This window comes from Temnothorax americanus, unplaced genomic scaffold (assembly GCF_048541705.1).
Source record: "Temnothorax americanus isolate GAGA-0224 unplaced genomic scaffold, ASM4854170v1 Scaffold35, whole genome shotgun sequence".
Classification (NCBI taxonomy): Eukaryota; Metazoa; Arthropoda; class Insecta; order Hymenoptera; family Formicidae; genus Temnothorax; species Temnothorax americanus.
Genome location: NW_027509496.1, coordinates 1,320,344 through 1,387,084, shown reverse-complemented (window position 1 = coordinate 1,387,084; position 66,741 = coordinate 1,320,344). Strand labels below are relative to the sequence as shown.

The following is a 66,741-nucleotide window of genomic DNA, read 5'->3' as shown; positions in this document are numbered from 1 at the left end:
CTCTACACCGAAGCGAACCGTGCAACGTACAAGTCCCGAATTTCTTGAAACCGCGAATGTTTTCGAAACCACGGACGACTCGATCAGGACGACCGTTCATAATCGGTTGCAAACGTCGGAGGGTCGAAAATGGTTTATAGAATCGTTGGAAGATCACTTGGGTCCACTGAGTCGAATTTACATCGCAGATGTTTTGGGCGCCTGTCCATCAATGGACATAGCGTACGGCGTTTATTTCGGCAATAATAAATTGATGCTCGGTAATAAAAGTTTTGACGTGGACAAAGCGGATAACATTTATATCGACGGCGTACGATACGCCGGCACACCTGGTATTTACGAGTTGATCTTCAAAAAAATACCCGATGACGCGATCTACACGGAGGACGATAAGATCAAGTACAGGAGTATATTGTTGGCAACGAGTGCTCATAAATACAAGCATGATCCTCTCGGGCGACTAAAGGGCAACGTGGGATTCAAGTATCGATTTGTAATCTCACCGTTGATGTCTACCGAATCCAAGAAGAAAAAATCCGGAAAGGGTATATCCATGCCTCGCGCGATGACGCTAACCGACAATAAGATCGACTACGTGCACTGGGACGACCATAACGAGCTGGAGGATCGTCTGCAATTGCTCGACGCTTCGCGTCAAGCTGGCAACAATGCCCACGACAACGAGATCATGTCGATCATCGAGGAACTTCGCGAAGCCGGGCTTATTATAAATTAAACCATGCGACGGCGATCCGTTCAATCAGCATTGAAATGCCGATCAATAAATTTGGATTGTTCGAGCACAGCGGAGACGCGACGAACGCCATTTCGTACCATCGATGGAGCGGATTAATGAGAAATTTCGTGCGAAATAACGCCCTGTGTCGCGCCGCCACGGACTTTGACGCAAAGTCGCGCAAGATTTGTCGCGTAGCGCAACCTGAGACTGACGGTGACGCGGTTAACAAACTGTACGTTGATCAATTCTTTAAAATGTTGAACAATCAACGAAAAGAATCAGACGAGAAGCTGACTGCGTTCGAGAAGGATCTGCAAGCGTTACGGACTGCGATAAACAAGCTTCGCCATTCGAGTACCGTTGAATCGGACGCGACAACGAACAATAACAACAACAACAACAACAACAACAATGGACAAACGGTTCAGCAAAAACGACTATCGAAAGGCGTCGAGTGAAGAGAAGCAACGGTTCATTAACGACGGCGAGGAACGGCAACAAACGACTCGAGAACGGTTGTCGGACAGCTGTCTAGCGGTTCGAGAACGCTTGTCGGACGGTTGTCAAACGGTTCAAAAACAGCTTAAAAACGATTACGAGCGGTTTAGAAACAGCTGCGAACTATGCGGAGACAAAAAAGGCTACAAACGGCTAAAGAACGTCGACGACGACGACGATGAGTGGTAAGAAGCAGTTAACTGACGACGACGACGAACGACGACGAACGATTCATGAATGGTTAAGAAGCGGTTACGAATGGTTCAGAAGCGGTTACGAACTCTTCAGAAGCGGTTACGAACTGTTCAGAAACTGCTACGAACGATGCACTAGAAGCAGAAACGGCGACAACAAAACATGAGACCGTTAAAATCGACCGATGTGGATAAAAATATCGAAAAGCGACGGTTGGTGGACGAATTGCACGCTCCGGCGAGAAGAAATTTTCCCCGAAGACACGTCATAGTGCGAGGGTACGACGACCTGTGGCAGGCTGACATCGTCGAGATGCGTCCGTACTCGCGTTTCAACGGAGGCTACCACTACATACTTACCGTTATCGATGTGTTGAGCAAGTACGCGTGGGCCGTGCCGCTCAAGGGTAAAGGTGGCAGCGAGACGGCTGACGCTATCGCTGAGATAATTCGAGATAGCGAGAGGTGCCCTAGTAATCTACAAACCGACATGGGGAAGGAATTTTACAACACCGACGTGCAACGTCTTGTCAGAAAACACGACATCAATCATTATTCCACGTATTCGGTGTTGAAAGCGTCGGTCGTCGAGCGATTCAACCGTACGTTAAAGAACAACATGTGGAAGATGTTTACGCTCAACGGAAATTACAAGTGGGTCGACGCGTTGCCGCGACTCGTGTCGGATTACAACGCGCGCAAGCATCGAACCATCGGCATGCGACCCGTCGACGTTACCCCCGCGATCGCCGAAAGACTCTTGGCTACGGTGTACAGCGCGATAAAGATCGCGGGCCCGGCAAAACTCAAAGTGGGCGACTCGGTACGCGTCAGCAAATACAAGACAATTTTTGAGAAGGGTTACACGCCGAATTGGACCACCGAGGTGTTTAAGATCGTTAAAGTGCAGCGTACCAATCCCGTAACCTATCTACTCGAGGACTATCGTGGAAAATCCGTCTCTGGAAGGTTCTACGAGTACGAGTTGCATCGCGCGACTTATCCAGACGTGTATCTCGTGGAGAAAGTACTGCGCAGGAGGGGCGACGAGGTTTACGTTAAATGGCTGGGATTTGATGGATCGTACAACTCTTGGATACACAAGAACAATGTTATTTAATTCGTGCAAACTGTATTTTATTCTTAATATAAAAAATGATACATGTAAAATGTTTGAAATATGTGATACATATACAGTATATAATAAAAAAATATTAAATACTAAATACATGTGCGCGATATCCTTATTAAGATCCCTTCTCATATATAATACGATATTTACTTGAGGACTATTTCTTACATACATATATGTTATACTACATACATTACATACATACTTTATATTACATATATACATTACGTACATACATTTATATGTACATACATACATACATTATATTACATTTATATGTACATACATACATACATTTTATTACATGTATTGCATACATTACATACATACATGCATACATACATTATATTACATACATACATACATACATGAATCTTCACTGTTCCTTATTATGATAACTACTATGATAAAGGTATGCGATAATGTCCCCACGGCAACGTATCGGTCGAATCCGGCACGATATATCGCTTATCGTCGTACGGACTCAGAGCGATTTTCGTCTCGCTAATAGTGTACACTTCGTGCATTTTTGATCTTATACACGACTGCGGTCGAGTCATTTCGATCTCATCGTTCAAACACCGCGTGTAGTCGTCGAATGTGATGGTGCGCGCGATGACGTTGTTTTTTACACCTTTTGCTTTTTTACAGTCTTTTTTGCCATCGACTCGCAAGGCGTACATTTTCGCCCTAAGTCCAACGAATTCGGTCATAATGGCCAAGAAGTGAGAACGTTAGAATTTTATTACGTTAGAATTTTAATTTGTTATATTACTCTTTTATATCCCAAATTAAAATAAATTTCTGTTAATAACAAATAATAAAGGATCGAATCTAATTAACTCGTCGATAGGTGACATTTTTTGAGTATTATATCTATTCTTGCGTTAATATAAACTGATATCTTGTAAAATCCCCGAAAAAGGTTCAAATTATGAAAGAGCAACCGATAAATCTGCTTATTGGAAATTTCTCTAAGCACGTGACGGTTTCGAGAGCTAACAAAACGTTGGCCAGCGTGTACACAGAGAGAAAAGGATAGATAATAGATAATAGATATAGGTACGCGTTCGGTACGTAATATAGCATTTACGGATCACATCTGTCGATGCGTGCCATCGTTATGCATGCCAGAGATAAGGTCTATGTCTTATGTGCGTTCAATGCATCCACTCTCCAATATTAATATCGTTCTTTAACGTTCGATAGTTGGTCGTCATCGAGATTTTTAAAAATAGCCCACGAAATGTATTGTTAAAACGCATATCAAATGTGCAAGTAGATTCATAGATTCTTGCTTTAATTTACTATTAAATATTTTATTTACACGTGATAGTAAATGAGTAAAATTGTAATATTCTTCTTTTCCATCAGCACATTTGTTACGTGATAACACAACAATATAATAAATATAAATATATATGATCACGTTAAATAACTTCTTAATATAACAATAATTATTTCTCTTTGTCAAAAGACAATGAAATCAATCTCCCTGAAGAAAGTTACAGGATGTCCAACGACATATGCCTCGAGCATTACGAGAATACACTTATCCGAAGCTTAGGTTAATTATAGGTCGAACCACGTAATAGCCTCATTTATCAAAACCACACTAACTCAAATTGGCCGAAGTTTATACACGCATACAACCACAAAAAGCAGATCCGGCTGCTGTTTCATCTTCGACTTTGCTTTCAGTATACCTCAAAGTCGCAGTTCCAACTGCCTCGCAATTTTGTGTGTGTGTGTGTGTGTGTGTGTGTGTGTGTGTGTGTGTGTGTGTGTGTGTGTGTGTGTGTGTGTGTGTGTGTGTGTGTGTGTGTGTGTGTGTGTGTGTGTGTGTGTGTGTGTGTGTGTGTGTGTTCCTGATATCGATTTTAATTTTAATATTCTAATATAACATATCAATAACTTAGTAATTTAATTAGTCCTAGTTTTGCTATGTAAAATCTTTAAATGGCGTGCAAGAATATTACTTCGAATAAAGATTACTTGAGTACTATACTATCGAAGTCTTTAACAAAAATATGGCACGTTATAACGAATTCCGAAAGTCTGAACGAAAAGGTCGATGAGGAAAGTTGACGAGTCGATGATATTTATTATCGTAACCTTGAGTCAGATAGGGGTTCGGCATTGCGGAACCTTGGATCATTACAAATCGACCGTGAATGCCAATGTTAAGCCCGCATATTATTCCGTCGGTGTTATACGACGGCCTAGCCAGGCAAATCGAGATTCGTCGATGAATGAAGACACAGGTGCGAATGTCAGTAGAGCATGAACAAGTCAAGTATTTATCACGAGAGCCGTGTTTTACCAATCAACGATTTCAACACCGGGGTACGTTATCGTCATTATTGTGATATTATTATATTATTTTGTGTTATCGTTGTGCGTCTACGAGAAAGTTAAAGAAGAAACAGAGAAATTTATAATTAAAAATATTTTACAGATTTTTTTTTGATACTACAATGTAATAAAAGTACGACTCGCGAGAGTAGCGCAGACAATTTAGCAGACGAATAATAACTCGCCTTCGCAAGTAGTATTAAATTAAACAGAGTTATTCTTTATTGCTTCTTTGAAGCTAAGCGAGCAATTTAGCGTCCGAGAGAGAAGGAGATGAGGAATCTCTAGTGTCTGCGATATCGTTTACGATCTAATTTCGGTGTCGCGGCTATTAGCACTTCATCGGCGAGGCACTTTCCCGACGATAGAAACATCCGAGGCGATCACATCGCTCCACTTCGCGAAATTCCGGGTCGGCCATGAATTTTATTACGGCTATCGAATCAAGGAACGCTCCATTTGCCGCGCGGGGATTTAGGTATCTTTTTCCGATCTCTCTATAATGTATAGAAGGACAGACGCGTTCGTAGATCCCGACGCGTGCCACGACCATGGCTCACGAATTATAGAATTCCCTCGTTCCGCATCGAATTCACTCGTCCCTTCGCGGAACACCATTGATCTTTCATAGGGAACTCACCCTTCGCTTTTAGAGGGTGACAATAAACTTACGTGTCCCTGTAACATGCCACTGTATTTCGCGCGACGCCCTACGATAAAGACGACCGGCAATTTGGTCCACGATAACTACTTTCGAGATAAAAGCGACAATACATTATTCATTTGTATTAATGATCGTAATTATATATCCATTTGTATAACAAACATATATATTGAATACAATTGCACTAAAACTTACTTAAAGACATACTAGGTTGATGTGCTTTTGAAAAACGTAGTCCACATTTGATATAAAACTAAAAATATATATACGTACATAATTATATAAAAATTGGAGATTTTATTTTTGCTAGAAATATTTTATGAAAATAATTATCATAATTAAAATAAAATAATAAATCTTATTATCTCCGTGGGTTTGATGTTATATGTATGTAATTTACGTGAACACTATATAGGTTGTGTATCAAAGATTACAAAAATAATTAATTAAACTGTGATGAGACAACTCTGCAAGCCAAATGAGCAAAAATATCGAGTATAGCTTCTTTTTGAGCGTCGCGATCGCGTGGGGAAAATGCGGTAGGCATAAATCTACGCATGCACCCCACGGCAGCAAACAGCATGCCTTATGTCTCATACCTCGGCGTGCCCGACGGTCCGTGAATTCACGAGGGCTTTGTGGCCCTGCCGCAGCGTGCCAGATCGAACAGCGTTTCGCACCCTTTGCTACAAAATCACGGCGCGTGCCGCGCATAACTCCCGTCACTTGCGTCCCACCCCTCGCTCATTATGCTCCCGAAGTAAATCACTTTTCCTTCGCAGGAGCGATATAAACTATCCCTCGAGTACGCCAAACGGCATTTTCGACTATTATGACGCACGTTTTCTGCGGCCCCGAAGTCAAATGGTGCTATATTTAATGAAAAACATCAGAACAATTCACTCGTATATTTCGTTATAAATTTATATATAAATATATTAATTTATGAAACAAAATATATTATCAAGCGTGTTACTTTCCGGGAAAGCTAGCGAAGAGGACTATTGCGAAAAACTGGCGTCGTATCGCAAATATCTCACGAACGGATACGCGACATATGTTTTCGCGGGAGTGTTGCTGCGGAAATTCTCTGGCAATGTAACTGAAGCACGAAAATTGCACCTATTATCCCTAAAACCCCGGTGAGACATCGCAAACGCATTTCCTGCGTAATCCTGGTTCCTGCCACTCCCATATCGTCCTCGCGTGTCGAACAATTTTCGCCGAGGCTATTATTAACATGCACCTAGTACAAGGCAGCTGTCGTTGTTTCTGCCACACAATGCAAAACGCTTTTCTTTCCTTCGGTTTTTATATTAGAGACTACCGATATACCTTCGACATGATACTCCACCAGCAATCTTATCTTACAGCTCGAGAGAACATACACACTTTGACTTTAACTAACGATTTTAGATTATTTTGCTAGATATACGTTATCTGCGAGCGAATTAACGGAGAGTCGCGGGCCTTCGCGTCATAACGGACGAGGGGTGAAGCGTACGAGCGATAACGAGTGCGCGAATGGAGCGTAACGGCTCATTCATCGCGGGGGTGGCAGCGAGTGGTGGTACTGCAAAGAACACCTAAACGCACGGTGGCGGTGCCCACATTGACCGTTGGGAGAAAATTAATTAGTCAACCGTCAAAACGGTCGCTGGTAGAAAAATGGAGAATTCGAATTCGAATCTGTGTCCCGATTGTTTTCGAGAGTGGGGGGGGGGCGCGTCATTTACCACCTTTATCCGCAAACGGTGTCGATGAGAAGAAAAGAGAGAGAAAGACAGCGAGAGAAAGAGAGCAGCTAAAAGCAGCTTTATCCAGCGACCACCAATAGCGTGATGCCGGAGGTTTGTCTATCCATTCGACATCGCACAAACCATTTGCGTGACCAAGAAGTTTGTCCTGCCGTTTGCCGGGCAGTTTATCGCGCATCGGACAGAACGGTAGGTCAGCGTGCGCGTCGTGTTTATCCTGCGGATACTCAAGATCGACCTCGAGAATATAGCCCGTTGGCGAATCCAAAGCGATCGCGTTAACGTCGAAATTTGACGCGTCTTCGACCCATCGAAACTCCGCGTAGGGCAATGGCTTACACATCGCCCAGCCGTATAAGTTGTTGACATCGAAGTACATTAGGTACGATGACGGTTTCGATGAATCGTATGACTCCATATACTTGTTGTTGGCCTTCGCGTATCTGCCGGAACATTGACTCAGGCCGCCGCGTATACCACGTTCGATAAACATGACCATGTCAACGTCGGTCAGTAGTTCAAAATTGATACATGTATGTTTCAACATCGCGTCCCACGTAAAGCCTGGTAAAGTGTAGTAGTACGCGGGATCAAGCCCGTAACTCGCGACGCAGCTGTCGCGGAAATTTTCAAACACGTCGGCCAACAGCAAGACATCGGTTTTCAGGTATAGATCACTGTATTCGCCCAGAGTTCGAACGGAGAATCGCTGCCATACGTTCGCGGCGTGCGCGTAATCGCTTTCGGATACGGTGTCACCGGTCAAGGAACTGTAAAATGAATCGCGCGGCGGTAAACATGTATCCTCCAGCTTTTCGACGTTGTCCACGTATTCGTATGGAAAGACACCTTTTCGCGTCAATAATTCGAAATCGTCGTCGGATAACGCGGAAAATTTGGAATGTATAATTTTCAATTTATCCTTATCGAGAAAGGATGTCAATTTTGCGAGACTCGCGCTCAGAAATTTGTATGAGTCGATAAATCTTAATTTTATATCGCTTCGCAAATCAGATCTTTCCGCGGTGTCTTTCACGTGTTTAGTAAATGAGATGTACTTTTCCTTTGTTATAGGCAGCACATCGATTGAGCCTTCAAACGCGACAGCTATCTCCTTGATAATAAAGTGCGCGTCATAGCCTGACAGATTGTGGAATATTATTGGGATGAAGTGAGAATCCTTATAATTCAGATTGCACGTCGAGTGTGCTGGACCTCTGTAACGCCCGGTCAAGTGGCAATGATCGCGTACACGATTATCATTTGGCGCGAACGGTTTTTCACATATGTGACATTGCGCCGCGCTGTGAAATGTCTCCCACTCGTCTCGCGTTAGGTCTACCATGCATACAATGTCAAACAAGACGTTCTTTACGCGATGCGCCAATCCTTTGAGTTCCTCGACGAACCACGCGACGCAGTCGTTATCGCTACAAAATCGATACGCTGATAATGTTTCATCATACGAGCACTGTACGTAGTATGCTATACTACATACTCGATGATGTTGATAAGCGTATGACGCGTGTTCCGTCTCCGGTTGTGTCTTCTGCAGCACACACTCCAGATCGGCGTACACCACGAAGGGAAGTCGCTCCTTCCTGCTATGGTTCTTGAAGCACAGCCACTTGTTGTCTTCACTCGGTAGTTTGATAGCGCAATTGTTTACCTTTCGGCAGTCCACAGTGTGAGACTGCAATTTGTTGCTCGAACTAAAGTAGTGAAGACATCTGCAAAAAAAGAATCATAAAATATAAATTTTTTTATACACAAAATATAAAAATGATATATATATTAATAAAAAATATAAGTACTTACCGATCGCAAAAGTATTTTTTGTTCTTCTTCTTGCTCAATTGTGAGCTTACGAGACGGGATAGATTTTTAATCCATGCGAAATGTCCAACATTGTTGTCTCGCGGATCCTGCATGTACAGCAGATTAACATGTTTTTTAACACTCGTGCGGTCGGTAAGCCGTATTGGAAGCACGTTTGACGTCTTCTGTCCCTCGATGGTATAGACGTTGATGGATATATCGTTGAGTCGTTCGAACTGTTTAATTTGACTCAACGTCATTGGGAACTCAATGTCTCGTAAATCCAGTACCCTTGAATAATGCGGGTATGATGATTCCCGTTTTGGATGTCTTTCGGCTGGATGTAAGGCGGCGACCACTGACCATGCAAAACATGCATTGTCCATAGACAGCACATTGATCACCGCGTTCTTTACTTTAATATCTTTAGACAATTCCAAGTGATACCCCGCGTGCAAAGTATTGTATTTGTTGACGCTCACCGTCAAATTGAGGATTCGAGTCAACGCCCACCCACTGTCGCGTTCCTGGAACTCCTCGAGTTTCGCTAATGTGGGCTCGATAACGTGCAGCTCGTACCAATCATGCAAGTGCGATGTACCACAGAGTTCTATGTTATTTGTACATATACTCTTATTGGCACGTTTATCACCCGCCACAAACTCCCCGTTGAACACGGTGTTCACTTTGACACAGTTATGTGTTTTTATAATGTCTCGTACTCGCTTGCACACTACGCTGCAGGCGTCTTCCAAAAACTGTCACGGTTCTATATGGTCTGTATTAATTACCGCACCGGTCATTATTCGCGTTTCGAACCCGGCGTCGATTTCTCGCCATACGAGTTCTGCCGCGCGCGTGTCGCCACTGGTGCCTGCATTCGCATAATTACCACCGCTATGGATAAATTGTCTTTCCAATCGCGACTTCACACCCTCGAGTCGCGCGATTCGGGCAACCAACGATTGCCTCTGCCCGATCGTTGGATTGTCGGAGAGCCGCTGACGTTTGGCACTACAGCGTGTCTCGAGCTGCTCGACGAATTCCGCGCATTGCAGTGTCCATGTGAAATATTCACCCACGGTAGCTACTTGGTCGGATAGCTCCAATAGATCGCGTTCGGTTTGCTCGAATTGATCCATGTTTCATCACTTTCGCACCAGTTCTTTTATTATATCACTTCACAGCACTTGTACGTGATAACGTGTTTAACCACACAATAAATCTCGATACTCTTTGACCGATGTATCGCTCTCAAATCGTATACTAATGCGGCTCGACGCGCTTCATCTCTCGTTATATACCCTTTGCCCTCTCTCTCGCTCCAATTGAATCTTGAAAGATCATTTCTTCCTTTGTCTTTTACGTACTGCGTCGTAAAAAAATAGCGCGAAATTGTTTAGTCTACGAGATAACACCCCCTTTTTCCTAGAAAAATGTTGTTTACGACGAACGTGTCCCGACAGGTTCGATGCGTTATCGGGTCCATCATCGTCCCGATGACGTCATTTCTTCCTTTGTTTTTTTTACGTACTGCGTCGTAAAAAAATAGCGCGAAATTGTTTAGTCTACGAGATAACACCCCCTTTTTCCTAGAAAAATGTTGTTTACGACGAACATGTCTCGACAGGTTCGATGCGTCATCGACAAAAATACACGCTCCTACGCAGTGCGCTATCGAGTTAGTCTTACCCATTGTATGCCGCCTAGCGGCGTCGTTGCGAACAAGGCCCCCCGCGACCCGACGGACCCCGCGGCGCAACCGCGGATTTCCACGCGGCCCCCGCGGACTTCCGCGAACCCCCACGCGGACCCGCGGCGCGACCGCGAACGCGAACGCGGACCCCCTCTCCCCGCGCGGACCAGCGGCGCGGACCAGCGGCGCGGGTGAGTCATCCCGGTGACTCATCCCGGTGAGTCATCCCGGTGGTATGTCAAGGTCAACTCCCCCCTTCCCCTCACCCCGCGAAAAATCCAATATTTTTGTGTAACCCGATACCCCCTTCCCCCCTCACCCCCGCGAAATCCGATATCCTTGTGTAACCCGATACCCCGCCCCTCCCCCACCCCTCACCCCCGCGTTATCACCATGTAACCTAATACCTCTGTGTAACCCGATACCCCCCTCCCCCTCACCCCCGGGGAATCCCGATACCCCCCTCCCTCACCCCCTCGCCCCCCGCGTAATCCGATACCCCCCTCCTTCACCCCCCGCGTAATCCGATACCCCCTTCCCTCACCCCCCTCGGAGCTCCCGGCTTGGAACCCGCCTAGTTTAACTACTGACGCGCAGTAACAGATTTTGCCACGAATCTATCGCGATCTCCAGAGGCTCGCAATCGCGTCTTTACTTCAATTCCGCGGCCACGATACCATCCCGAGGCCCTTCGCTCTCGCTGTCGATCGCCATTCGATACGCGGTCTCAAGGGACCGCACGCGTTGCGATATTACAACGTTATCCCGGACGAGAGCGTGCACCGGAGGGCGGCGTCGTGGCGTTACATTTTGCGATTAATTACTGCGGGCAACCTCACCGATGTGATGTCTCCTCGTAGGGCTCCTCGCCGTCACCTCGTACGGAGGATCGTCGCAGCGCAACAGATTTTCCCGACTCGGGGCGGCTATCGCGTAGTTTAAGAAAACGTTCGGACTCGCCGACGGACGACCAGAGAGTGTCTCGCTAGATTCGCTCGATAACGGAATCGATGCGGCACCCCCTTCCGTAGGGGCGTGCCAACCAATCGAGAGCGAGCTTGCAAGCTCGCGCGATATTCTAACGCAGGATCGTCGTATGGTGGATCCATCGGGGGCGCGCAACGGTCCCTCGGCGGCGTAGCGACTTCTTCAATTTGTCCCTGGGCAGCGGACTGGACTTTGTTCTGGCCGGTGTGCCTCCGGTTGCCCTCGGGGCGGTCATCAGTCACCCCGCGGGCCGGTATTCCGTGGAGGCAGATTGCTGAGGCCGGGTTTTCCCCGGTACCCGGGGCCCCGCTATCGGTGGCCTTGTTCATCGCTGCCCCTTTTGCCGCACGCCTGCCGCGTTGCTCTCGCCGCCCGTGATCCCTGTAGTTTCCGCTCTCGCCACCCCTCCTCGGTCCTTGGTCCTCCCGGACCCTTTTCGCTATCGGTACTCCCTCGAAGATTCGCCGTGGTGTGGGTGAGGCACCGCGCGCATTATAATTACACATGAAAATAAAAGAATAGTCAAAACGCGGAAACGATATCGACTCTTTGGCCTCTGGAGATCTCGTCATCGCCTCTCTGGCTCGTCCCTGGGCGCAAATTTCCGCGCCTTGTGACGGCGGCGGGGCGCTGCCACGAAGCGGCGGGCCGCAACGTCACAACTTATGTACGCGTATGTGTACATACATAACGCATATATATTAAATGGAACAAAATAAGCATCTTTCAGACTTGCTTCAGTAGTCAGGTATGGAACAAATCATTGTACAGGATCATTAATCAGGATATATATCACAGTGTTGGTACAGGAATATAAAGGCAAGAACTGAAGTCGTTACAATATTTTAAAAAAAACTCACAGAATTAACAGTTGATGTGCAGACATCTAAACCATTGTATCCGAGCTGTATTGTAGCGGAGTTTGTCTCTGTTTGTAATGGATCTGCTCCAATCTTTTCATTCTCTATTTGAACTATTTCAGACACATTTTCATCATTGCAGCAGATTGGTCGACATATATATGTGTGATCATTATCACATGACGAACGTAATTTTTTCTTCTTAACCTTTAACATTATGTTAAAAGTGTCATAAAATAACAATATTTCATTAATTAACTACAAATATTTTATAAAAAGTTAATTACAAAAATGTTTACATGTATTCTTAATAAATTGAGAAATATTCGGAAAGTTAAATAAGTAATTTTATTAATATAATAAACTTACAGATAATTGTGCAGCAATATTACTTCTGTCCTGTAATGGCATTGAATATGTATGTTCATTAAATAGCTTCGATGGAAGACTATCGTTGAAAACTGAAGGAATTGCTCCGATTTTCAGTTTTTTCTTACCATCTTCTCTAACACGCTCCCAAGAAGACCTGTCAAAATGCTCCTGAAAAAATATGCATGCTATCAGTAAATGACTTCGCTATATATGTATATGTATATATTTGCTACACTGCAGCTTACAGAGCACACAAACAATGGATCCTTAGGCTCCCAAGTAGATCCATTAATATTCTTGATACTGTTAATCCATCTAGTTTTCTGTTCTTCATTTCTAGGAAAACGATGAAACATAAGTGTTTTGTTGTTGTTCTCGTCTACTACCTTCCGTCCCTTACTTTTATAAATATTTGTACATGTTTGTACACAGCACTTTATCCTGAGGAGGAAAAAAAAATGTTTCTCATAAAAAAAAAACAATAAAGTTTAATATTCCTTTCAATAAGTAGAATAATTTATATTTAATAAAGATTTATATACATATGAGAGTACTTACGTCATAATTAATAGGAGAATACGCAGGAAAACGACCGGATAGAGCACGTTCTGCTCGAGAAAGCACAGGCCCACGTAGACCTTCTCAAACCATATGATCTTCACCAGGTCTCGTATCTCGAATTGAGCGTGCTCATGACTACATAGTACCGGTCTTGAAAGGCACAGCCAAGGCAGCTGCTTGCGCAGCTGCGGCACGATGTAGTACAGGAGAAAGCCCAAGCAACTCACGATACTCCACAGTACCGGATTGAGCTCCGGTTGCAGAGCGGTGAACACCGTCGTACGATGAATTCCAAAAGACAGGGTGCCGATCACCGCGCACACGATTAGATCGTTCTTCAGTCTGGCGTTCACTGTCGAGCGTAACTTCTCCGGCAAAGGATCCACCAGCTCAGTATCTGACATTTGCTCGCCCAGTCTTTCTTCTTGCCGGACGTCTTGCTCTTGGTCTCCATGTAACTCGCGGCCACGTTATCAGGCTGCGACGACGACGTGTTTTCTATGATTTTGGCTTCCTTCTCTTCCGTGTACCTGTCTCCTGTCTCTGGTGGCCACAAATTTGTCTTGAGGATGCCCTATATCACGGTAAGATCCGAAGAATCACGGCCTTTCACAAAACCGTAACAGTAATGTCTCGCGTTGTCTCACGTGCAGCAGGCCTCTAACGTGCATTAACCTCACTTATTTAACCATAAGGGAGAAACAAAATGGCGCTGGAACACGTGATTTAGTTAGCCAATCAGACCATTCCCTTCAATGTCGCTTCTCTATTATCTAGGACTCTAAACGCACCTAGCGCCAAATACAAATGGCATTTATTATGAAAGAGTTTTACCTCAACAGTTGCCTTGATAGTTACGAAAAAAATTCATTCTACTCCATAGAATGTGTCAAAGTATGCAATTTTTTGGAGACGTAACACGTCCTTACTTTTGGAAGAACGGCTGGAAGGGGGAAACTAAATCTAAAATTTAACAATGGTTCCTTAAAGTACAGACTTCACCCTTTAAAATAAAAAATAAAAAAAAATTTCAGATATGACAATTTTTCGAGGAATCATGCTTATTTAAAATTGGGCAAATTTTTGACGTAAATTATTGTTACGATAATTTTGTTGCCCAATGTATATGTGTATATGTGTTGTTGCCGTCACGTTTGCATCATTATGCTCAAGATGGAACGACGAATCATTCATTGCGGTCATGTTGCTAACATGTTGCAGACAACATAACGTACTAATATTGCGGACCGTTTGCTCTTGAAATTGCGTCAACTGATTGCATGTATAAGCGCAGTCATGTAGCTGTATTTGTAACGTTGTTCTATTTCGAGGTCAGCAAATTTGCAGCAAATATATGAAAACACATGCAATGCATTAATTTGCTTAATATGCTCTATCACGCTTGGCTATCTGGGATGGTGCAACAGTAACGGGTCCCAAAGATGTACAAAGCATCTTAACGCACGGAGCGCACCAGTAGCTTCTGAATCATTATTAGGAAAGTTCTGAGACCCTGAGCACTTTTAGTTTTAAGTGACTTCAAATTGGTGATTCTGTCCAGTTGAGCGGTTATCAAAAACCGCTTATTTTCGTATCTTAAGACTAATAAAGTTTACGCAATCTGGAAATTGTCGCCTGAAACAGACAGATTGCCCACCAGTCGAGCTGCTTCTCCAGTGACACATGTCTTTAAGTAATGCATTTTCTCAACATTTGACAAGTCAGGGTTATCCCGTATCAGCGATACAAATAAGTCATGAAACGATTTTAGTCCAGTTTTGCTCAAGCATATCCAATCTAGCTCTAATCAGTTGACGATTCAAACGTGGTACATCAACATCTTCGAAGTCTGCTGCTTCTTGTATAAGATGAAATCGGCTTAGTGCAAAACGATCCTTGCGTTGATATTAGACATCTTAAAGTATGTAACATCCGGTGCGGAATTAAGCGTGGCTATTTGGCTCGAAGGACCAAAATATAATGTAGAGAAAATCGTACAGCAATTGAATTCTGGTTTCCGCACCGTGGATCCCTTCCTTCACTGACACAAATAATCGCTATTGTATCCGATATTTATATCGTAGTAATTCGCTGAAAGGAAAATTAGGTTAGAAGTCCAATTACTTCGTCACCTTGCTCCAGTTGAAAAGGTCAACGGCAAGCCTTTTGGCGTAATGTAAAAGAAAAGAGTCGAATCAGAGGTCTGTCACCTTGCGGCGTAATGTGAGAAAAAAAGAGTCGAATCAAAGACTCGATCACCTTGCGGCATGCCTTTAGAAAAGCCTCGGCTTGATCAGGGCTGAGATTTTATTGTAATGTTCTTACTTCCGTCCCAAACTGGGAGAAGGCCTTATTTGTAACCTCGAAAAGATCTCGGAAAGAAGGGGGATAGCAAAACACCTAAAAAGGCCTCATTGATAGCTGGGAACGAGACTTCTTACTCCCTGGATGCTGACTCGGTATCATCGCCTTACTATCTATCGTCAAGACTCTACCGTAAACTTGAATATATACGTTTAAGAAATTCGCTATGTCGTTAATCGCTCGCTAATATGTCTAGTCGCTTTTCTATAAATACGGGGTTCGTTAAGATTAATTGACTCAGTTTACATTTAACTTTTTTTATTTTAACATTTTCTACAGCTTAAAAATTTATGACAACTTGAACAAATAAAATTCTCTTTATTAATTTTTTTTTGATAATTTCTTCTACGTTCTCTTCCTCGAGATTTTGTTTGCGTCGCTCCACTATGATGTGTCACCTCAGGACGTTGTGGTTCTACAGTCTGCGTAGCTTTCTCCGAGAGCTCCTTTAGTGGACCGACGTTGTGGCTTCGAGGAGAAGAAAGTAGCGGAGAAATGAGACGGGGAACTTCAAACTCCTTTAAGAGTATTTTTAACTCCGGCCTTGGTGTAGAAGTTACTGGAAGGAAAGAAGTTTTTGATTTAGGTGCAACCAAGAGAGTTGGTCGACTGGCGCTAAGAATCGGTGAATGTTTGACAGGGCGACCTGCGCCAGTTAGCGACTTAACGCTTAAGGATAAATTACCTCTTGGTGATGGTGTCCGGGCACCGGAGGAATGAGGACTCACGAAGGAAGAAAGGGATCTCGCCTTAGAACGTCGTGCGTTGGTCTCTTCGTGGCTAGCACCGGAGGGCGAATCTAGCACGATTACCTTCCTTGGAGGGTCTGACACCGTGCGTCTTGCGCTGGGTGGCGGTTTATTACTGCTTGACAGATAAACCTTTTTTGGAGGATCCGAGAAGAGATCAGGAGCCGAGTGTTTTGCACCGGGAGTCGACTGAGCGTCGTTCGCAGGGCTGTCGCTCAAAACCACCTTCCTCCTCTTCGCAGAATATTGCTGCAAAGGCAGTGGTTGTGTTCTGCGTCGTTCCGTCGACTGCTTAACCTCCGCTTCCTTGGCAAGCCGGGAAGGGTGCTGCGTGTTATTGGAACGTGGCGGGGTGAGGCTAGCTCAACTGCTTCGACCGACTGCTCGCAATCCACCAAATCTTCTCTGCAACGGGCTCCTCTTTTATACCCGAGAAAAATCGGCGGCGAGTATCAACAACGGGGTTGGTAGGATACTTGCGTTTCGTGAAACTTGCAATCTGTCATCCAGGAAGCGACCTGAAATTCTCGCTTTCTGATGACTTGATACTCTCCGCGTTTGACAACTTGAATTTGTCCCGCGCGCATCGTAACCTGCTTGCTGTCGCGGAAACCACGTGTCGTCGGAGCGTGGGTCCTGGGTACATCCACCTCTCCTTTCCGTTTGCTTTCATCACTTTCCTTGTTTTCTAACGCTGATTCTTCCGAATCCGAGTCAACAAATGCTTTTACTTGCGTCAAATTTTTTTGATATGTCTTCCCGTCTTTGGATCTTACCGTTACCGTGTTTCCTTTTTGCTCCGTGACTTTGAATTCCTCCGCTTTAAAATCAGTACTAAGCTTATTTTTCTTTTCCCCCCTGACTAACACTTTATCACCAACGTCCAAACTATTTTCTCTAACCCTATTCTTCTTATCATAATAATTTTTACCCTTTAACTTCTCCCAGGCATCCTTCTCTCTTATTTCTTCATCCAACTTCACTTGATGCTCTATTTCTGGTAATTTAGTCTTTAGCTTCCTTTGAAATAATAATTCTGCGGGTGTAACTCCGGTAACCGAATGCAGCGTAGATCTATAAATTAATAAAAATTTTTGGATTTCCTCTCGCCAATTCCTATCCTCCACATGCGCAATCTTTAGCCTTTTCAAAAGACTTCTGTTCTGTCTTTCTACTTCTCCGTTAACTTCGGGCCAGTACGGGGCCGTGTGTGCAATTTTAATCTCGTTAGCGCTTAACCAATTTTTAAATCGCTCATTCGCAAATTGCGGTCCGTTGTCGCAGACCAAAATATTTGAGAATCCGTGTCTCGCAAATATCTCGAAAAGGGACTCTATTACTTTATCCGTAGTTGTACTCTTCAAAATTTGTACTTCAAAATATCTACTGTAGTAGTCTGTTACCACCAAAATATTCTCCCCTGTCGGCAACGGACCCATTAAATCTATCGCAATTGATTCCCAAGGACCAGCGGGCAACTCGTTTCGCTTCAACGGTGGTCGTGCTACAGTGTCCTGTACCAGCTAGCATCCTTTACATGCTTTTACGGTTCTTTTGGCATTTCTATCTATTCCGTCCCACCAGACTTTGCTTTTTAGTCTATTCTTTATGGCTACTATGCCCGGATGGCCTTCATGCGCTATCTTAAGCGTTACTTGCTTCAGTGATTCCGGGACAACGATCCGCGTTTCCCTTAAAACAATATTATTGTTACAACATAACTCGTTTTTTAGCATCCTAAATCTAGATTTTTCAAGTTTACTCCAGTTTCCCGTTTTTAACGTTTCTCTTACGTCTTCTAAAACCCGATCTTTCCCTGACTCATAATCGATTTCTTCTAACGTCATCGCTTTCGGCACAGCTTCTTTCGTCACCCAATACACATATTCTTCATCTATGCCTCGATTTTTAGCTCCTATTTTCTTTTCCGCTGTACTCAATCTCGACAATGCATCCGCTATATTTGTTTTCCCCCTTTTGTACACGACTTTATACTTAAACTGCTGTAACCGCAATATCCATCTTTCTACTTTAGCATTTGGTTTAATCTTAGGCGCAAATATAAATTCTAGAGCTTTATGATCAGTGACTAGGTCAAATTCAATACCATACAACCAAATATATAATCTCTTGCACGCATAAACTAACGCAAGCGCTTCTTTTTCCGTCTGTGAATAGCGTCTCTCACAATTCGTTAAACTTTTGCTCGCGTAACTTATTACTCGCCATCTCCCCGCATGGTCCATTTGCGTCAACACACAAAACCCACTGCCACTGGACTTGCATCCGCTATTATTCTTGTTTTTGCGCCCTTATCATATATCCCGAGGGTCTTTGCATTAATCAGTCTTCCTTTTAAAATTTTAATCGATTCATCTTGTTCTTTTCCCCAAATAAACTTTGCATCTTTTCTCGTTAATCTGCGCAACGGTTTGCTTATTGTCGTTAAATCCGCAATAAACGCCGCACAAAAATTTACTAGACCCAAAAAACTACGAATCTCATCTGCCGTTGTGGGGGTCTAAACCTTTGCACCGCTTTTACCTTCAATTGCAACGGTTGATAACTTTTACCCGAAATACGAAAACCCATGAATACAATTTCTTGCTTTCCAAATATACATTTTTTTTTATTCAACGTTAAACCGTGTTCCCGTAATCTGTTAAGCACTTGCTTCAACCTTCTATCGTGTTTCTCTTTTGTTCGGCCCCCGACAACGATATCATCTAGGAAATTCTTTACCCCTTCAATTCCCTTCAAAATTGACTCGATGATTTCCTGAAACATTTCTGGAGCACAGGTAATACCGAGCATTAATCGTTTGTGTCTATATAATCCCGTATCTGTTACGAAAGTTGTAATATCTCGCAATTCTTCACTTAATTCTATTTGGTGGTACGCGGACTTAATATCTAATGTGCTAAACCATTTATTCCCTTTTACCGTATCTAAAATGTCCTCTAACACGGGTAACAAACGCCGCTCACGTTTGATTGCTGCATTCGCCCTTCGCATGTCGATACATAATCTAAGCTCTCCATTTTTTTTTAATATCGGGACTACCGGCGACACCCACGCTGTCGGACCCCGCATTTCTTCAATTATATCGTCATCCAGCAACTTTTGAATTTGTCTTTGCATTTGCTCCCGCAATTTGAATGGTACCCTACGCAACGGTTGTGCCACCGCCGGACGTGATCTATCGATTGGTAGCTTTAGCTGGAAATTCTTTAACTTTCCTAATCTTTTAAAAATTTCGTCATCTTGAACTCTCATTTCATTACTATTTACCGACGTATCCAACCCTATTCGCAAAATTCCTAGTTCTTCCGCTGTTTTGTACCCCACTATTCCTTTGCCTTTTCCTTACATTACAACAAAAGTCGCTCGCGTTTTCCTGTCTCCGACTTCGAGGTTACATTTGAATTCCCCTAACAATTTGAGTGCTTTATTTTGTCCGTACGCGTAAATTTTTTGTGCTACCTTTCTTTTTGACACGCAATTTAATTTTCTTAGCCTTAAAATATTTTCACGTCTCCTCGTCAATTACGTTACACGACGCTCCTGAATCTATTAACAGATTTAAAACTATACCTCCTACTTTCGCGTCTATCGTTTTACTGCATAACGCCTAGATTCTATCCGCCGGCTGCAATCCGAACGCATAACTGTCATCTCCGTCGTCACTCTTCTCGTCGTCTTTCTTGTCCAGTTCTCTAACGCTTTTCTTCTGCTTCCAGCGCCCCTGTCTGCCCGCGTCCGCCTTGTCTCCTGATCGGCATACTCCCGCGAAATGGCCGACATCTCCGCACCTGTTACACTTCTTTCTTTTTGCCGGGCATCTGTCGTCCTTGTAGGTGTGCCCTTTATATTCGCAACGAAAACATATGGTTTCTCTGTTTGTCGCCATACCTTTGTTTTGCTCTCTGCCACGACCGGTCAATCTTGCTACCGTTTGCCCCTCGTTGTTTTTTGTTTGCCTCTCCACCGCCTCGATCGTTTGCGCTATATCGAGCGCTTCCTTTAACGTGATCTCGTTTTTCTCTAAAATGCGACGTCGTATCTCACTCGACGTGCAACACTCCACGATTTGACTGCATATTTCGACCTCTTCTTCCCTGAATCCGCAGTTCTTCGCCTGTTGAAGCAATCACGTGACGTACTGCGCTACCGTTTCTTCTTCCGCTTGCCTCAACGTACGAAATACATGCCTTTCATACGTTTTGTTAGCTTTCGGTTTGAAGAATGCCTCCAACGCATCGACCGTCTTCTGATAAGGATTTTCTGTGCCCGTGATCGTATCCGCTTCTGGGATCGTATAAAATATGTATTGTAACTCGAATCCTCCGTGATGTAGTAGCATGGCTTTCTTCCTCTTATTATCTGTTATGCCTTTGCTTTCGAGAAACAGATTTAGGCCTTGCAGCCATCTTGTCCACTTTGCGTAAACGTTTCCGCCCTCCTCGTTCGGATTGAACCCCGGATCACCGCCTTCCTTGTTCGTTTCCATTCTTCCTTGACGTTCCCCAAGCAGCATTTTGACGTCCGCCCGTCGTTAAGATAAACACACTTAACGTTGGTATCCAACGTTTTCGCTACGTCGTTTCAACCCTCTTTTGCACTAATTTGGGGAATCAAATTTAGGTTGTACCAACCTTGGAATCCGACTTATATAAGTTAAATTGAGGTTACATTTTTTTCACCAGTTTTAACGTTGGTATGTAAACTTTGATTTTGTACACTCTGCTAGACCTGAGGTTATTTTTTCACAACGTACATTTTAGGTGTAGTTTTCGTGCTTCCATTCAAACCATATGACGGCATTGGTGTAATAAATGTATCATAATACGTACTTATCAATTTGGCACAAATAAAATGGCTTTATAAAAAAAATATAGTTTACGCAGTCTTTGATATTATTGTAATTTTGCCATAAATACACGAACCCAGCACTGAAATTGTATAACAAAACCCACTTTATTGATAAATGTGGAAATGATAGGTCGAAATTAGACGAATCCTTTCTAAAATATTCCAATTAACTAAATATTCTAATAAATAACTAAAATTTTCCAAAGTGTAGATTTTAATTTTTTTTCATCAAAATTACTTTTAAGATATATATGTTGTCAAAACCTTAACAACAGATATTATATAAATGCTTTAAATTTTTAATAAAATGCGTTAAAAAATACAAATCTAAATATACGGGAAAATGGCGGATTATTTGCTTTTCTCTTTGAGGAATGAAAATGGCGAAGTCAGCGTTCCGCACTATATCAAACTTTACGTAGTAAAAGGTGCGATAAATTCTACTAAAATTTGTCTTCTCGTATAAAATAATTAACTTTTTCAGACTTTTCCAAACTAAGTAGTATACCACTGTAGGCAAATTGTACCTATATTGACTAAAAGTCTTAACAAGGTCGCCAAACTGACTTAACATGTCGATAAAGTATCAATTAGTTGAAAATTCTATACTAGATTTGCGAATGAGTTGTATATCTTAACCAAATCCGACCTATGGAATACCATCTGTATGGTGATCTAGAGCATGGTTATGGCAGCCGTGCAGCCGAGCGAACGCGCTCTCGAGCTGTGAACCGCACGGCGCGCGCGCGTTGTTTCCCGACGACACGATGATAACCGCGTGAAATGAGATAGACCGGTTTGGCCGTGGATCGTCAACATTCGTCGCATAGTCCTTGTAGCTCACGCACGACGCCGCGAATTGCCGTCGACGATGCCCGCCTGACGCAGCAGTAATCTGCTCTACATTCATTTAGGCAGAATTTGTTACCATTTTTTGCGATTTCTTAACGTCAGTCAGAAATGACCACAGGCGACGTTTCACAACGTTAGCGTTTTACAACGTTTGATAACAAAACGTTGGTTTACGTTGGCAATTACGTATTGAAGTCGCTCAAAAAGTGTAGTGCAGAGTATAACGTCAGGCGAACGTTAAATATCTTAACGTCGGGTAATAGGACTTAAACTGTTTCAAATTTGACGTTGGGAAAGTGATAAAAAAAGCACGTCGTAATTTTAACGTTTAGACAACGACCAAAAAACGTTAGTAATTATAAGTTGCATTTTATAACTTTCTTGAACCGCTTACAACGTTGTGATTAGTAGAAAAGTAGTCCTTAGTCGGAAAGTTAACCGAAAAATGCTGCTTGGGTCGCCTCCTCGTCGCCAATGTAATGTATTCGTGGGGTAATGAGTAACTCCGGCTTGAATAATACTAAGCTCTTTATTGTGCACGCTACCGAGCTACACGTCACGCTGTCATGGTCTTTTCTCTTCTGCCCGTCCCGACGCTGCTCGCGCGTTATCTCTCGCCGGTCCGTATAACCGGTCGGTATAGCTGGTCTCGCGCGTGTATGTCAACGCCTACAGGAGATACAAAGGTTACCCTGGAGGCTGGTGGCTGACGAAGGTTGCGCAATGCGAATTCTCAATTCTTAGAAGATTTGTACGTAAACACACATCCGGTTCGATAACAAACGGGGTGAGTTGCAGGCCTAAAATCAAGATTATTAAGAATAGCTGAATTCAGCGCATTTCTGTTGGCGAGTGTATAGACGCATATTTCTCTACGTAACTGTATAGCAAACGAATCGAGCGCGACTCGAGTAACTTCGGCAGCTCTCGACCTCACACGTTGGAGATTTTTAATTCATTTTACCCTTGGCTGCAATTCACTATGGAGGTCAGTGTGGATGACAGGTTGAATTTTTTGGAAGTTACTATTATACGCTCTAAAAAAATTGCTTGATATTTGATTGGTTTCATAAGTCCACTTTTTCTGGGGGATATTTGAACTTCTTATCACAACATGATTTTTGCCAGAAAAAAGGAACGGTCATTAGCCTAACGGACAGAGTCTTTAGATTGTCACACCCTGAATTTCAACAAAAAAACTTGAAATCAATAGTTCGTATTTTAATAAAAAAAATGCTACCCGTTAGATTTTATTTTTAAAGTCATGTACAAACGCCTGAGGTATTTTTTTGCAAACGTAAATGCAAGGAAAAAGACAATTGATAGAGGTCCATTTTTTGTGATACCATATGTCCCCACATTAACAGAAAAATACAGAAATATCACAGAGATCTTGAATTAAAGCTATCGTACGTGAGCACAAAGAAATTAAACAAATTCATTAAAGTACATAAGGATGTTCTTCCTAATTCGTCAGCTAGGAACGTAGTATACCAAATTAACTGTAAAAACTGTGATGCATCCTATGTTGGACAGACCGGTAGACAACTGCATACGAGAATAAAAGAACATGAATCTCACATAAGGAGGAATGGTAGTGATCATTCAGTGGTGACGGACCATAGGGTTGAATGTAATCACGATTTTATTTGGAATTATGTGAAGATCTTAGATAGGGAACGGTTTCTAAATAAAAGATTAATATCTAAAATGATTTACATTAAAAAACAAACAAACGGTATAAATTTGCAAACGGACACGGAGAATTTGCCTGAAATGTATATAAATGTTATTGAAGGTCTTGCGAAAATATAAAAACATTGTTGTTCTTGTTCGTCATATTTCCCTTTCCATGTACAGCAACGATATTGTAAGAGCGGTTGTGTCATTGTTCGTCTAAACGTTGACGAGACACAGTCCGTTCCTTTGCTGTCACGGATAGTCCTGCAAGGAGAATAACTGCGATGTAACGAATGACTGCACTATCTGTTAAGTAGCGTTAACGCATCGCATAACGTGTTGTATGCATACAGTCCTGGGGTAGTTGTCACTCTGAGTATCTGTATATAGGTATCTTTTCCATCGAATCATGACTGATTATCTACAAACGAATTTCCTGGCGCTCAAACCAGAAAATCACACACTAAGATACCTGGGAAGGCTTCGGAGTGTGCATCTGCCCAAAGGACTGTTAGGAGTAATTGATTTGTCGAAGAGGCTTACGGAAAAGGAAAAGGAAGGCTCAATTTTTTTTTAGATTTAGTACTACGTAATGTGTAGACAACGCGCGAATAAGGATGACCCAAAAAAAGGGTCGAAACGTATGTAATTTTGTAATCGACACTTTAATCGTGATTTATTGACATGTAATAAATTTTAGCGATTGTAACCACGCTTGGCTCTTATTGCCTGATTAATTTTAATATTTGATATACTGAGCCTTTATACAGTATTAATTTACGAAAAATATTAAGGTGTTATACCAGATAGGTAGTTTTCTGATGACAGGGGTAAAGCAACAAAATCAGGATCAATGAAAATGTGAAGCAACAAAATCAAGATGATTAAATCAGTCGAGATAATTTTTGAAATCGGAATTTTAAGATGCTGTGCTAGTGTTATGTTCTGCGGACTCCACAATTTTCCTTTTTCGCGGAACTTCCTATGCGGTTATGATAGCCCTTAAAATTAGGATAAGTAAACTGAGCACGGACGGTTATCGATCGGTGAGTGAGCTTTGATCCCTGCACATTCCCTTTTTTTTATAACTAAACTACCTATTTGCCTAAGCGACTAAAAGCGACCTTCCAAATGACGAATTGCTGACAAACGGGGCATACGTAACTAGATTTTTATCAACCTTGTCGGGCCCATAATTGTAAACCCGGCGACACGACGCGTCAAAAGGGCCTTAATTCCAGACAAAGTTTGATAAGGATCTTTATTGCATCGCGCGACTAGCCCAAAATACCCGCGCAATGTTCCGAAAAACAGAAACAAAGTCTAAAACGTGTTTTTAGAAATCTGTAAGGGCACATGGCGGAGGTTTCTGTTTGCAATAAAACTGCAATTAAGATTAGAAGGGTATACATCGTCTGTCAACATAGGAACAGGGTCACGAGATAAATAAGGAACCTAATAAAAGAGAAATCGGCGATAGTCGAAAACAGAATGAGTCACTAGAAGAAGCGATAGGTTGCACCCCCAATAAGACAGTGGAAGCCTTACAAGAAGACTCACCAATAAGCAGCCGTAAAAATCGATAACCGTCTGTAGATCTCCAGGATAGGCAAAAACTTAAAAATCTACTTCTTGAGTGAGAAACATCTCGCCCAATAAGAAATCCTTTAAACAAAAATAATAAACATCCCGCCAATAAGAAATTCTCGAAACGAAAACCAGACACATCCCACACGAAATCTACCCCTTCCATCTTTTGAACTTTCCTATATAAATCGCGACATCACGGGACTTCTGCTCTTAAATCAGCTTCTCTTCAGACAGTTCACCTCTTCACCGGTTCATCTCTTTAGATCAAATTCTCTTCCCTCCGGTTCATTTCTCCAGTTCAATTTACTTCCTTTCTCTTCCGTTTTACGAACAGTATCACATTCAAATCCAATCTTGAGTTTTAAGTTAAAATTTGTGCGCAGACTTAAACTCGACGAAAGCCTACCCACCGGGCCCAAAGATACAGCCAGATTGAACGTAACACATCATCAAGTAGTAAGTCTTGTAATTCTTTTCTCCTTTTTCGGGTTATCGTTCCCCTTTCTATCCCTTTATTTTAAAAGTGGTCTAACAACTATCGGATTCCTGGGAGTTCATTAAGTATAACAAGTTTATTAGCATCGCGGATTTAGGTCGATCGGCGTAGGCATTGGATTCGCGGCGGTCGTTGGCGTTGTCGCGGGTCTGGCTGACTTATCGGCTTTTGACTCCCGGCGTCTTCGTCGCTGTCGCGGACTCGGCCGGTTCGCTGTCACTTTAAACTCGTAACGATTTTTTTTTTTTTTATATATATATTTCCGAGCGGGGGTCTAAAGAAGATTGACCACTGCATAAGTAAAATCCAACATAATAGTTATTTTAAAATTACATGAATTATATTTCTAATAATGTCCTATTAAACGTCAATTATTAAATCGACGGAACAGGCTGGTTATAGAATCAATAAAATTAAACGTCCTAAAACCTTAAATAACCTTAACCTTATTTCAATGGCGGTATCCTTATTTTCCATGCATAAATTTTTGTCTCTCTGTTTTCACCCCGCAAACATCTCTTTATATTTTATTTTTAATTGCGACTAAATTTAGTTTCAAATCCACATATACACCGCACGCACACTTAGTTAAACAATTATGTAATTCAATTTTGATTTTAATTGTAATAATAGCAGGCAAAATTTCAAAATAAGTTTCCCCTTTAAAAATCTTGCCCGATTACCCCCGCACTAATGTAACACCTGCGAAGAATACACACACGTTACACATACATTCGACATTTACACTTATAAATGTATTCAATTTTATTTTGCCTAATTCTCATTTATTGTTCACCTAGCTTATATTATTTTAATAAATGTTTATCTTATGTTAAATATTAATTTTAATCTGCATTCATTTATAACTTAAAACCTCACCTACTACCATCTCCTTCTCGAAGTCGCACGAGGTCCGATTCTGAGTTAAAAGGATTAAATTCCCTGACTCAAAAAAGGACCGACGATCGCACCACTCACGGAAGGCGTCCTAGCGTCGCTACGGACGTTGACCCTTCCTGAGTCATAAAAGTGCGTTCGGCTCGCGCCCGCGCCACGCGCCTCAAAGCGTGTACCTGCGAGCGACAATTGCAAGTATCTAGTTGCGTCCTTCCTTACCCCAACCCCTCTGATTAGCCTTTCCTTTGCTTTCCAGTTTTTTTTATCCTAATCCTGGGGTTGGACGTAATACTAGATAGAAGTAACGAGGGGTAGTTTTCTGATGATAGGGGTGAAGCAACAAAATCGAGATCGATGAAAATGTGAAGCAACAAAATCAAGATAAAATAATCCGTCGAAATATTTCTTGAAATCGGAATTTTAAGGTGTTGTGCTAGATAGGAGTAACTGGGGGTAGTTCTCTGATGATAGGGGTGAAGCAACAAATTCAGGATCAATGAAAGTGTAAAGCAACAAAATCAAGATGGTATAATTAGTCGAGATAATTCTTGAAATCGGAATTTATGGTGTCGTGCTAGATAGAAGTAACGGGAGGTAGTTTTCTGATGATAGGGGTAAAGCAACAAAATTAGGATTGATGAAAATGTGAAACAACAAAATCAAAATAATATAATCCGTCGAGATATTTCCTGAAACCAGAATTTTTACGGTGTTGTACTACATGGGATTAATTAGGGGTAGTTTTCTCATGGTTGGGGTGGTGCAACAAATTTGGGAAAAAGCGACAAATTAGCAACAAAAGAGCACTTTTCTGTGTATGTTTTATTCGATTGTGCTAAAGTGGGTATGTCAGATAAACGTGTAAAAAATGACAGACATTATTCACATACATATGTATCTAATTGTATTAATTGAAAACTATGACCCAAAACCATCGAAGCGGACGAAAACTTGCCCGTTTTGCGCAGATTCCCCCCTCCCCCACAAAACGCTGTATTTATGAATTACGTAGCGCGCCCATAGACCTAGGAAGGGTCCAGACCAGCGCATCCCTTTCACATGCTGACAACACATACCAAAGCAACAACCACGTTGTGTCATGTCCGTAAGCTGTCGAGTGTCTGAACGTTTACGAGTTTAACCGAAGTTTGTCAAGAATGATCTCTATTTCCCTTCACGCGCTTTCACCTACCCCGCAGACTTACGCTCCAGCCTTTTCCTAGGTCTATGAGCGAGCCATGCTCTCCCATTCCCTACTTTACCGTATATCTGCAGATCGTCGATGTTCTCTCACTGGACAGAGTATATGTAGCTTGTATCCCAGGGGGAAATGGTAAATCGGATCGACATCGATCAGACGTCGATGGCGTCTACAGCTTTCCCAGATCTAAATAGCAAATCAGATCGACGTCGATCAGACGTCGATAGCATTTACAACTTCGACAACAGATAGTTGGTACACGCGACCTACCGTTTCTCCCTCTATGTTGATAAAATGTACGTATTAACGAGTAATTGTCTGCGAAAACGTCCTACGAGAAAATTGCACCTCTCCGCCCATCATACGTTTTAATTGATTGACGAGCATTGCGATTGCAAGCTAACTATTTTGACTTCAATTGTAAGTAGTGTTTTATTCTATAATTTTATGCTTTTGTATGCACATCTTGAGGGTGGATGTTACTCCGAATGCACACAGATATCGGTAATAAACCACAATGATAAAGGACAGTACACTAGTTTGAAATTTCTGGCGTCCGAACCAGGAATCTGTGCGAAGATGCTTAGGAAGGTGTCGGAGTGCATGTCTGCCCTAACGATGACTTGATTACGACGAATTTGTATGTTGAATTACTTTATAATGCGCTGAGGAAGACCCCAAAATAGGGTCAAAACGTTCGCTCTCGTTAATTAATTTTTATGTATCGGATAATAAATTTTAGCGACTAACGACTCGCCTGGCTCTTATTGTCTTTATTAAGCTTTAATTTTAATTTTTGAGCCTAGGCTTAATTAATTATATATAAAGTTTGTCAGATTCAATTTTAAGTTTATATATATATAATGTACGTATATGTATATGTGTGTGTACACCCTGGCGGAAAAATTTTCTATGAATAACTACAAAATTTAACTCTAGAAATAGAAATGTGTACATTTTTGTTGAAATATTTAATTTTTTGTAAAAATAGTTATTTTTTTGTAGAAATATCTACGAAATAGTACCACAAATTATACAATGTTCTTAAATAAAAAAATTATTGCAAGTAGTATTTTATGAAAAACTGCAATTTTATAAAAAATAGTACAAAAATCTACAAATTTTAAAAATTTAAGAAGAAACAAAATCTTAAAAAATTAAAACATCTGCTTACTTGTAGAATACTACAATTATTTATAAATGATTATAGAAATCTTGTACCACAATTTAAGTATCGTAAAACTATGCAACTTAGAATCTAATTCAGTTTTTAGTTTCTCATAAAATATTACAACTGCGTACAAATACTAACAGATACTAAAAAATTTATTACAATTAAAATTTGTAATTTTTAGTTAAATGTTACAAGTTTTTACACAAATCTTCTAAAATTCATTTATTATTAATAACTTCTTAATTCGCAGAAGTCAAAATACTTATGTTTTTATTTTCGTATAGTCTGTTGTAAAGTCTAATAGAAAAATACATAAATGTAGTATAAAAAGTCGACTTGTTTGTGATTGTGCAAACAAAAATCTATCGATTAATTTTAAACACAGTATTCGTGTTTCGAACTTATCTACTGACATTGACCGTTTTCGAAACTTTAATTGTTAATAACTTTTTAACCATGGGTGTGCAAACGAAAAATCGACCTGTTTCAAAATGTGCAAACGAAAATCTATCGATTAATGTCATTTTAAACACAGTATTTGTGTTTCGAACTTATCTACTGACATTGACCGTTTTCGAAACTTTAATTGTTAATAACTTTTTAACCAAAGGTGTGCCAACAAAAAATCGTCCTGTTTCAAAATGTGCAAACGAAAATCTATCGATTAATGCCATTTTAAACACAGTATCCGTGTTTCGAACTTATCGACTGACATTGACCGTTTTCGAAACTTTAATTGTTAATACCTTTTTAACCAAGGGTGTGCAAACGAAAAATCGACTTGTTTCGAAATGTGCAAACGAAAATTTATCGATTAAGACTATTTGGATCTAATTTACTCGTAGTTGGGGGGCTAATGTAAAGTTGGTCCCCCCAAAATTGTTTTGTTAATAACTTTTTTACTAAAAATATGCAAACAAAAATTTGAAATGTGCATACATGTGCAAACGATGAGCAATCAAATGAGCTAAAAAAAATCAATTTTTTTTAGTTGGGAGGCTAACTTCACACGGGTGCAATTACAGAGGTAACAGTACAAAATAAAAATATTTTATTAAAATACATAAACCTTTCTTGTCAAAAAACTTGGCGCTGCTAGAGAGAGAGAGAGAGAGAGAGAGAGAGAGAGAGAGAGAGACCTTTTACAAAAGTAAATATTACTTATTCTCTGTACTTATTCTATACTCATTCTATACTTAATTCTAATTGCTTTAAAAATCTAAACTTATCCTATACTTAATCATAAGCCGCATTATTCATCGTCTCACACACACACACACACACACACACACACACACACACACACACACACACACACACACACACACACACACACACACACGCACACGCACACGCACACGCACACGCACACGCGCACGCGCACGCGCACGCGCACGCACACACACACACACACACACACACACACACACACACACACACACACACGCACGCACGCACGCACGCACGCACGCACGCACGCACACACACATCACCTACACCCATATCACTCGCTCGCACATACACACCACGCTGACCTAATTTTGAGGTCTAGCAGCGCCAAGTTTTTTGACGAGAAAAGTTTATGTATTTTAATAAAATATTTTTATTTTGTACTGTTACCTCTGTAATTCTTTGCGATGCAATTAAATTTTTTAAAATACATAAATATAAACTTTGTATTTAGATACTTTGTATTCCGTTGTGTTGGGTTTAAATATTTTAATATAATAAAATATTTGTATTTTGTACTGTTACCTCTGTAATTCTTCATGATTCCATCTTTTATTCTATTGAAAATAAACTTTGTATTTAAACTCGAAAAAAAAACAGTTGTAATATTATCTCAAAAAAACCTAAATAACAAGAGGTAAACGTAATCTTTGTACCTCGAAAAATATATGTTCTTTCTGTAATTGGCGCTGTAATTTAAAAAGAGATATTATTTCTTTTTTGTAATTGTAATAGATCACTTGAAGCGCGACTCATCTTTGGTAAGGTAATGTAATTTTGTGATGTGTATCATTTGAGTTATAATTTTTTAGAAATAAAAATACTATTGCTTAGGTTTTTTCGAGATTTTTTGAGATACAAAGATTACGTCTACCACTTGTTACTTCGGTTTTTTCGAGGTAAAGATACTACTGCTTAGGTTTTTTCGAGATTTTTCAAGATACAAAGATTACGTCTACCACTTGTTACTTCGGTTTTTTTCGAGGTAAAGATACTTCTACTTAGGTTTTTTCGAGGTATAATATTATTACCACTGTTTTTTTTTCGAGGTTACGTCTACCACTTGTTACTTAGATTTTTTTGAGGTATAATACTACCACTGTTTTTTTTCGAGGTAACAACATACATATACACTACTATGCGTGTACTTGGCGCATTTTTTTACCTTTTTTTAAAAAATCAAAATATACCTAACAATGTGTACTGTCTATACACAGATATCAGTAAATTACTTCCCTTATCACCGACCCAAGCAACACGTGTTAGTCAAGTTAACGTCATGTAGACGTCAACCTGAGGTCAAGTAAGTCAAGGTCATTTTAACATCAATCAGTACTTCCATATTGACACATTTTTCATGTCATTTGGATATCAAAATGACATCATTTTAACTTTTTTATAAAGGCGTGGGGCGTACGAGCATGCTTCGATGCGTTGCGGCTACGATAAGGAGCATAGGGAACAAGGTGTAAAATATAATACATGTCTTTATGGACTATTTGGTTTATTATTGTCCATATGCTTCTCATGTATTTTTAATATAACACAAAAATAATCAAAAGAACGTCTTTTATGTGGAGGTACTTGCAGGTCTGCCTTTGTATTTACAGCTCGACTATTAATGATTGAATTTCCTGATACTTAAACTATGTATTTAATTTATATGTGATTTATATTAATACCGCGTTATACTCTCAAAAATTCTAAAAATTGTAGTCAATTAATATATCGAAAGGTTACTTTTCAAACGAATTACACTAGTTGAGTTTTCTTAATAACCAGTACGATTTTACGTTCTTACTGGAACGTGCACAGTCTTAATTATTCAATAATATAATTAAACTCGTGAAAATGTCAACGATTTAAAACGGCGAATGCAAGTCGACTCTTCTTTCGAGTCATCTTCACCATTTATTTAGTTCCCTTCTTGAGGAGATGTCGTGACAAGCGAGCTGGTATGCACGGTTATAATGGACATTTTTGTTGTGAAAAGGAAAAATATATTTAGTCAATCGTTAAAACAGAAACAGAAAAGAGAGAGCTCACCTCAAGGTCTGCAACAGCCAGAGAAGTACAAAAATTAATTATTCAAATCTTGTTCTTTTTTTATGTAGAGGGTTGGCAAATGTCATCTTCCGCAGCATCTTCCTTTTCCTCAATATAATCTTCCTTTTCTGCTTCTTCTGGTTCTTCCTCGTTGTTCAAATCAATCTCATTGTCAGGATCGGTCAATGTTCCCTCAAAATGTTTAACAGTTACGTCGATTTCTTCATCGTCACAGTGATCTATTATAATGTCGATGTTTGTGCATGCTTGACCTCGATAGTTGAAACAAGTCACAGAGCATCGCAATCTAACTTTTCTGCAACAACAATTCGCTTTGCAGTTTTTTGTGCATTTGCAGAAGATCTTCTTCAGAAAATCCTGCGGAGCGGCTTCCTTCATTGAAGGAACTGGAAATAAACCATTTTTTGTATATTTCCAGCCCCAATCATGAGGATTTTTTTTAACTTCGCGCCACTGCTGAATCTGATGATAGACTCTGAGAGAGTGTTGAGCAGCTGCTTCAGTAGGTGGTATAGAAGCAAAGTTAAACATTACTTTCGACGTAGATTTGGCAAAGCATAAAAATCGAAACTCATCCAGAAAACTATTCCTCTTTGCTCCGTATAAAGCGAGAATACATTTTTGTCCTGCTATGTCGATGAAATCTGGATGAGCATCCGGATCTCCAAAAATTTTTGAAATATTCTGCAAATTTTCATCTTTTTAGAACAATTTAATAAATTTTATTTTACCTTGCCTAAAAAATGTTGAAGTGGTATCACAACCAATAAATGCTTGAAAAAACAGAATATGCACAGCAATATCAGGATTGGAAGAAAGTAGATAAATAAATCTTCTGCTCTGTTTTTCCTTTGCTCGGTTTCATGAAATAGATGTTAGATTTAGATGATGTTAAGGCTGTCAATAACACTAACAAATCAATATCTTCGCCAACTATTACTACGAAATCGTAATTCTTCGATGCATCAATCGCAGTATTGACAATAAGAGTGTCAGCATCTTCAATAGCTTGCTTGATAAATCCTGCAGTTTGAAGTTTTTTACCCAACATTGAGATAAGTCTATCCTTATTTTTTTCATTTGATAGAAATTTTTCTTTGGGGCATAATAACTATCATAGATTCATTGAGAAGTACGCTCGCAGAAACATAATCGCCATAACTATATCTTTTAATTTATTTAAAATCTTGGATGCTCCCCTCTAGCTTTTAACAAAGAATGTACTTATAGCACTGTCAAGTAAATAATACAAAGCCAAATGTGTGAATCAACAACGGTTCACAATAACAACGCCATTTACCTGAGAAGAGAGATACGGCGAGATAGAGTCGCTAAAACCGTTTGTTACAAAAAGTATCCTACTCCTCCCGGCTCTGGCGCCAAAACTATAGGTCGTAGGAAAAAAACCTGTACTTTCTTTTTTGTAGAGAATTTAATTTTCTGCAATATTGTATTAAACTATTTTAGCTTAAGTCTAATAGAAAGTGAGATATTCGCGAAAAACTGATTTTTTACCTTTTTTTCCAAGATGGCGGCCAAATCACACCACGAGGGAGGTCGAAAACTTAGTATGTCATTACTGACACCCAAACAAAGAGATTAAAATTTTTTGCAGCTTTGTCCTAATTAGTCGATTTATTTGTTATTTTTAACGTGCCGACTGGACTATATACCAAGCGCTGTGCACTCGTGTTTAGCCACCTTTTAATAGCAGCTTTAGCATCTAAGAGCTTACTCCCAGGGTATAACTTGAGAAGTGAACCTGAAGGAAGTATGATTGTATAAATACTGAGCTTCAATATCTAGAATCCATAGAGAAAAATTGTACACGTAAAATAAGACATAAAATAGCAATAATTTTTCTTTAATGTATAAAAGATAACAAAACTTTTTAATAAAGTAATACAGTAATACAGTAATACTTTTTATTACATTTATACTCAGAAATATAGTCACTTTAATTTACTAAAACCTCTTTCAAAACATAAAAAGATTTGCAAGAACATGATTTACTTCGATTGATATTGTTATTACTTTAAAAAACAAAATTTATAGGCATCACCAGAAATAATATAATACTCACAAAAGATTGCTTTCTTCAGTTTCGATTTATTAAAGCCAAGCTTGGTTTTATTAGTCCCATCCCAGCTCATTACTCTTGAGAGACGGTTTGACACACATTTCCACATTAGCTTTCCTGCCGCCTTACCCTCCAACACACAGTCAGAAGCAACCGCGTGGAAGAAATCTGCCTGGAGAGCAAAAATTTAAACGTAATAGTTGTACTAGACTTGGACATATAGTTATAGGTACATTAATTTAAAGGATAACTTACTGTGCTAATGAGGTTGATTTCGGTTTGCAAGAATTTTTCAAAGTTGTTGAAATCATTCTCGGATTGAAGTGGCAGGGATGGAAAGTCTTTTGGTTTTTTGAGAGCAGCTTCCTCCGGGTATAGTTGCTTTATAATTGGTTGATTTTACGTATTATTATAAAATCCAATTTGCTGTTTAGCTCATGAAGTAGCTCTACCTTGATTACTTCCACACTTGATGCCGAATACATTGGCTGAGATGAACAGGCTAAAACAACGTATTGCATATATCAGAAACAATATCATATAAAGATCTTAACAGCACAATTTGTCAATCCCACCATCTTTCCTGCTCTATTGTATTTTCCATACAAAAACTTCTCTCTCATGCTTATCACAAAGAGGGAAAATTAATGACAACAGTTTACAAATTAATAAAACACTTATACAAATTAAGAGAAAAGTTCAGTTCATTTCTCATCAGTACATCACAGTACATCACTTACAATCATACATACTCACTTACAAATATATACCTACCCTATTGAGGGTACTGCAATTCTCACGTTCACACACATGATAAAAACTATCTCTGAAGGAGAAAAGATCCAAATTAACATGTGGCAAAGATTCGTAGTGTAAAAATTTATAGAAATGTATGTAAACAAATAGCTTACATTTCCGTGGAGTATCAATCAGATGTGGCCATTTCTTATTGCTGCCGCCGTCATCTAATAGGGAAATCAAAATGTGCTGTTAGAATTAATAAATATGACCAGTAACAGTTCAATTTACTGTATAAAGATCAGTGCACGACATCGTCTTGACACTTTAAAATTCGTTTTTAATTACTTGGTGTCAAGACACTGTCGAGTCTCTTGATTTCAGAGATCTACACCATGCACTTCAGCAATAAAAATATCAGTATAAACTCACTGTTCCGTGATAATGGGAAAAAATTCCTAGAAATTTTCTTCTTCGACAAACTCACACAGAAAGGAGAACTCCTGTTTGATGCAGTTGTACGCGAAGCTTCAGTGCATCCGTCATCATCTATAGAAGTTCTGTTTGAAGATGTTTTATCAGCGGTTTTCATTAAAGTCTCTTGTCACATTTCATAGATAATGTAATTTGCTTCTTCTTTTGTGGTTCACTGGATGCAGTGGCAAGATTTGCCTTCGTTGATGTACCAAATACAGAAGTACTCTTCTGTGTATACAAAATACCAGAAACATCCTTTGAGGTTGACGCATACGCGCCGCTTGCCCCTTCCTTTTTCTCCATCCGTTATTTCCAAGTCCAAGGCTTGACCAGTGTCAGCCTTTTTCATAGCTGCTTTATGGGCTACATTGTACGTACCTGAGAAAAGATAGACAAAGCTTCGGTTTATAATTATAATAAAAGTTGAACAGTGTAAGGTATTGTTTACATAAAATTATGTATATAAATCATCTAAATAATTTCTGTAGAAAACTTTTTCCTCTATCTTTGTTTGAGATAGTTTGTGTCTTATCTTTATCTGAGGTAAGATTTTTTTATCTATCTAAATGTTATCAATCTAAAATGTTAGATAATTTTTATGGCGGTTGTTTTGAACCGCGGATGCAATTTTACACTTTGTTTCTTACAATAGTAGTAGATAGACATTCCCGAATAAAAGAAAAATGTTTTATTCTAAAGCCAAAAGTAATGAAATTCTACTTTTTACTTGTAATTTGATAATTTCTACTTTTTACTTATAATTTGATAATTTCTACTTTTTACTTTTTTTTATAATTTGATAATTTAAATAAATTATTCACATAATTTTTGCTGTTATCTTTATCTAATATTTTAAAACTAGTATACCTTTTTGTCAGATAAAACTTAAAAAAACCGATCTTTATCTTTATCTTAAATAAAAAGAAAGTTATTATCTGGTACAAAATTGCATGTAAAAGGTGGGAATTAAATCATACGCACTATAACTATGTTCCACTATCACCGGACATTTTTTCCAGTCATTACTCTGAACGGCAAGTCCCATCACAAGCCTCGCTATTGATTGCTTAGTTGGTGGCCAATATGCTTCCATACCATTGTCTACGATCCATTTGGTAGCTACTACGTCGGCTGTATCCTTCTCAGTGAATATAACTACGGAGTACTACAAAAAATAAAATATAAAAATTAATTTTAAATTAATTTATAAAAGCAGATTATTTTTAACAAATAAAATAAATCAATTAAATCATGCCTTATAATATCAAAACAAGGTGTGAGCTAATGGGATGCAAAGATAAATATTTCCATCTGGAATAAAATAACATTTGCGAGCAACGTCTGAGAGACGAAAAAACTGTTCTCGCTCACTCAATTCAGACACGCTAAGAATTCCTATGTCAGTAGAGTCTATGGGAAACTCGTAATAGCTTGTCATTCATGTAAACCTATGACCGGCCAATCTAAATTCTCCCTGAGGAGTAGAGTACGGATAATGTTAGTCAAGACTACCACGTCATTTTGATTAGTTACAAACCAGCAGTCAGCTTCGTTTACAGCAAGGGTCATGTTACGAGTTTTTATTTTACTATAATGATCTTCTGGAATCTCAGCTTGACCCTCTCCCCTCTTACTTAAGCGGATTTCCTGACGATCTAGTATTTTGTTGGTAGTTTTTCTCAAGTCCCCATAACCCTCTGAATCTCGATTGGCAATCTCTTGCAAAGATTGATAGGGACACCGAAGAGAGCGCTTGATTAGACTCAGATGATTCACAAATTTGTATGCATTGAAATTGTCAACCACACCATGCCGCCAGTACTTTTCAGCCAAATGAATCAGATTGTGTATGTTGTAAACAGCAAATTCTCGGCCAAATATTTGTATAGAATGAGTAACAAATTCTCAATTCAACTCTTTTGCAACATCAATACACCGATCAAACAAGTAAGGACTAGATAGAATGTATATAGAAGTATGGAACAAAAGGAAATTCTGATAAAGAACAGGTATAAGGTAATTCTTAAAAATTTTTACCCCATCATAAAGTGCTATCTTCCTCAATTTTTGGACTTTTAATCTATTACCTGATCGCTTAAGTTGTCTCGGTTTGCGATTGAATTCTCTGGGAATGTGAGGAGCCAATTCCACAAGAGCATTTGATACAGCTCTCAGAGTTGCATCGGTCAAAGTAAAATTACCCGGAACAACCAATAAGAATTTCAACCTTCTCTTGAAAGCACCCTGATCTTTTAGATGCATGCTATCCAGTCTAAACTGGGAGACCATTCCAGTTCCAATAGTTTCTAATGGTGACACATTATTAGTGTGGTGTTGAGGATTTTTTCTGATATTAAAAGATTCATCAATTCTGAGATCAGCATCTATGTCAATGAAAATTTCCCGAGCCCGATATCTACAACCTGTGACACAGCACTTTTCACATGCAAAAGTTCCACCATGTCCAACACAGCACTTGATAAATGATCGAGCAGGGGCATCCAGGATATAATTTCTTACTCTAAAAGAATGAACAGTTCCATTGATTTCAAAACCAGATTTCTGAAGAGCAGCCACTTCTGCAACATAGTCTTCCAGAAATGCATTTAAGTCATTGGGCTTTCCGTCACCATAAAATACTGCTATAATAAATGGTTTATCCTGATTGGCAAAACTCCCCAAAATTGGTCAAAAGTCTTTTTGAGAACAACTGGTCCATACACATGTGCATAAGAAAATAGACCAATCAATTTTCTTATGCTTACGCATTATGCGTTATGCAGAAGTGTGTGCTCCCCGCTTTACTGTTTAAGTGACGGGACGTATGACTTATTACGTGACCCACAATCCAAACACGGTAATTTCTTATAAATTTTAATATTTTTTTAATTTTTAATATTTGAAACTTATTCTAAAATTTATTAAGAAATTTTAATTTATTTTAATAATACAATTAAGTATCTTACATTTAAAAAAACTCTAATTAGAAAATCGGTCTTTCTAAAAAAAATTCGTAAGATAAGTAAACTAAACATCGCAAATCCATGATCCCATGTTTCTAAAATGATTTTTGCCGATAATATTGTATTAGTAACAATGTTTTATTAAAAATATAAATAGCAAATGTTTAAAGAAAATATAAAAAAAATATTATTTAGTTATTTTGATATTTATTTATAAAAAATAAGAGATATATGTATGCAAATTTGTTCGGGTATTGGGTACTGTTCGAGTACTGGGCCGTTCCCCTTATATGTTTTGACTCAATCTCTCTTGTGGGCATTTAAAAAATATTTAAAAAATTAATAACAAAAAATTCGCTTAAAAAAAACACGTTCATAAGAACGTTTTGCTTTAAATAAATTTAAAAAAATCGATATTAGCGTCAATTTTATCGTAGAACTGAATATTGTTTGAACAATCTGCCTTTGAATATTTTGATGATTTTGATCCACTGATTCTGTTTCGGATACTTATCTAATGACGAAAATGAAATATTAGTGGCAATCATCGCTCAGAAATGTCACTCTTCAAAAAACAAGATTATGTAGAGGTAAAGGAAGAGAGAAAGAGAGAGAGAGAGAGAGAGAGAGAGAGAGAGAGAGAGAGAGAGAGAGAGGGGGGGGGAAGAACGTGTAATGAGAGGGATTGCGACTAATTATTTTGTTCTAAAAAATTAAATATTTTTAAGTTAGGTAAATACAATATTTTTAATTATTCTTTAAATTAAAAATATTGAATTTTTTATTACATTTAATATACTACATGTATTACAAAATTAAATCTATTTTAATTTAACACAATTTTAAAAATTGTGTCTAATTATACGTCCTTAAAAAATTACATATTTATAAAATTTTTTAATTAAAGAAAGTATGTTGAAAATTTCACTACATAGCATACCAATATTACAAAACAAGATAAATTTATCTTAGTATGCTATGTAGTAAAATTTTCAATATATTTTTTCAATACAAAATTGTATTATAAATCTGTAATTTTTTAAGGACGTATAATTAGATACAATTCTTTCTAGATAATTTTGTGGAATTTTGTTACATTACGCACTTTACTCCTATACCTCTGGACAACGATTGCTATTTCTATTTCATTTTCATCATTGCAAGGGAAAATAAATCTAAAAAGAATAATGAGTTATTGACATAGGAAGATTCGAAGGCTAAATTCAAAAACAGAACAAAAGTCACTCGCAATTTTTTTCATTCCCATTGTATAACATTAAGCGAGTAAAAAAGCGTTCTGAAAAAAACATTACTTTAACACGCTTATGAATTCAGAGCACGTCTTGCCACTGTTAACAAACATAAAATCTAGTGAGTCCTTTTATCTTTCGAACGAAAATACCGAAGTAGGTGGGAACCCCTGTGAGGACATTTACTTTTTCAATAAAAAATCTGTAATATTATTTTTATTTGATTATATAAGTAAAAAAATCTGGTCTAACAAATTGAAAGTTGCCATTGTTAATTTTTATTAATTTACCAAAAAATGACAGATACACAACGACTAGGTAACCGGGATTTGGTCGGTTCGATAAAGTGTCGACGTGTCGTTGCGGATGTTTTTTGATATATGTTTTTTGACATATATCAAAAAACATCCGCAACGACACTTATATATCAAACCGACAAATGTCAGTAGTTGTGTACAGAATACAGGCCCTGACAATCAACTTTTTACGCATTATTTTTGTTACATACGTGACGGGAAAAAATCATGCGCAAAAAATAGAAAGTGTGCAAATAATTGAACAAGATAATTTTGAGTACTGTAAGCGCCGAATTGCGGTAGAGATAAGTGTAAGTGCCGATTTGCGATATATGGCTCCACCTGTCGATTTAGGCTGACGCGACGGGATCTGATTTGGAGCAGTGAGAAACGATACTCCAAACTTTCTGCCCGCGATCCGAAGGACTGAGATCGGGCTGCCGGTGTTAATAAATCCGAATACTCCGCGAGGGCGCCGAGTCGGATCGTGTCGAGGCGTAAATATTGTAAAACGGAGCAAGCGGTAAAACTGTAAATCAAGCGAACATAATAAACGGAGCAAGTGATTTTCTATATATGTCGTCTGACTTATTAACAATTGCCTACAGTACTTACCGGTTTGTCTCCCATGTTAAAAAGCGTGGTAGGCGACGAAAATACACGAGCGAATATCAACAGACACTTCTAGAAACTTTAAGCTGTAAGCTTCTATCAGCCTATACTTCGTGATATGGAAGCAAACACAGAGCCAGACCCCTGGCACTCAGTTTCAAATCTCAGCTGCTGGCGCTGTTGCCCCTCTTAGTGTCGCTAATAACAATTATGTGGCGCTAGTAGCATTGCGCGCTGTGGCTTTAGCCCGCAAATTTTAATGTATAATATATTTTATTAAATGTACATTTGATATTAATATCATAAATAATGATAATTTTAATGATAATTTTATAATATTAATGATTATAGTATATATTGCGACCATTTTGAATAATAAAATAAAAAATTTACAGCAATATATACATGGAAAAGGATAATCGAACATCAAATTATCAAAGTAAAGCTTGTAATAATTTATAAAGAGACGAATTTATTATTATTCAGTTTCCACATATATATATATATATATATATATATATATATATATTGAGTTAGAGTTCGATATTTTTATGTTATATTAATATTCTTATGTTCATGTTGGTAGTGATATGTACAATTAGATATTTTATTTGTTTAAACTACGCGCTTCATCGAGATAAGTGTACGCACTTTACCGGAAATGGGTGTACGATAGAGAGCGCCCTCTTTCTCTTCCTTTTTATGTATTTTTCTGTCCTGTTCTTTTCTCACTAAAGACAAGTTGTGTCTAATAAAGCTCTGCTGTAAGCGTTGATATGCAACAGGTTATGGGCCCAGCACGCTTCCACTGCGCGTAAATATTGAGAGATTGTAGGTCAGAGTGTTGGACGTTAATTTTGCTTGTCTGGACAGCAGATTGACCGTTTTTGGGTGTGAGCCAAAGCGAAACGGCAAGATAACCAAGATCCGCCATATTGGGAGCGGTAACGGTAAAGGGGGCCACAGACAGAACGCGTCAAGCGTCAAGCAGCGAGCAGCAATCCAATCGGCGAAATGATATCAGCAGTGGCGTAGAAAATATCGTCTCGCTGATTGGTTGCAGCTCGGTGCTTGACGCTTGACGCGTTCGGTCTGTGGGAGCCTTAACGCTACAACGTCATAGAGTAACTGCGACATAGTGAGTAAAGCTAAGCATTGAAAAGATGGCCACAGAAACTAGAACAGCAAAGGTTAAACTGTCGAATATAGAGAAGCTCCACGATGGGAATTATCGACAGTGGCGGTTCACAATCGAGCGATTTATAAAGCTGAACTGTGTCTTCGAGCATGTAAATAGAGTCGCAGTAAAACCAGATGTGGGGGATGCAGCGAATTTCAAGACATGGACGACCAAGAATACAATCGCTGAATTAATTGTCAGTGGCTCGATTGAATCCAGCGAACTAGATCACATTATGGCTTGTGAGACGGCGCGCGAGATGTGGACGACGCTGGCGCAAGTACACGAAAAATCTGACTCGTCAAGTAGGATGATGGCCAATGACGCATTCTATCATTACACGTATGATGGATCAAAGCATATGACCAAATACATCGCACAAGTCAGATTGTTGGCGAAACGGCTTGAGGAGCTGAATGAGAAACCGAGCGATGCTGCAGTTATGGCAAAATTATTGTTTGCCAGCGAAGTTTCATCATGTCGGGACAATTTGGCGCAACAATCGTGATCCAAACAAGAGGATTGACGATTTATGTCAGTTACTACTAGAGGAGGAGACGTCGCAGGATGTTAGTGATTTGACTGTCGAGGTGAATAACATTGGAAAAGGAAAGAAAAAGAAGACTGAAGAACAGCCATCCAAGAAACAGGTTAGTGGCCGACGAGACAAATCAACATTTAAATGCTTCAATTGTGGGAAGATAAATCACTTTGCACGTGAATGTCGAGCGTTGAAGAAGAACGATAAGTCAAATAAAGATGAACCAGCCATTAACAAGTCCAAAAAGGAGAACAGCGATGAGACATGCAATGTAGAGGTTAAAGAGGTTAACTTTGTGTCAAACGGCGGTGACTGGATTGCTGACAGCGGTGCATCTGTACACATGGCATCACAACGTGAAATATTTACCTCTTTCATCGAAGAGAAAACAGCACTTTTATTAGCCGACAGTTCTACATTGATGGAAAGAGGCCGTGGCGATATCAGAGTTGCCAGTTATGTAAAAAATAAAGTAATAAACGTTAAGCTCCAAGATGTCTATTACGTTCCGGAACTTCGGCGGAACTTGTTTTCAGTGGGAGCTGCACAGAAACATGGCGTAAATGTACAGACGGACGGTATACAAATGCAATTCTGGCGTAACGAGAGATGCATTATTGTGGCAACTAGAACAAATAACAATCTATATTGATGTGCATTTGAACCAAGGAAGTCTATTGAGGTAAACGCTGTGACTGATAAATTGAAACGATAACACGAACGATTAGGCTATATTAGTATTGGCGCAATGCGAGAATTGGTTCGACGTGGCGACATTAAGAAGCTGGCGATTCCTATAAAGGCTGAGATCAACTGCGAGGCGTGTGCATATGGAAAGGCGCACAGGCGTTCATTCAAGACAGTCGATGGCAAGGTAAATTATAAGCCGGGAGAGATGATACATAGCGACGTGTGTGGACCGATGCCGAAGATGTCTGTGGGACAAAAGCGGTACTTTGTATTATTTAAAGACGATGCAACCGGCTACAGAAAAGTTTGCTTTCTACGGCACATGAAAGATGTTCTCAATGAATTTACAAAATTCAAAGCATGGGTCGAAAACAAGTGGGAGCGCCGCATCAAGGTTCTACGCAGCGATAATGGACTCGAGTATGTCAACAAAGAGTTCTCTGATTATTTAATGGCATGTGGAATCGAGCATCAAAGGACAGCACCGTATACGCCGGAGCAAAACGGGCGCTGTGAACGAGATAATCGAACAATCGTCGAGATGGCAAGGTCGATGTTATACGCGAAGAATCTCGACGAGGAATTATGAGCAGAGGCGGTACTCTGTGCTGTATATTTGTTAAACCGTACGCCAACTAATCAAACAATTGGATCGACACTGTTTGAAGAATGGACTGGCAAAAAGCCAAAACTCGATCACATTCGAACGTTTGGTTCTACAGCTTTTTGAACACGTACCTGAAATCAAGCGGACAAAATGGAAACCAAAAGCGGTAAAGAAGATTATGGTTGGCTACGACAAAGATAATTCGAATTATCGACTATTTGATCCGATCACGAAGAAAATGACAATATCGACTAATGCAACTTTTCATGAAAATCAGTACGAAGACGTGAGCAGCGGATGGACACAGCCAACATTTAGCATTAAAGTAGATAATAATTCGAGCAATGAGTTGACAGAAGAATCTACCGATGACGCAGCAGGTGCAAGTAATGATGAAGTTGAAGAGTCAGAACAGCGTGAATTACGAGATCGAAGTGCAATTAAGAAGCCAGTTCGTTATGAAGCTCATATGGTCGAGTTCGAGGAGCCGAGAACATATTCGGAGGCAATGTCTCGGGATGATGCATCGAAATGGAAAGATGCTATTGATAACGAACTCAGTGCACTAATTAAAATGGAAACTTGGGTCGAGGCCAAATTACCAAAGAATCGTCAACCAATTAGCGCTCGTTGGGTGTTTACAAGAAAGCGAAATGAACAAGGCGACGTGACAAGATACAAGGCGCGATTGGTAGCAAGTGGGTACTCGCAACGTGAAGGTATTGATTATATCGAAACTTTCACACCTGTAGTTCGATATGAATCGATTCAGACATTGTTGGCTATGGCGGCGATCAACGAAATGAAGATTGGTCAGTTTGACATTAAGACGACCTTTTTGAATGGTGCACTTGAAGAGGATATTTATTTGAAACTGCCTGAAGGAACCGGCGACAAAGGAAAAATTGTCAAATTGCAACGATCGCTTTATGGACCGAAGCAGTCACCGAGGCAGTGAAACAAACGTTTCCGAGAATTTCTGGAGAAATTCAACTTTGTTGCAAGTGAGGCTGACAATTGTGTTTACCGCGGTTGGATTGACAACGAGATGGTTCTACTGGGCCTATAAGTCAACGATGGTCTATTAGTTGCAAAAACTCTCCGAGTAATTAACAAAGTTCTAGAGTACTTACATAATGAATTTGAGATAACGGTTAGTAAAGGAGACTATTTTGTTGGTCTAGAAATCCAGCGAAGTAATGAAGGCAACGTGAAGATTACGCAGAAAGCATACCTGACACGAGTAATCGACAAATTTGGAATGGCTGATGCGAAGGGGTGTACAGTGCTTGCACAACTGAACAATCCATTAGTCGAGTTATCAAATGATGAAAAGGATGAATTGATGGCAAAAGTACCGTATCGTGAGGCTGTTGGATCGTTAATGTTTGCAGCAATCGTATCGCGACCTGACATCATGTTTACAGTTGCAAATGTTAGCAGGTTTCTGACAAATCCGTCTCGAGAGCACTGGCAAGCAGTGAAGACAATTCTGCGGTACATAAAGAATACACTAGACGTCGACATCGAATATCAAAAAACTGGAGAAGCAAAATTAATTGGATATAGCAATTCAGATTATGCTGGCGACGTTAACACACGCAAATCAACAAGCGGCATTGTATTCACATTGGCCGGTAGTGCCATATCATGGACAACCCGAAGACAGTCTATTGTAGCAATGTCGACGACTGAGGCCGTATATATTGCTGCAAGCGAGGCAACGAAAGAAGCAATCTGGTTACGGCGCTTGTTAAGCAACGTTGGTTTAAGGCAAGAAAGACCAACAGTGCTTAACGTTGATAATCAAGGCGCCATCAAGCCATAATCCAGAACTACACAAGCGGACGAAGCACATCGATGTGAGATACCATTTCATTCGTGAAAAGGTCAATGGAGGCGAGATCGAGATTAGCTACGTCAAGAGTGAAAAACAACTAGCTGACATATTCATTAAGGCACTACCAAAGCAAACTTTATTAAAGTTACGTAATAATTTGCAAATAAAGTAATTTAGCGATTGACTGTAAAAATAATCAAACTAGTGGGAGTATTGAGTTAGAGTTCAATATTTTTATGTTATATTAATATTCTTATGTTCATGTTGGTAGTGCTATGTACAATTAGATATTTTGTTTGTTTAAACTACGCGCTTCATCGAGATAAGTGTACGCACTTTACCGGAAATGGGTGTACGATGGAGAGCGCCCTCTTTCTCTTCCTTTTTATGTATCTTTTTGTTTTGTTCTCACTAGAGACAAGTTGTGTCTAATAAAGCTCTGCTGTAAGCGTTGATATACAACATGTGACATCAACGACGATGTCCTCACGGTCTCGCCGGCCGTGAAGGAGCGCGTCGTCGCTTTATTCACTAATGATCTTACGACAAATTAATCACGACAAGACTCTCAGAAACCCAGATGGTAGCTCGACTAAATAATTCCTTGAAATATTGGGCGCCAGGTGCGATTCCTCGCACCACGATCTACAAGATCGCTATTCTCTCAGGTGTGAGTTTCTTCGGGTAATCGCGGTCGGAGGAGGAGAGGAAACGTAGCGCAGTTAACACACGCAAATAACAATAACACAAATATAATGTATTTGACAGAAAAGATTACGCGAGAATACATCAACGAGTTGTTTCAGACTGAATCGGTGAATTACAATCTTAGAGAGAAGATTACTTCAGGATAAATGGGCAGGTTTCTTTAAAATGAATCGGTAAATTACAATTTTTTTTCGGATATTTTTCTGCGGAACGCGTAGACTATGAGATACAATAACGCGGAAATTAGCCTAAGGACGCAACTTATAAGATGCAGTTACACGACCGCAATACACAATACGCAATTACACGAACGCAAGACACGATACCTACGCGCGACGACTTTCCAACGACCGAATAACCATCCGCGACATCTCGCGAATGGTCCCAAAATGGCTAGACGCGGGCCTCCCGCAAAAAGCACCAAAAATCCAAGACAGATGCCTCACGCCCCGGGACGTGATTGCGCGAAAATTCTTCCCCCGTTCTGCGACAATACGGTCCACCTCGGCGTAAAGGATACCTCGCTACATTACGCACCAGGGTTACACAAAACGCTATTACACGATACTCTAAGACACGACGAAAACTACAACGAATCACACGGTGACTGTCGGCCGCGTACGATTTTTCGGGCAGGGCAATCCCACATTACTCTGTTGGCCGGGCCCTCCGTCAGTATTCCATTTAATAATTACTGGCTCGGTAATACTCATCTGCACAAACGCGATGCTACAAAATACTTCACGACACAGTACGCGATTCTTTTAGCATGCTTCCCGCGACTCTACGCGGCTCTCGGAAGGGCCCCGGCCGTCAGAACGATCTTACGTGTGCTCAAACGTGGGTTACGAGGTGCTCGAGTAGTGGCCTCACAAATTCCGCAAGTTCTCTCGGGATGTCGTTCCTCGCCACGCCGACACGACAGTGACGATCCTCTAGCCCGGCGGGATCACGTCGGGCCCGCGCCTGCGCGCGCCGTGCTTGCTAGCCCTCCTTGCCGATCAGCCCTATGCGAGCCGAGCGCCTCCCGCTTCCGTAGGCGCTCCTCGTAGCTTCCTCGCTCGCCGGCGGCAGGTTTGAAAAGCCTATTCTCGAGTCCGGCTGACTGGGCCGCGACTCTGGTGCCGGTGTACGACGGCCAAGCTGGCCAGGCCTTGGCTCCGTCGACCGGTAGGCAATGCCCCGTGGCGATCTTCCTCTTTCGCGATTCGGCAGGTTTCATCCCAGCAAACATCGGGGCTGATGCGCTCGCCCTGCGAGACGCTCCAAGCAACGTCGGCATATGGGCCCAATCGTGTCCCGCCCGCCGGCCAACTCCTACGTAGAACGCCTCCCGTAAACTTCTACGGCGCGACTCCAGTCGTTACAATTTCTTCCTGGCCATCTACTCGATACCTGAAATCCTCGGAAATAATATAATGTATTGAATTCTAACGCTGTCGCCCCGCCTCGCTCCGGCGGAGACGACATCCCGGACGTTCCCCCCGGTCGAGCTATCGTCTGGGCAGGGGACGTGACTATGTCACGTCACAAACAATATATATAGTAGTTAAGAATCAAACTAATCAAGTCAAAATGATGTCAATTTGATGTCAAATCCACAACATCGCACGTTTATTTACACATATCACTTTCCGTACACGAAATCATGCAAATGATGCACCTACATACCTACATACCAGATATAATAAAAATAAATAAAAAAACATGAGGTCAAAATAGAGTCAAGGTCAGGTCATTTCAGTCAATGACGGATTTGGAATCAATTTAATGCCATTTTGACGTCAACTTGACTTAAATGTGTTGCTTGGCTTTTATGAAAAAGTACATTCAACTTTGATGGTTAACACCCAAAGTTGAGTGTTAACACTAAACTTACGCCCAAATTAGAGAGTTAACAATTAAATTTGCGCGTAAGTTTAGTGTTTGTCATCAAAGTTAAGTGTCAACTCTTAAATTTAGGTGTAGATTGAGTAATATGGCGGCCGGAGCCTCAGGCACGACGGACGTGCCTGCGTGAGCTCCGTTATAATTATTGGAAAAGTGTTTTTTAAATTGTGATTTTTATACAAATTTTGCTATGTGGCGATTCGCCTTTCAAAAACACGCCGGAATATATAAGATTTTCCTAATTCTTAATAATATTGAGACTGTTATTAACATTTATATGTGTTATATGGACACGCCCATGTGCAGAGACTAAATGTTGTGTTGAAATATCTTGGATATTTTGTCAATCCGCAAGATTTATTACGGTTTCTCGATATGAACCGCTTCTAATTGTTTATACGAACCGTCCGATATGTATATTATTAATGTTTAAGCCGAATTTTTATCAATAATCAATCTTAATCTCTGTGCTACGTGATGACGTCATATCTCGCGGCGTGTACAAGAGATACGAATAGAATTGAAGGTAAATCTGAAGAATAGTGGCCTCCTCACCGATTTCGTTCAACTTGGGCTTAATCGACGCGTTTTTGCACAAAATGACCGAATTTGGCATAAAAAAGTGTCGCTCTGCCCCGCGAAGCGATATATTAACGGTTAAATTTGACGACTATCAGGTTATGAGACCTGTCATACCGACGCGATGTAGCGACTACGAACATGCCCTGCAGCCATATGCGCATGCTCAGTGGTCGCACGCGCATGAAAACTGCGCCAATTTTAAATGAATCAATCGTGCAGAATAACCAAGCATCTCGATTCAAGCAGTTAGGTCTCACGCTGGGAGTTTCATAAGTTTAATTATGCGTGGGAAGCACACACACACACACAACACACACACGGGGGGGGGTGCGAGGGGGGTCTCCGGCCCCCCCTCCCCCGCACCCTCTCCGTCGGTAAGCAGCGTGGACCTCGCTTTACAACATAAAGTACATGCTAAGTTTGCTAAGTTGTAAAGCGAAATTATAAAGCACATGCATGGAGGGGGTGCAGGGGAGAACCGCGGGCGGGGATGAACCGTGGGCGGGGGGGGGACCGCGGGCGGGTAGAGGGGGAAACCGCGTTTTTCGGGCGCCGTGTTTTCCAGCGCCGCAGGGCGACCGTGTTTTCCGGCGCCGCGGGGCGAGGGGGTCCGCGTTTTCCGGCGACGCGGGGCGAGGGGTCCGCATTTTCCGGCGCCGCGGGGCGAGAAGGTCCGCGTTTTCCGGCGCCGCGGGGCGAGGGGTTCGCGTTTCGCCGCGTCACGGAGCTTTTGCGTTTTCGCCGCGGAGCGGGGCGAGGGGGTCCGCGTTTCGCCGCGCCGGTCAACGTGACGTCACACGCTTCCGCTCGCGTTGTCTCTCTATCGTAGATGTTTCTTCCGTCCCCCGGTCGCGCGCGTCTTCTCGTTCGCGCGGTCTCTCTCGCTCCCGTTCGCGTTATCTCTCCCTCGCGCGCTCGCTCCTGGCCCCCGTTCGCGCGCGTCTTCTCGTTCGCGCGGTCTCTCTTCCCCGTTCGCGTTCTTGTTCAGAAATTATGCAAAAACTATTAAATAAAGACAGCGTAACAAAAGGGAACGGTAAATGAAAAAGAAAAACTTTTTTAACCATATTATAAGCATTTATTTATCATGTAGCGCATTATACACAATAGTATCCAAAGCGTAGGCTAATAATTCACAATCAATAATCGAATATTTATCGTAAAATTCACGCAAGATTGTAACTGCGTTACATTTATCGGTGATACAATTTTGACGTAAAATTGTTACAAACTGTTTGAATTTTTCACTTACGCCGTGAACATTTTGACATAGTTGAAAATACACATTCTCGACGCAATGTTCTAGTTCGAACAGAAAGAGTACAGTTGACGGTTTCATGTACAAGCTGGTGCCGCACGACGTCAATTTTACCATATCTGCGTCACGTATTTTAACAAGCTCCAGATCTCGAAACGTTAGCGATGATGGTGCCGATGACTGCACGAGTCGCTGTATATCTTCATGTTTTTCGATGAATGTCACCCACGTTGCATGTGGCAAAATTATCCAATTGCCTCGGTTATCGCCAATAAGTATATCCACAGAGGACATAGGTCCCGCGCTGATTCCAACATCAAAAAATTTATACGCTGTTGATGTCAAGGCAAATCTTCTTCCTAAAATACGCAGCGTGTAGCGGGGTTTATCAAAACTGAAAAAATACAATTATATGTTCATAAAAGTTTTTTTTTGCACAAGTATATATGAAAATTAGCGGTACTTACTCATTGTGCTGTTTCTCACACGTTTCATCTTGAATCGGAACGTAGTAGTTCGCACCGTGAGTGTTCATCGTATCTGGAGGCTGTTTATTGCAACTTACTCAAACCGTATCGAACTTTCGACTGCGCTCTAGAATCCTCGTAGACCATTTATACATACCCAAAACTGCAAATCTTGCAAAAATAGTGCCAATGTACGGCTGCTGCATGGTGACCACCAGTGATCGGCAAAAAAAAAATTTTCATTATTTATTTTATAATGTCAAAGCAATCATTAATAAGCCAAAATACAATATTAAGTGCCAAAAAAATTAAAAATATTTTTCAACTTATTTTTATTTACCTAACAATTTGTAAATAATTTCAAAAAAAGATTATTTCTACAAAAATTATTAATGTGTAACATTATTTTTTAATTTTTAGAAAATTTAATAATAAATCGAAAATTATAACTAATTTTTCAAAAATAAATAATTAAATAAAAATAATTTTTAATTTTTTAAAAAATAATGGAAAAAAAATATTTTTTAATTTTCCAAAAAATTAATAATTAAATAAAAATATTTTCTAATTTTTCAGAAAATTAACAATTAAATAAAAATAATTTTTTATCCTTGACTCTGAAACAAGGTGTCTTGGCAAAAACAAGCATGAACATGAGGTAACTGACAATATTACAATCAGAGATACTAGGCAAGACAAAGGGAACATCATAAAGTTCTTGATTACACTTATTTTACACATTAATGATAAAGCGAAAAATTGTTTTAAGAATGCCAACATTCTTTGAACAACTAAAAAAATAATTGTGAAGATTTGTGAGAAAATATATCTATTAATTAACCTAGTCGATATTTATTAGATTATATTAATAAGTATAAGCTGTTGTTCTTAAATTTTCCTTCTCTTTGAGTGTGCATATAACATACAATTTTTGTAAATATATGAATGTATTCGAAGTTTCAATTTTATATTCAGAAGTACTAAATAAAGCGAAGTCAATGGTTAAAAAATTATATTTGTTATCACACAGTTATTATTAAATCAGTCAACACGGTAATAAATGTGTACATATTTGACTTACAAGAATAATTTATTAATTATTACTTACATATTAATATTGTATAAACGTATCAGCAGATACAGCGTATTTATTCTTCAAGTTTTCAATCAAGATTATTTATTATCTCTCATTGATGTAATGCTCTTTAAAGCTCCTGGTCCCTGAGCCGAAAACTCCGCGTTGACGGTGACGACGTACCGTCGCGGTAGAAATAAGAACTCTCTCCAATGGAGAATAAGCGAGAAATGTTGAGAATTGACACGTTTAGAATTCTTACGTAGTATTTCCAAATAAAAAGATATTTGCTTAAAATAACACTACAGATCACTTCAGCACACTTTAAAAATACGCCGAGTTGAAGTTAAGTCTACCCCTTTCCCTTGACAATTAATAAACAGCCGTAAAATGAATATAATACGAAATCTAGTCATGCGCCTGCGCACAAGCCTGCATCGTATCACATTCGTTTTACGGCTGTTTATTACTATCAAGGAAAAGGGGTAGACTTAACCTCAACTCGGCGTATTTTTAAAGTGTGTTGAAGTGATCTGTAGTGTTATTTTAAGCAAATATTTTTTTATTTGGAAATACTACGCAAGAATTTTCAACGTGTCATTTCTTACTTCTTCTCACATTCCAACATGGCCGCGACGAGTACCCAGGAGCCTTAAATATGCCCAAATTATTTAAGAGAATCACGTGTTTTCTAAGTAAATAATATGTTTGGTCGGTATGGAATATTGAAGTGAAGTGGACTGTATACGCTGGATTTCACCTTTTATTTTGTGAGACCGTCACTAGACGTACAATACGGTTGAACGTACTTTCGCCATCTCGTCCTGGTCTTCCTCCCTCGCTCGCGCGGTCACGTGACGGTCACAGAGTTAACAGGCGCTAGAGGCGCTACAGTGGCTATACTAATCTCCGTTTACAACGAAATCGAATACGAACATAAATCAAATGCAATATAAACTCAACATACCCCCCGACATTGAAAGGGTACTTTCTATATAATAAACAAATTAATATCCGTGAACTTGCTCGCTGTGTAATTAAACTATTAACTGATGTACTAATACTGAACAAGTAACTCCTTAAAGTAAACGCAAAGAAAATAACATATACTAAGCATACATAACTATTGTAATCGACTTCTTATATATCAATGGCTTAATAACTAAATATGTGCGGTGGATTAATTACAGTCCTTCTCATCCATGGGCAACGGGCAAAGTTTTGCAGTCGCAATTTTGATGGTTCCTGTTGAAGTCTTAACCGTGACTACTCGTACTACGTTATCCTTCCCTGGATGAGTAGATAGGACCCGCCCAAGTCTCCATTTGAGTGAGGGGAGATTATCTTCTTTGATGAGGACCATTGTGCCTTCAGCGATGGGTCGTGTTGGATTCTTTCTAGTAGTGCGTTGCTGAAGCTCGGAGATATATTTCTTACTCCATCTCCTCCAAAAGTGTTGTTGAATGCTTTGTATCAACTGCCACCTAGACAATCTAGATTCTGGCACATCCGTTAGTGTAGGATCTGGTGGTGCTGTAAGTACACGACCGATGAGAAAGTGAGCAGGCGTAAGGGGGTTTAGGTCATTGGGGGTCTGACGACATCGGAGTTAATGGACGCGAATTTAACAACGCCTCGATCTGCGTGAGTAGTGTGTATAATTCCTCAAATGTTAAGATCGCATTGCCGGCTACTCGTTTTAAATGATATTTAGTGGACCTCACACCGGCCTCCCATAGACCACCGAAGTGTGGTGAATGAGCGGGTATGAAGTGCCAATTAATACCAATTTCGTTGATGCTTCTTTCAATTGGTTTTGTACTGCTTATCAAAAATTGTGTTAATTCCTTCAACTTTCTGTTGGCTCCGACGAAATTGGTACCATTGTCCGAATACATGTGCGCGGGTTTACCTCTCCTAGCGGAAAAACGTCTGAGTGCAGCAACAAACGCTTCTGATGTTAAATCAGAGATTAGTTCCAGATGCACTGCCTTTGTGGCGAAACAAACAAACAGCCCTACGTATGCCTTACTCGTTTTGCATCCTCTCCCCTTCCGATCCTTGATAATAAAGGGGCTTGCATAGTCTACACCCGTGTGATGAAACGGAGCCGCTACTGATACACGAGCGTGAGGTAATTCTCCCATTGAAGTTTGAGATAGTCGCGGTTTGCATTTGAAACAACGGATACATTGATGCACAATTTTCCTAGCTAAGTTTCTACCCCCAACAGGCCAAAATTGATCGCGAATTGAACTCAATACTAGCTGAGGGCCTGCGTGTAATAACTTTAGATGTTCGTGAACAAAGAGTAATTTTGTGAACTGATGATCAGCCGACAGAACTATGGGATGTTTTTTGTCCTCTCTAAACTCTGAATTTTTTAACCTACCACCAACGCGTATAAGACCGTTTTGGTCAATGAATGCACTGAGTGCGGCTAATTTTTCCTTTTTGATTGAACCGTTCCTTCTAAGTATTTGCAGCTCTGTGGGAAATGACTCTCCTTGAGCCACCTTGGCAATAGTTTGTAATGATTCCTGTAGCTCGTCTGTCGTCAAACGTGTTGAATCGCGTCTCCTTTGTTTTTTGCAGCTGCTTATGAAACGCCTACAATACGCTACTATGCGAATCAAACTACCTAATTTTGTAGTGATCTCGAATATAAATGACTTGCTTACTTGAGTCTGTTAAACCGTACAAACCGTCTTTCTTACTTCAATCGTTGGTATTTCCGATTCCGGTATGATAGGCCATTCTGTTTCCGGCTTCAATAAAAACGACGGACCGTGCCACCAAATATCTGATTGTAATAACTGCTCCGGTAATAAACCTCGCGACAGCACATCGGCTGGGTTATCCCGTGTCGGCACGTGTCTCCAGTTACGGCAATCCGTTGATTCCTGAATCTCCGCTACGCGATTAGAAACAAAAACTTGCAATTTATTGGGTTGTGTTCGTAACCAATTTAGAACTATTGTTGAGTCGCTCCAATAGACAATTCTATCGATCGCTGCATTTAGTGAATCAGTCACCTTTTTCATCAATCTTGCGAGTGTGAGTGCTGCGCACAGTTCTAATCTAGGGATTGTTTGTAGCTTGAGTGGTGCTACTCTGACCTTGGAACATAACACTTTGACTTGTATTTCGTGTTGAGGATCTACCGAGCAAACATATACGCACGCTCCATAATCGCGTTGAGCTGCGTCCGCGAATCCATGCAACTCCAATCTCTTATATCCCTTACGAGTTACGTTCCTGGGTACCTTGACCTGATTCAAACTATTAATCTGACTGCGGAATGATATTCAGCTAGAATGTAGATCAGCTGGAATAGCCTCGTCCCATGACAATTTAAGCGTCCATAGTTTTTGTATTAAAATTCTAGCTAGTATGAAACATGGATTCAACAGCTCTAACGGATCGAATATTCGCGTTACTTCAGACAATATTTGTCTCTTTGAAACTTTAGGCGGTGGTAACTTTTCTATTGAATAGACCAGAATATCTTGGTAAGCTTGCTAGCCTAATCCCAGAATCTTTGCTTGAACGTCGGAGTTGAAATCCAACCCGTTTGGATTTTGGTTTTTGAGTGGAATGTCCTTTATGATTTCAGGTTGATTCGAGATCCACTTTCGAAGAACGAATCCTGCCGACTCTAATACCTGCGAAACCTTATGTACGATGTCTCTAGCCTCTTCTATCGAATCCGCTCCGGTCAGAAGATCGTCCACGTAGAAGTCTTTCTTAATGATCTTCGCTATTTCTGGCCATATTTTCTTGTATTGCTCTGCTAATTCCAATAGGCATTTTACTGCTAGATACAGTGCTGCTGCTGTACCGTACGTCACTACATTTTGCTCGGACACTTCTATGGGGTTATGAGGGCTCGCGCGCCACAATATCCTCAGCAGCGAACGTTGTTCCGGGTTTACCAATACCTGTCTGAACATTTTCTCCACATCCGCTGATATGACGTATAAGTACGTTCTGAATCTCAGAAGTATTGAGAATAAGTCCTCCTGTAGCTTGGGCCCTACCATTTGAATGTCATTTAGTGAGACACCGTTATCTGTAGGAGCCGATGCGTTAAACACTACACGAATTTTGGTAGTTATGCTGTCATTACGTATGACGCAATGGTGTGGCATGTAATACGCGATCTCGGTATCCGAGATATTCGTTACTTTACTCATATGTTGTAGGCTCTGGTATTCGTTAAGAAATGCTACGTATTGTTCCTTAAGTACAGGATTTCTCTTGAGTCTTGCTTCTAGTCTTTCCAACGATCGCAAGGCGCCCTTGTATGACTCGCCTAGTACGCTCGGATCTTCCTTCAGTGGCATGCTTACTATGAATCTACCGCTTGCGTCGCGTTTGCTAGTTTGTGAGAAGTGCAACTCACATTCTCTCTCTTCCTGGGAAAGTGCCCCTTGGGTTGAGTATTCTTCAAGCTCCCAGAACTTGGCTACTTGCTCGTGTATATCAATGGACTTGCTCAAATGACACCGTGTTGAAGTTATGCTACTACCGACTAACGGACCTGCTGCTATCCATCCTAACTTCGTCTTCTGCATTGTAAGCTGCGACTTGCCTATCTTAATCTGCCCAATACACAATAGGTTCCAAAAACAATCCGCACCGATAAGAATGTCTACTCTATCAGGTATATAAAAACGAGGATCTGCCAATTTAATGTTCGAGGGGATCGGGATATCTGATACGTTAACCTTAGTGTTAGGTAGGCTGCCTGTTATTTCTGGGATGACAAGACACGATAAGTAGAACTCATGATTGCCGTAGCATGCAGTAATTTTAACTCTGCACTTGTATTTTATTTGACAGGATGCGCTATTGATAGCTTCCAGATTTACTCTCACATCAGTTTTATCGAGTCGTAATTCATCGCAAAGTTTATTTGTAATTAGACTAGACTGCGACCCGGGATCAAGTATTGCACGAGCCTTATGTGTTTTGCCATGTCTATCCTCTACTAACACTATTGCGGTTGACAAGAGAACATGATATTCGTTGCTACTATGCTGAGAACACAAGACTGACGATAGATTAACGTTCTCCACTGCATTTGTCGTCTCCTCCGACGGAGGCTTCTCAAAATGTATGAGTGTATTGTGCTTGCTGGAACACTTTCTACATGTACCACCTTTGCAGTTTTTAATGAAGTGTCCTGGCTTCATACAGTTTAGACACAACTTTGCGTTCTTTAAAGTTTCTACTCGTTCCTGCGGAGAAGATTGCAGAAATTTGGGACAGTTTGATAAACGATGTGCTTCCTTGCACACTACACATTCTTGTTTTTTAAGAAGAAGCGACTTAGATTTTACGGAATCTGATTGTTTAGATTTGCACGCGCCTTTCTTATTTAGCTCTAACTTGTCTAACATTTTTGCTCTTAGGTTAAAAAAACTCATGAAATCATCTAATGTAGGAAGCTCATTATCCGGGTGTTGCTTCTCCCACTCTCTTGCCGTGACACTATCTAACTTACTCGAAGCTAAGTATATTAATAACGCGTCCCAATGCTCTGTCGATTGACCTAATGCGTTCAATGCTCTTAGATGTTTGTTAAGTGTATCTATCATGTTTCGAATTTGGCTGGCTGACTCTTCTTTCATTAGACTTATGCTAAAAATGGCCTTAATGTGATTGTTTGTCAATAAATTTTTGTTGTCAAACCGGTAGCAAATGGCTTGCCACGCTATCGTATAATTTGCGGCTGAGAAATCTAATTGTTTAATGACCTGAGCGGCACTACCCTCTAACGCGGCCCTTAGGTAATGGAATTTTTGTATCGGGTCTATCGTTTCATTGCTATTTATGAGTGACTCGAAGAGGTCTCTAAACCCAAGCCATTCGTCAACATCACCTTTAAACTTTGGCAACTCTATTGTCGGTAGTTTAATACCCTGTGTTTTAAATACAATGTGTTGGTTTGCCTGCCTCGCCACGTTCGGAGTACGATCCGCTTGGTCACGCGTCGTGTGCGCGACTGTTTCTTGTACAGGCACTGGATTATTGACTTCGTTTGTTACTGCACTCGGAGGCTGTATTGTCGCTTCGCCTCGAGCCAGTAAGCCTTCTGCCTGCGCTATTAACCTAAAATAATCTTCTTCGAATGTATCGCGATACTGCACTGTTTCTCGTTCCTCATCAGTAAGCGCGTCAATCTCTGCTTGTACTTCGTTGTACCTGCTATATGCTTCTCGTATAGCACTAAGGCGTTCTCGCATCTCTAGTTTGTATACATCTTCTAACGCTTGTGTCGTATCTGGAAAACTATTTAATACCTTAGCTACGTAATTCTTAAATGTGGTAACTCTACCCTTAATGTGACCTCGCCTCTTAATTAACGCTTCCATTTTGTTTGTTGTCGCTACAATTATCGCAATATTGTTACGCCGCAATGTATAAAAATTCCTACGTGTCGTGTGTCGCGTGTCGCGTGTCGCGTGTCGCGGTTGTAACTGACAAGTGAGGTTATGATTAAGGGTAAAGGGGGTGACCTGCTCACTTATCTGTACTTTGCTGCTTCCTGTGCTGCCGATTTCGTCGGTGCTGTCGATGTCTTGCGCCTCGACTGCGATGTACCGACTGTGCCAACCGCTGCCTCTGCTTGATCGATAATCGGGAGATCGGCTGGTACCTCTCTGCGTGATCGATGTGCTCGATGCTCGAATCGCCTGGTTTCCTCTCTGCGTAATCGATGTGCTCGATGCTCGGATCGCCTGATTGATAGACGATCGATACGCGAATTTCAGCTATGCGTTGTCTTGATGACTTCTGACGCGATTCCAAGGTCAGAATTGCGTTTTGCTCACGCTATTCTGATGTAATTCCAAGACCGGAATCGCATTCGCACACACTACGAGGCCTGCGTATTTCCTTCAGCGGCTCGTTATTTGCGAAATGAAGATGGCTGCTAGCTTCTTCGACTCGATTTCTGAGTCTTGATCTCACGCTTGTACCTTTGTATGTCTGCTACTCGAGTGCCGAACTATCCTTGTTGCTTGACATCCGGCTCGAAGGACCAATGTTTGGTCGGTATGGAATATTGAAGTGAAGTGGACTGTATACGCTGGATTTCACCTTTTATTTTGTGAGACCGTCACTAGACGTACAATACGGTTGAACGTACTTTCGCCATCTTCCTCGTCTTCTTCCCTTGCACGCGCGGTCACGTGACGGTCACAGAGTTAACAGGCGCTAGAGGCGCTACAGTGGCTATACTAATCTCCGTTTACAACGAAATCGAATACGAACATAAATCAGATGCAATATAAACTCAACATAATACTATTTTTTTAGCGACACTCGAATAACACTTTATAATTACTTTTAATTAAAATTCTCATCAGTTAATTTATTAAATTTAGGTAAATTAAACATTGTAGCGTAACTAAAAAATCTTTCTACTGGTGCAGAAGATGGTAAAGGTGTATTAAATTTGAGAAAAACTTTTTTAACAATAGGATATAAATTAAGTAATTCGAGATCATTCCTACTTTCAGTACTAAATTTCTGAATAATTGCTTCTACATCAGAGGCCCCAAAAGTTTCGACTACATCAGGTGTATCATGATCACATGTAAAGTCAAAAAAATCATCCTCAGCTACACTATCATCTTTTTTCTTATCTTCAACTCTACTCGACACAGAAGCAATTGCTTCTTTTATAGCTACTATAACATTTGCTTGCACTGAGCGACTTAAACAATTGAGCCAGTTCAATTTAAATTTAGGATGTGAAACTGCTGCTACAGCCCTAATCCGTCCTTCATTTTCAACATCACAAATTGGCTTATCCAAACACTAACTTTTTACAAAATTGTAACTTTATTTTTTGACAAGCCAGTAATTTATTCTTGACGGATATGAGTGTAGGAAGCAGATATAGCGTAGCATAAGACCGCTAAACCAATGAGCATCCAGTATAAAGTCGCCATATTAATTTACATAAGATTGGTCCAGCCGGTCCAGCGGTCTTATGCTATGCTTATGCAGCCTATGCAATTTTGTGCGCGATGGCCTTAAGAGAGAGCAAGAGACCATCGTCAAATTATAGTTCATCTAGTAATTGCAAATTTTCCCAAAAGACACGAATTTTCAGTAGGAAAAAATTATTTAGTATAGTTAACGTCATCGTTTCATTTCTACTGCAACTAATGTACTTTTAAAAACAAATACTTTACAAATTAATAAATGCTAATTTTCTAAAAAATTAGTAATATATTTTCTAATAATTATTTACTAATTGTTCAAATAATTTACTTTTTAAAAATTACTAATTTTTTAAAAAATTAAAAATATTTTTTTCTAAATGTAATTTTTTAAAAAATTGACAATTTATTTTATATAATTGCCAATTTTTAAATTATGAGCAATATATTTCTGATTATTTATTAATTTTTTAAACAGAGTATTACATTTTCAATTAATTAATAATTATTTTAAATTTAGAGCTTAGTATTTTATTAATTACCAATTTTTTGTTAATTAAAATTAAAAACATTTAAATTTTTTATTTTTGATTAATTAAAAATAATCGCCGATATCATTACTAAAAACAGAATTTTTGCCGATCACTGGTGACCACCACCACAATCCACATATACGTTAAATGTGATATCTTGCAAAACTGCAAATTTTGCAATTTCTGATAAGTCAATGAAGCGTTTTTGTTTTTAATAACATGTCGCGACATGTCTCGCGATAATTTCATCGAACACGTGCAAAACTGTAAAATTTGCAATTTCGCATAATTCAAGAGAGCGTTATTGTTTTGAAGAACATGTCGCGACGTGTCTCGCGATGATTTCATCGAACACGTGCAAAACTGCAAATTTTGCAAATAGCGCCGATGTACGGCTGCTGAGATGAAATTAGATACGATAAGCAAACGATGCATCATTAATAGAATATAAAATGACGAATCTGGAGGATACGCTCAATAGTCGAGAACTGGAAGTCGTTAGTGCAACAAATGGCGTTAGCAAGAGGATCGTGCAATAACATGAAGCAAGAGTTGTTGAAGCAATCCACTCTGTTAAATTCGAGGGAAGACTTTGCCGCGTGGGAACAACGATGTGACGAGTTTATCGAATCATTGGAAGAAAAAGCCGAATTAAGCGGCCACAATTATCAATCTATCAGTCATCGATCGGCCTTAAACAGTCATTGGTCGCATGTATCGCAAGACTCGAAGGTTTGAAAGACTTGGTACGTCAACGTTTCGTAAATGTGGGTGCTGGATGCAGTGCGAGTGAGACAGGACTCAGATGGCGCGAGATAGATCCAGCTTTTGAAAGCCGTATATTGACTGGTGCGGTGATAAATTCCAAACACATCGACCCTCGTCAATTTCTTATAAATGCGAGAGAAATTGTACTTAGTCATGTGCGGAACGTCATGCAGCGATATGACAATGTAAAAATTATCACAGTGTTTAATGGTGAATTTGTTGCGGGTGACAAACGCGCGAATAAAAGTATCGCAACGAGAAACTATGAACTCTTTCGCGAGTCCGATCTGCATGAGTGGTACAAGAGACACGTCATCGAGCCTACTTTAGCAAAGCTGGAGGAATTCCAGGAACGTAATAGCGGATGGGCGTTGTCGCGTATACTCAATTTAACGGTAAACGTGAACAAATACAATCCATTGCACGCGGGGTGTTTTGTGGAAATACCGCAAGAAATTAAAAAGAAGAATGCGCTGATAAACGTGCAATCAAGAGACAATGCATGTTTTGCATGGTCAGTGGTGGCTGCTCTGTATCCAGCCGAGAGACATACAGATCGGAAATCGTCGTACCCTCATTACACGTCGGTGCTAAATCTTACGGACATTGAGTTTCCAATGACGTTGAATCAAATTAAACGGTTTGAAAATCACAACAACATCTCCATCAACGTGTACAGCATCGAGGAAAAAAAATAAGAAACTTGCTATCCTGCCAATACGTGTTACTGATCGAAAGTTGGACAGACATGTAAATCTCTTGTACGTGCGGGATATATCCAAGACATGTTTGTACGAATTTCATCACGAGTACATGTTACTGTTGTATCGCGACAAGTGTAAAGTCACGTACACCGATACTGACAGTCTCATTTATCACATCGAGTGCGACGATGTGTATGATATCATGAAGCGTCACATTCATTATAGATTTGACACTAGCGATTATGCGATTGATAATACGTACGGTATCCCACTCATCAATAAAAAAGTTCCGTGCTTAATGAAAGACGAAAATGACGGTGCGATAATGACCGAATTCGTCGGGCTTAGAGCAAAGATGTACGCCTCGCGAATGGACGGTAAGAAAGATACGAAAAAGGCTAAAGGTGTTAAGAGTAACGTCGTAGCCAGGTCGATAACGTTCGACAATTACACGCGGTGTCTGCGCGACGAAATTGAAATGACGCGACAGCAAACCTGATCCAATAAGATCCAAAAAACACGAGGTATACACCGTGTCCGAAACGAAAATAGCTCTAAGTCCGTACGACGATAAGCGATACATTATACCCGGTTCTACCGAAACGCTGCCATGGGGACATTATAAAATACCATTGTAAATATATAGTAAATACCATTGTAAATATATTGTAAATACCGCTGTAAATATATTGTAAATACATTTATATATTTAGGAAAATAAATGACTCATATGTATATATGTATATTTTTATACTGTAATAAATTTTTACAATACATTATTCTTGTGTATCCATGAATTGTGTGAATTATCAAATCCTAACCACTTTACATAAACCTCATTCCCTCTTTTGCGCAAAACTTTTTCAACGAGATACACGTCGGGATTAGCAACGCGATGTAACTCGTATTCGTAGAAGCCGCCGGCGACGGGTTTTTCGCAGGAATCTTACAACAGATACGTCACAGGATTAGTTTTCTGCACTTTGACGATTATAAACACGTCCGTGGTCCAATTTGGCGTGTATCCTTTTTCGAAGATTGTCTTGAATTTACACACGCGTACCGAATCGCCCATTTTGAATCGCGCTGGAGCAGCGATCTTTACGTGGTTGTACACCGTTGTTAGAAGCTTGTCGGCGCGGGGGTAACATCGATGGGTCGCATGCCGATAGTTCGATGCTTTTGCGCGTTGTAATCCGATACGAGACCTGGCAACGAGTCGATCCATTTGTAATTTCCATTGCGCGTAAACATTTTCCACATGTCGTTCTTGAGCGTGCGATTGAATCGTTCGACGACCGATGCTTTCATTACGGAATATGTCGAATAGTGATTGATATTACGTTTCTTCAAGAGTTTCTGCACGTTTGCGTTGTAAAATTCTTTCCCCTTGTCAGTCTGCAGATTTTTCGGACATCTTCCGCCGTCTCGAATTATTTTTGCAATCGCCGTAGTAACCTCGGTTCCGCTCTTGGCCTTGAGCGGTACGGCCCATGCGTGCTTGCTCAGCACGTCGATAACGGTGAGTATGTAGTGGTAGCCTCTGTTAAATCGCGTGTATGGTCTCATCTCGACCAAATCCGCCTGCCACAAGTCATCGTATCCACGTACTATGACGCGTCTTTGAGAAAAATTTCTTCTCGCAGGAGCGTGTAATTCTTCCACCAGCTGCCGTTTCTCAGCTGATTGCTTCTTACCAGCCATGACGATGACGCGCAACTGACGCAGATATCAGATGTACGTTCTTATCTATTCGCGATGATTCGCAATTACATCTTGAATCATCTTTTGAAGTTCGTTTAGGGTAATTTGCATATTATTCTGGAATACAGCTATTTTTCTCTCCATTTCATCCTGTCGATCTTCCAAAATTTGCACGCTCTGCTGCACGTAGCGTTTGTTGGCTGCATCGCCATCATCTACGGGCGGCGCTATCCGTCGAATCTTGCGCGATTTTGCGTCAAAGTCGGTGGCGACCATGCAAAGATCGTTATCTCGCACGTAATTTCTGATTAATCCTCTCCATTGATAGTACGGTTCCGCACCGCCTCTTCCGAGCGATATACCAAACTTGTTGATCGGCATTTTGATGTTGATTGAATGACTCGCTGTCGCGCCACTTAATTTATAATAAGTCCAGCCTCGGGAAGTTCCTCGATAATCGACAGGATTTCGTTATCGTGACCGGTGTAACCCGCTCGGCGCGAAGCTTCGAGCAATCGGAGACGATCTACAAGCTCGTTGGGATCGTCCCAATGAACATAGTCGATCTTGTTGTCGTTTAATGTCATGGCACGCGGTATACCTTTTCCAGCTTTTTTACCCAAAATCGACTGTGCAATTATATGGTCGATCTTGTTGCCTGTCATGGCACGCGGTATACCTTTTCCAGCTTTTTTACCTGAAATCAGCGGCCCGATTATATGTGTGTACTTGTATCCCCCGTTGCCCTTTATTTGAGCGTGAGCATCATAATTGCGTTTATGAACACTCGTCATCAACAGAATGCTCTTGTACGTTTGCATATCGTCCTCCGTGTAGATATCGTCATCGGGATATTCCTTAAAGATTAATTCAAAAAGACCGCGTGTGCCATTGTATCGTATGCCGTCGATAATTATGTTGTCCGCATGGTTTACGTCAAAACGTTTATTACCGAGCATCATTCCATCGTTGGTGAATTTAACACCGTACGCGATGTCCATACCGCTTTCTTCATCGCCGCTCAGAACTGCCCCGATGTATTTTTGGCTCAATAGACCCAATTGATTTTGCAACGTTTCTTGACCCTCAGATGTTTGCAACTGCTGTCGAACGGACATCACAAGTGGGTCATTTGTGGTTTTGAAAACATCTTTGTTTGCGAGCACTGTGTGTTGTACGGAAAGCGCAGAGGTTATCGGTGGTTCATTCAATGAACTTTTCGATCGTTCCGGTTTACGCGGTTGTAAAGTTTTTTTATATTGCTCAAATTAGATGGCACATTTATCGATCGTTTCAACGTAACTGGAGTTGAAGCCATTACAGAGTCGTTAAACGAGGCGTTTGGTCGTTGTCGTTTGAGCTTCGGCTCATTGTCTTCCCACGCCGTTCATTCTCAATCATTGACACGTCAGATTCTTTGCCAGCAACGGTGTTTTTGGCAATCTGCTTTAGAGGTTCGATGACGGTCTTAAAGTGTCTCTCCAACGCGATATCTTCCTCCATTTTACCAGTTTTCAAGGCGTGATATTTTTTGCTAATCGAATTGCTCGTTTTTGTAATATTTTTCACGATCCTCTTGCGCTCTCTAATCTCCTCGCTGCTGTCCATGTTGCGCTAACGTTGTTCAATTGACGCGTCGACAACAACTAACCACGTTTTAATATCGCAAAGTCGTTAAATCCTTTTCTGTATCGATCATTCGAAATCGCGCTGTCCTTGTCTATCACCTCGAATCCGTACTTTTGTTACCAAAACGTATGACACAATTTACAGAAATCATCGTAAGACATATCTGTGTTTACGTGATCGCTGTATATGTGTTTCAGATTGGTACCATCTTGTTTAAACAGAATCAATAAATTCGCGTTGTCGCGTATAAGATGCTTCGGTATCTTCGCATACGTCTGACAAAGATAGAAAGAGTCAATGTCCGCGTGCCGGCCCATTGCAAAGTATTCTCTTACGTATCCTGCTTGTCACATGCCACGTCATCAAAGATAAATTTAGAATTCGGGAGCGCCTTGCTTGGCGGAATGACGTCACTGTTATTCGAGAACGTAAAGTAGCCAATCTCTTCCATCGGTGTTAGTATATTCTCCAAATATCGATATTTCGGTTGTTGCAACAATTTCGAGTACACATACACGTTCTCGAAACGTACACCGTGCGGACTTTCCAGCAAGCTTATCGAGACGTTTGTCTTGCCGCAATTCGACGGACCGCAGATGATACCGCGTATAGAAATCGGTAGCATGCCTCCATGTTTGTGTACCTCTTTTGTTAACGGCATCCTATCGTCAAAGTTTGTCACTTTGATTGTCCGCAATTGTCGTACGAACCGCATTTTACCTCCCCTCCACAACGAATGAATAATAATATCGAGAAACGAATAGGATCATTTATTGCTCGACTACCTGGCTACAATATAATTCGGTGCGCTACGTTTTAGCTCACGGTTAGAGCCCTTATCAAGTGCTGTCTGAAATGCATGAAACGTCACAATATGTATCAACTAAATAAATTATAAATTAGTCACTAAGTAAAGAATATTACCTAATAGTTAAGATGACTCGTCATACTTAGTATAAGACCCCCTTGCATTCATGGGAATGTCCCCGCATTGTCACGAAGCGCAACTGTGAGAGAACACTCATACAAAAAAACGATAACACTAAGAGAGAAATGCGAAACAAGCGATTCATACGTGTCTTGAATATCGAGATTTCAAAATTAAGCATCTCTGGTTATCCTCTCCAGTGCGTGATGTTATACGAGTGGAAGCATTTCGGAGACTAAACGTTAAAGAAAGAATCAAAGAGTCAAAAGGTTGACAGCAGAACTGAAATTATAAACGTTAAACCGACGAAATGACGCCATCGTATACAGCGTTTAAATTTTCTGTGTCCCTCTGAAGATTAATAATGTTATTATGTCTCTTTATAAAAAACATCTCAGCAATCTTTTTTTTTCTCGTGTTACACTCCTTGTGTAAAATTTTAGGCTCTGACCACTTGA

The 66,741-nt window shown here is 40.3% G+C and overlaps 3 protein-coding genes, 1 long non-coding RNA gene and 1 pseudogene across 4 annotated transcripts; 1 reads left to right on the top strand and 4 right to left on the bottom strand.

Moving 5' to 3' along the window:
* Window positions 1-7,216: 7,216 nt before the first annotated feature.
* On the bottom strand, window positions 7,217-10,299 carry LOC143901616 (uncharacterized). The gene is made up of 5 exons (XM_077414041.1): window positions 9,954-10,299; window positions 9,158-9,842; window positions 8,398-9,069; window positions 7,463-7,953; window positions 7,217-7,239 (listed from the first exon to the last, which is right to left on the bottom strand). The coding sequence occupies exons 1-5, from the start codon at window positions 10,297-10,299 to the stop codon at window positions 7,217-7,219; spliced, it is 2,217 nt and encodes a 738-aa protein (XP_077270167.1).
* A 24,028-nt stretch (window positions 10,300-34,327) lies between these two features.
* On the bottom strand, window positions 34,328-35,846 carry LOC143901677 (uncharacterized). The gene is made up of 4 exons (XR_013258157.1): window positions 35,797-35,846; window positions 35,141-35,387; window positions 34,889-35,057; window positions 34,328-34,567 (listed from the first exon to the last, which is right to left on the bottom strand). It is a non-coding gene; the product is annotated as an uncharacterized LOC143901677 (long non-coding RNA).
* A 9,654-nt stretch (window positions 35,847-45,500) lies between these two features.
* LOC143901615 (uncharacterized) lies at window positions 45,501-46,067 on the top strand (annotated as a pseudogene).
* Window positions 46,068-50,337: 4,270 nt separating this feature from the next.
* Window positions 50,338-51,052, bottom strand: LOC143901614 (uncharacterized). The gene is made up of 2 exons (XM_077414039.1): window positions 50,985-51,052; window positions 50,338-50,911 (listed from the first exon to the last, which is right to left on the bottom strand). Exons 1-2 carry the CDS (start codon window positions 51,050-51,052, stop codon window positions 50,338-50,340), a joined length of 642 nt encoding a protein of 213 aa, XP_077270165.1.
* A 4,528-nt stretch (window positions 51,053-55,580) lies between these two features.
* Window positions 55,581-58,439, bottom strand: LOC143901613 (uncharacterized). The gene has a single exon (XM_077414038.1). It carries the CDS (start codon window positions 58,437-58,439, stop codon window positions 55,581-55,583), a length of 2,859 nt encoding a protein of 952 aa, XP_077270164.1.
* Between the last annotated feature and the right edge of the window lie 8,302 nt (window positions 58,440-66,741).

Bases quoted from the DNA above. Each gene is read 5' to 3' on its own strand.
- LOC143901616 (XM_077414041.1), bottom strand. From the start codon at position 10,299: ATGGATCAATTCGAGCAAACCGAACGCGATCTATTGGAGCTATCCGAC. The intron at 9,070-9,157 runs GTAAGTACTTAT...CTTTTTTTGCAG, and splicing joins AAAAAATACTTTTGCGATCG to ATGTCTTCACTACTTTAGTT. The intron at 7,954-8,397 runs GTACATCTCATT...TTTCCGCGACAG, and splicing joins CTGCCTATAACAAAGGAAAA to CTGCGTCGCGAGTTACGGGC.
- LOC143901614 (XM_077414039.1), bottom strand. From the start codon at position 51,052: ATGAACACTCACGGTGCGAACTACTACGTTCCGATTCAAGATGAAACG. The intron at 50,912-50,984 runs GTAAGTACCGCT...GTATTTTTTCAG, and splicing joins TGTGAGAAACAGCACAATGA to TTTTGATAAACCCCGCTACA.
- LOC143901613 (XM_077414038.1), bottom strand. From the start codon at position 58,439: ATGGAAGCGTTAATTAAGAGGCGAGGTCACATTAAGGGTAGAGTTACC.